General features: G+C 37.2%; 1 protein-coding gene and 1 pseudogene across 1 annotated transcript; both read right to left on the minus strand.

Annotated features, from left to right (window-relative positions):
- Window positions 1-14,086: 14,086 nt before the first annotated feature.
- Window positions 14,087-49,862, minus strand: SLC25A46 (solute carrier family 25 member 46). The gene is made up of 8 exons (XM_027869206.1): window positions 49,444-49,862; window positions 45,996-46,038; window positions 44,515-44,572; window positions 42,875-42,952; window positions 42,303-42,403; window positions 23,231-23,287; window positions 21,559-21,616; window positions 14,087-16,770 (listed from the first exon to the last, which is right to left on the minus strand). The coding sequence occupies exons 1-8, from the start codon at window positions 49,724-49,726 to the stop codon at window positions 16,192-16,194; spliced, it is 1,257 nt and encodes a 418-aa protein (XP_027725007.1). The 5' UTR covers window positions 49,727-49,862; the 3' UTR covers window positions 14,087-16,191.
- On the minus strand, window positions 24,699-25,310 carry LOC114048329 (annotated as a pseudogene).
- Window positions 49,863-72,089: the final 22,227 nt, after the last annotated feature.

Below are 72,089 nucleotides of genomic sequence, written 5' to 3' on the forward strand. Positions count from 1 at the left end.
TCCAAGGCTATAAATATCCAATGCTTGGCTAATCTGGCTGCATAGGTCCCTTGACAAATTGTTACGGCCCAAAGAACTATCAGCTGACACCATACTAAAAATATCACTGAGAAAACCATGTCTAGTTGAACTACAACATGCCTCCCCATCTCCTTCACTCAGCCCAACTTCTTCTTCTCCTCCCCCACTCAAACACCACTCAAACTAGCTTCTTCTATATTTCCTTCCGGAGAAAGAGGGTCTGTTTAGAGGGAGGAGGCTGATACTTACTTGACTTTTTCCAACCTACAGTTTCCCTCTAATAGAAAAAATTTAGAACAGGATTCATAATGTAATCCCTCACGTAGAGTTCATATACATGAATAATCCATAGTATATACTTGTGGTAACATGGGTCTGAGAACTTCCTGGCATACCAGGATTTGTAGTTCATAGGGACAAATATTTCCTCTCAGCCTTGAGAGTGATTTGGGACTATCAGTCTTTGAGCTGAAGCATTTACCTAAGTCATGTCTGAGAGTTTTTAAAGGGACACACATACTCTGTGAGAGAATGAGGGAAAAGAGGGGAGCTTCAAGAGCTCAAGAGCAGTGGGGGAAGAGTAATGAGCCCCACTTGGGACTTAATGAGCTGAGCTTGAATCCATAAAACAACAGGTCCAAAGAGAAACTGAAAAAAGACCTCCCCAAAAAAAGACTGAAAAGAGAAAGCAAAAGAAGTGTTGAGCTGTAGTAGATTGAGAAGAAATTGAAGAAGGTCAATAGATATTTTGAAGCAGAGGACTAATTGTACTGAAGCTACTAATTGCACTCACTTCTTCAAGGACTGAGGAAGTTCAAGTTGCCTGTAACAGAAACAATAATGTATTCTGTTTACTTCTTCTACCTAACAATTTCCTGTATGCTTCAAACATAAAGAGGCCAAGGGTTAGCTAGTGGTTTAAATTAGGACAGAGAGGAAAACCTCTGCCTAAATATTAGGATTTTTCCTAACTGAGGGCTTTAAGCTACTATTTGTATGATATACACATATGTACGCATTCATGCTTGCATGCATGCATTTATGTATGTGTGTATGTATGTAATACTGCCTACCCTGGTCCCTGCTGCCTGATGGCTAGTTGTATTACATTTCACTTCTCCCCCAGGGTTCTCTGAAACCCTTAAAGGGTTTTGGGTGTGTGTCTAAGCTCTCTACAAATGGCTCCAGCCACCACCAATGATGTTCCCTCAAATATGTGAGGTTACTTGCACTCCAGTTCCATTTAGCAGCCAACATTCAGATTAGCTTTCACAAAGGAATGTTCACTTCAAAGGGTATAATCAAAATATGCAAACTTAATCTCCTAACATGTGGGAGACACAATACCGCCTTCCTCCAAACCATCTCAGTCTCTGGGGAGGGAAGTGGCATTAGGTTCATATCTTAGTTTCATTCCCATAGAGCACAGTCCCAAGCTTCAAAACCATAAACCCCCCTGGGGATCTAGTCCCAGGCATCCTGGCTTCCGTGGGGTTCCCTACTGGATTGACTAGTTATAATAGCCTACCTGGAATCCTGGCCTCAAAGTCATCATGGCTCAAAATCCTGGTCCAGGAAATCCAGTGGGAATCACTGTCAGCACCTGAAACTGAGAAAGACAAATGAAATTAAACTGAAACAAACATCCCCAGCCCCATTTATAGAAGCTGAAGAGGGAATGGTCCTTCTCTCTCACAAGTTCAGTTCATGGTGCCAGTACTATAGGTGAACTGTGACCTTCACCCTCTGGATGCAGCAGGAAAAAGAAAACCAGCAGGAAAGAGCAGGAGCCAAAAAAAAAAGACTGTTCTAGTCTAGCCAGTTTTAAAGCTTCAGCCTTTCTGGCTGCATAGATAATCAAAGGAGACTACCCCCCAACTAGCAAAGTTTGCACTGAACACTTCACAGCTGAACACAACTAAACTGCACGCTGCTCACCAGAGTCACCTTCTTGCTTAGCTACAGTCCTTGGCCATCTCTTCTTCAGTGAAAGAGTGGATGCTGCCATACTTTTAACTGAAATCACATAGACTTTTTGTTGCTACATTCTCTTTTAGAGAAAGGCAGAAATTTCCTATCTGCCTTCCCAGATTTTTGGCTATGAAATCTGTCCTTTTCCTGTTAGGGAAATCTCAGTCCCAGGTGCCAGTCTTTAGAACAGATAGCTAATTCCTTTAGTCTTAAATATCTTTGTCACTGGGCTTATAAATTAAGGCCATTTTGAATTTTTCCTTTTCTCCTGCTACTCATCTCACATCAATCAGATATATTCCTCCACTATTGACTTTTACTTTTCCTGTCATGCATGAGGAGATGGCTTTTCTGGCCAAAACCAACCCCTCTACCTGCACCTTTGATCCTATCCCCTCTTATCTTCTCCAACAGATGGTCCTTCATTTATCATTCTCACTCTTTCTTATCTCCAATCTCTCCCTATCTAATAGCTTCTTCTTTACTGTCTACAAATATGTCCATATCACCCCCACCCCTTTAAAAACTCCATTTGATCCTCACTTGCATTACTAAATTTCTTCACCATTCAAATGAACTTGCCTCTCCAAAGTCACCAGTGATTTAATTGCCAAATCCAATGGCCTTTTCTTGTTTTTGTTTTTGTTCTTTTGTTTTTGTTTTTGGCAATTGGGGTTAAGTGACTTGCCCAGGATCACACAGCTAGTAAGTGTCAAGTGTTTGATCTGAGGCCGGATTTGAACTCAGGTTCTCCTGACTTCAGGGCCAGTGCTCTATCCACTATGCTGCCCCTCAATGGCCTTTTCTTAATCCTCATTCTGTTGGTTTTTGGTTATTTTTTCTTCTTCTTTGTAGCCTTTGACAATGTCCATCACCCTTTCTTAATACTCTCTTTTCTAGGTTTTCAGAACACTATTCTCCAGTTTCTCCTCCTACCTATCTGACTTTTCAGTCTCCTTTGCTGGATTGAGGACAGGCCTGCTAACTATCCCTTATGATTACCTCTATCACTAGTTTAAGATTAGCTATGATTAGAACTTGCTTAGTCAAAGTGGCAGAATAGTATGAAGAAGTACAACCTAGCTAGCCCTCCAAAACTCTTCCACAAAGATCTAGAAAATTCACTAGACCAAATTCTGTTATAGAAATTAAAAAAAAAAAAGTAACAGTAGGAGACCTCAACTTTCCCCTCTCAGAACTAGATAAATCATAAAATAAATGAGAAAGAAATTAAGGAGATGACTAAAATTTTAGAAAAGTTAGATATGATAGACTTCTGGAGAAAATAAAATGGGAATAGAAAGGAGTATACCTTTCTTCAGCAGTACATGGCACCTTCACAAAAGTTGACCATGTATCAGGACATAAAAACCTCATAAGGTAATACAGAAAAGCAGAAATATTAAATGTACCCTTTTCAGACAACAATGCAATAAAATTTACATTGAATTGACCCTGGAAGCATAGACTAAAAACTAATTGGAAACTCAATAATCTTTTTTTTTCTTTTGTGAGGCAATTGGGGTTAAGTGACTTGCCCAGAGTTACACAGCTAGTGAGTGTTATGTGTCTGAGGCCAGATTTGAACTCAGGTCCTCCTAACTCCAGGGCTGGTGCTCTATCCACTGCACCACCTAGCTGCCCTAAAACTCAATTATCTGATACCACAGAATGAATGAATCAAAGAACAAATCATAGAGAGAATCAATAATTTTTTAAAAGATAACAGTGAGACAACATGCCAAAATTTATGAGATGCAGCCTGAGAAACTTGATTCCTTAAAGACCTCCTACTCTATTCCAATCAGTATCAACCAATTTGATATGATTATAAGTTCTATATATTTGGCCCCAGAGATGTAAGTTGCAGATGGTAAGATCACTTGTGTAATCATGGGAAGCTGGCTGGAGGCCCTCTACCTTTGTTTTTCCTTCTTGTGGTGACCAAATCCAGTGTGGTGGAGGTGACACAACTACATGGAGAATCCCCCAAAATTATTTTTGTACCTCTGGACCATTTTCTCTTGACCAACATGAGCAAGCGCCCATCTTATGACCACCTAGTCAATGGAGATATTCCTTGCTTTGCCCAACTTGTAACTCTGCTGACATATTATTGTTTTCTTATTTTAGTTCATGTATCATATGTCAGCCAATGAAATTATTCTGTATCTGGTATAGCTGTTCTTAAATGTCTACATATCTAACCCTTTAAAAATAGGGCCCTGTTAGGAGGTGGCATCTCAAATCATAAGGGAGATATGAGGTCCACTTCATTAGAAGGGACCACGGACCCTTTAACAAAGTGCCATTGGCTCAGAGCTCTGCCTTAGTTTCTTTATTATAGGTTGGATAATTTTTATCCCCACAAGCCAAAGCAGTACTTAAGGGAAAATTTATATTTCTAAATGCATATATCAATAAACAAGAGAAAAAGCAGATCAATGAACTGGGCTTGCAATTAAAAAAAAAAACTAGAAAAAGAACAAATTAAAAATCTCCAATTAAACACCAAAATAGAAATCCTGAAAAATCAAAGGAGAGATTAAAAAAATTTTAAGTTAAAAAAATTGAAATAATAAACAAAATTAGGAACTGCTTTTATAAATATATAAAATATGTAAACCATTAGTTAATTAGATTAAAAAAATGAAAAATGAAAACCAAATTACCAGTATCAAAGATAAAAAGGATGAATGAACCACCAATGAAGATAAAATAAAAGCAATTATTAGGAGATATTTTGCCCAATTAATCTGACAATCCCAACAAATCTAAGTGAAGTGGATGAATATTTACAAAAACATAAATTGTTCACATTTAAGAGGAAATAGAATATTGAAATAATCCTATCTTAGAAAAAGAAATTAAACAGGCCATAAATGAGCTACATAAGGACAAATCTCCAGGAACAGATGGATTTACAAATGAATTCTACCAAACATTTAAAGAACAATTAATTCAAATACTGTATAAACTATTTGGAAAAAATAGGCAAAGGAGTCCTATCAAATTCCTTTTATGACCCAAATATGGTTTTGATACATAAACAAGGAACAGCAAAAACAAAGAAAGAAAACTACGGACCAATTTCCTTATAGATATTAATGCAAAATTTAATGTAAAAAACTAGCAAGGAGATTACAGCAATATATCACAAAGATCATATACTCTGACCAGATGGAATTTATACCAGGAATACAAGGCTGGTTCAAAATTAGGAAAACTATCAGCATAATTGATCATATCAATAACAAGAACAACAAAAATCATATAATTATCTCAATAGATGCAGAAAAAGCTTTTGACAAACTACAACATTCACTCCAATTAAAAACCCTAGAAAGCATAGGAATAAATGAAGCTTTCCTTGAAATGAAAAGCAGTATCTATTTAAAACCAGCAGCAAGCATTATTTTTACTGGGGATAAGCTATAAACCTTCCCAATAAGATTAGGTCTGTTTATCACCATTGTTATTCAATATTGTACTATAAATGTTAGGTTTAGCAATAACACAAGAAAAAGAAGTTTAAAAAATTCAAATAGGTAATTCTTTGCTGGCCATATGATTGTATACTTAGAGAATCCTAGAAAATCAACTGAAAAACTAATTGAAACAGTTAACAACTTTAGCCAAGTTGCAGGATATAAAATAAACACACATAAATCATTAGCATTTCTATATATTATCAACAAAGTCCAGCAGGAAGACATAGAAAGAGAAATTCCATTTAAAATAACTGGTGACTATGTAAAATATTTGAGAGTTTACCTGTCAAGACACACTTAGGAACTATATGAACACAATTACGAAACACTTTTCACAAAAAATATAGATGGCTCTAAATAAACAGAGAAATATTAATTTCTTATGAGCAGGCTGAACCAATGCAATAAAAATTACAATTCTATCTATAATTATTTATTCAATGCCATAGCAATCAAGCTAACAAAGAATTATTTTATAGAGCTAGGAAAAATAACAACAAAATCCATCTTTTTTTTTCTTTTTTTTGGCTAGGCAATGGGGTTAAGTGACTTGCCCAAGGTCACACAGCTAATAAGTGTCAAGTGTCTAAGGCTGGACAAAATTCATCTTGAAGAACAAAAAGTCAAGAATAAAAAGGGAATCAATGTTTAAAAATGTAAAGGAAGGCAGTGTAGCAGTATGAGATTTTAAATTATATTACAAAGCAGCAATCATGAAACAATCTTGTACTGGCTAAGAGAGTAGTAGATCTGTGGAACAGACTAAGTATACAACACACAGTAGTAAATGAACATAGTAATCTAGTGTTTCATAAATCCAAAGATCCAAGCTTTTGGGACAAGAACTCACTAGTTGACAAAAATTGCGGGGAAAACTGGAAAGCAATTTGGCAGAAACTAGGTATAAACTAATGTCTCACACTGTATATCAAGATAAGATCAAAATGGGCACATGATTTAGACATTAAAGAATGATATCATAAACAAATTGGAGGAGCATGGAACAGTTTACCTCTCAGATCTATGGATGAGGGAAGAATTTATGACGAAACAAGAGAGAGACAGTGTCACAGGAAGTAAAATGGATCATTTTGATTACATTAAATTATATAGGTTTTGCCCAAACAAAACCAAAGCAACCATGATTAGAAAGGAGGCAGAAAACGGGGGGGGGGGGGGGGGGAAGGGAGGGAAGGCAGGGAGAGGAGAGAATTTTATAGCAAATTTCTCTGATAAAGGCCTCAAATATTTCTCAAAATGACCTCAGTCAAATTTATAAAAATAAGTGCCATTCCCCAATGGAAAAAATGGTCAAAAGATTTAAACAGGCAGTTTTCAGAAGAAGAAATCAAAGCAAAAAATAATCATATGAAAAAACGCTCTACCTTTGACAAAGAGAGGGGAGAGGCAGATATTCATTACTGAGCACTTCCTGCCCCATATCAGGATGGGTATCCAATGAAACAATTTGGTGGATTATAGAAGTATAATGGTCATATCTTACTGGTATTCATTTAGGTGGGATTGTTATGGTGTATGTTTCCAGTGTTTAGGGCAGAATTTTGTATTTGACAAGCAAGCCTTTTTTTTTTTTTAACTGTCATTACTTTAAAAAAAACCCACTTATTAAATTAATTTTGAAAGAATTATACATTGGATTTTTGAGTTTGAAGACATCATGCATTCAGTCCACCTCTCCTAAATTTTTAGGAACTAGATTGTAATTTTCACTTGCTATGTTTTTCTGAATAATGCATTTATTTGCTTTACCAGAAACAAGGTTGCAGTGATTTTCTGGTTAGTTGAAGACCAACTCAAAAACAATTTGGAACATTTATAAAATATGTATGAGTTCTCTACTGATGGTGTCAATTATTGTATGTAATTTAATTTAATCTCTATGAAAAAGTAAGATCTTGTAAGGTTATTTGGGTTTTGCAGAGTGTTCATAGGAGAGATGAGCTATACCATAGTTTTTTTAAAATAAATTCCCAATCTCAGCTTGTTTTCTCCTTTAAAAAGAAGACAAATGCTCTGTCACTAATAATTAGAGAAATACAAATTAAAACAATTCTGAGGTATCACTTCGTACCTATTAGTTTGGCTAACATGATAGAAAAGGAAAATGACAAATGCTGTTGGTAATGTGGGAAAATTGTAACACTAATGCATTGTTGGTAGAGTTGTGAACTGGTCCATCTATTTCAAAGAACAGTTTGGAACTATGTCCAAAAGGCTATAAATCTGTGCATATCCTTTGACCCAGCAATACCACTATTAGGTCTGTATCCCAAAGAGATCAAAGAAAATGCAAAAGGACTAAATGTGCAAAATATTTATAGCAGCTTGTTTTGTAGTAGCAAAGAATTGGAAATTGAGGGCATGCCCATCAATTGAGGAGTGACTGAACAATTTGTGTTATATGATTGTGATGGAATACTATTATGCTATAAAAAATGATGAGGAGGATGGTTTCAGAAAAAGCTGGGAAGACTTATATGAACTGATACAAAGTGAAATGAGCAGAACCAGGAGAACACTGTACATAGTAACAGTAATATTCTAACAATGATCAATTGTGAAAGACTTAAGCTACTCTGATCAAGAAAATGATCCAAGACAATTCCAAAGGACTCAGGATGAAAAATGCTATCCCCTCCAGGGAGAGAAATGAACTCTGAGTGTAGATTGAAGAATACATTTTTTACCTATTTTATTTTTCTTGCTTTTCTTTTTGTAGCATGGCTAATATAGAAATATGTTTTGCAGGATTTCACAAGTGTAATTGACATCATATTGCTTACCTTCTCAATGGGTGGGGGAGGGGCAGCAGGGTAGAATTAGGAACTCAAAATTTAAAATAATTAAAATTTTAAAATAAATAATCAATTACATAATAAATTTTTTTAAAAAAGAATGCTTGGAAATCTATTTCAATAAAGATCTATTTTTCTTCTTGTAGCATTATACTCAGTTTTGCTGGGTAAGTTATTCTTGTTTATAAGCCCAAGTCCTTTGTCTTCTGGAATATCATATTCCAAGTTCACTACTCTTTTATTTTGGTGGCTGCTAAATTGCATATCATCCTGACTGTGGTTCCTCAGTATTTGAATTCTTTCTTTCTGGCTGCTTGCACTTTTTCTTCTTTGACCTGGAACCTCCAGGTTTTGACTGTAATGTGCCTGGAAGCTTCCTTCCTTCCTTCTTCCTTCCTTCCTTTCCTTTCTTTCCTCTTTCTTTCCTTCCTTCCTTTTTTTCTTTCGGAGGTGACTAGTAGATTCCTTCTATTTTTTTTTCCACCTGTGGTTCAAAGAAATCTGGGAAAGTTTCCTTTTTGATTTCTTGAAATGTGTTATCTATGCTTTCAGGTTATCCAATGATTCTTAAATTGTCTTTCCTTGATCTGTTTTTCAGATCAGTTGTTTTCAGATGTGATACTTTATATTTTTCCTCCTAATCTTTTGACTTTCTTTCAACATTTCTTATTTTCTCATGGAGTTGTTAGTTTCTATTTGGTCCATTATAATTTTTAGGGAGTTTGTTTCTTTTACAATGTGTTGTTCCTCTTGTAACAAGCTACTAATCCCCTTTCCATTTCTTTCAAAGAGCTTAAATTCTATTGGGGAGACAAGTCAGAATGCATGGAATGCTGTGTTTAAAGTCAGGAAGATATGGGCTCTAATCTTACCTCTGATTTAATAGTTGTTTGACACTGGGCAACTTTCTTGGACTTAACTATTAAATCACAGATGGGTTTTGGTCTTTGGGTAGATCAAAGGAGTTTGCTATATTGACAAATTTATATATCCTTTCAATATTCACTTTCACAGTGTACTGTGTATTATAATTCCTCATATACATTTTGTCTTCTCCATTAGACTGGAAACTACATTGGAACAAGTATTGAAATTAAAAATCCACTAGCTTTAGAGTTAGAAGACCTTTACTAGATTTGCCATATTGCCTATGTGATCTTGGGCAAGTCAACTTAACTTCCCTTAATTTCTTCATCTGTAATGGATGAGTGAAAAAGCATTCACTGAGCACTTACTATGTGCAAGACACTATGCTAAGCACTTAAGATTCAAACACAAAAGCAAGAGAGTTCCTATTGTTGAGGAATGTATATAACAGGGGATACCACATAAATGGAGGAATGATTGCTACAGAAAGGTATTTTGCACTGGGAGATGAAAGGGATGGTGAGTAAAGTAAGAGGGCAGTGTACTTTTCAACAACAATTCATTGGACTGATATGATTACTTCATTTAAACTATATATTTTGTGTTTTTCACTGATGTTTGTAGCAGTAAAAAAAAAGATCATTCTAAAAATATTTAATTTTTTCATAATAATATGCAATTGATTCAAAACATCTAACAAAAAAATCACATGAAAAAAGGACTAATACAAATATTTCTTTATGTGAGACAATATTTCATAAAATGCAATGTCAAATTACATTTGGTTGCTTTATGTATGATACTAAAAATCCAACAGCAAGACTATCCAGATTCAATTAATTTTATGAGAGAGAAAGAAGAGAAAAACTATGTAGTTACAAAGGGAAATCATAAGCTAAATTAAAGTCTCAAATTCCAATGTCATGTGAATTGTTGGCAGGAGGATTTTATTCAGTTGTCTCTTAGTTTTGAAGGGATTTGTACACTATACTATTTTTTTTTGAGGCAATTGGGGTTAAGTAACTTGCCCAGGGTCACACAGCTAATGTCAAGTGTCTGAGGCCAATTGGAAGTCATGTCCTACTGAATCCAGGGCCAGTACTCTATTCACTGCGCCACCTACCTATCCGACTGTGTACTATTCTTAAGAATTGGAGTGGTTCACATCAAAGGAATGATCAAAAGAAAAAAAACTAGTTCCCAACACAATACATATAATTACAATATTTTAAATGAGAGAACAAAGATGAAAAAAAAAATTAAGTCTTAACCATCATAAAGATCTCTTAACAGGTATATAAAAATAGGTTTTGAAATAAATTTTGTGCCTTATATATCTATGTGCTGAAATTGCAAAAACATCTTAACTTTTTTGCAACATTGAAAAAAATTTTTTTGATGGATCAAAGAAATCTATGACAGGAGTTAGCTCTGATTCACTTAAAGTTTGAGAATTAAAAAAAAATTAAAACAAAACCTTTTACTTTTTCCCCAAAATCCATAGAAATTTTAACAAGCTTTTTACTTTTAAAAAACTATTTTCTGCTGATTTGGAACCACATATGGATCTAAATTGTACTTTCCTAATGTAAAAATTATTTTTAAAAGGCATATGCACCATATACACTGTGGAAGTGCTACTGATTGTGAGAGGTTAGTATACATCCTATGAACATCTCAAAATCACCAGATTAATTTACAAGTTTACTAAACATAGTGGCTAATTTTTATCAGACTTTTTTGTAACTTTGTTTTGACTTATTCTGGGCTAACTTTTTCCAGATGAAGGACATCTGTATTTTTAAGGGAAGGCAAATGAAACATCCACAAGCAAGAATACAAATTGTAAAAAGTTACCCATTTTCTTGGGAACCTGTTTAAAAATCTAGTTCAAAATAATTCAATTTGATGAGTAAGCTGTGAATTTTTTTTACACATTTTTGTGAGAAATTTGGTCCAACATTAAATTTGAGCTTGATTCCTCTTACTCTAAAGAAAAAAATTTCTTCCCAAAGAGAGTTGATATACAAAAATAAAGTAATAGTGAATTAAATAAATTATTTGAGGAAATATGGTAAAAATAATTGCTTCCTCTTTCCATTTTAATCTAGTATAAAATCATTCATATCTAAAATAGGCCATAAACTTTCTTAATCATTAATTGATGTCCTGATACAACAGTTTTCTAAAAATTCTAAAGACAAAATATTGGTTGCCACTTTTAAATAATTTTGAACTCTCAAAACGTGAGCTTCTATAAGCTAAATAAATGATCTTATAGGCCTTTAGCAGAAAAATAGTCCAACCAGTTCAGATGAAGTTTACCTTCTCTGTAGATAGCACTATATAATTTGTCATCTGTTTAGTATGTTGTAAGCAATATGAAGAAACTGGTTTTCAAATTTTTTAATGATGGCAACAAATTACAGGGGACCCTTTCCTGATGCTGGGTTCAGGACCATGTTGCATTGCCTATACAGTTTCAGGTTGCAATCCCAGGGCAAAGAGGAGCACTAGTGCTTGCAGCTGCAGGGGTCCTGGTCACTGTTCCAGGGGGGAGAAGAGTGCTTGTGGTCACTCACAAGACAGTAGGGACTCTGGTCTCAATTCCAAGGCAGAAAGGAGCACTAGTGATTGCCTTTACAGGAAAGCAGGGAACCTAGTTACAGTTCCAGGGCCAAAATGAGTACTAGCACCTTCCTGGGTAAAGACCAGAGTACAGGCCAGGAGGGGAGTGACCACACCTTTCCTTAGATCATACTATCTTGGAAGCACCAAAAACCTACAGACTCCCAGAACTAGCTCTGAAAACAGCACAGAAGAACTAAGCTTGGGACAGTGCCCTTCCACCCTAGGAACAGACACCAATTTAACATGAAATTAAAAGATAAAAAATAGGCTGGAAAATGAGCAAACAACAAAAAAAGAAAACCATAAAGAAGATCAAGACACAAACTCAGAAGACAATGATGTCAAAACAGCTACAAACAAAGCCTCAAAGAAAATGTGAATTGGACACAAGCCCAACAAAAATTCCTGGAAGTTCCAAAAGGATTTTAAAATTCAAATAAGAGATAGAGGAAAGACTGGGGGGGGAAATGAGGGAGAAGCATGAAAATTATGAAAAGAGAATCAATAGCTTGATAAAAAGAGGAACATACACAAAAAAATACTAAAGAAAACTTTAAAAACAGTATAGGCCAAATGGTAAAAGAGGCACAAAAATTCAATGAAGAAAAGAAATTCCAAAAAAGCAGAATTGGCCAAATGGAAAAAGAGGTAAAAACGTGCACTGAAGAAAATAATTCCTTAAAAATGAGAATTGGATACATGGAAGCTAATGACTCCATGAGACACTGAGAAACAATAAAACAAAATTTTAAAAATAAAAAAAGAATAAAATGTGAAATATCACATTGGAAAAATAACTGATCTGAAAAATAGATCAAGTAGAGGTAATTTAAGAATTATTAGACTACCTGAAAGTCATGATCAAAAAAAGAGCCTAGATAATCATATTTCAAGAAATTCTCAAGGAAAACTGCCCTGATATCCTAGAAGGTGGTAATCATCAAAACAATCTGGTACTGGCTAAGAAATATAGTGGTCTAGACTATTAGATTATTCATATAATAAGTTAGGTATACAATACACAGTAATAAATGACCATGGTAATCTAGAGTTTGACAAAACCAACGATTCAAGCTTTTGAGACAAAAACATCACCATTTGACAAAAATTGCTGGGAAAACTGGAAAGTAGTTTGGGTGAAACTAGGTATAGATCAACATCTCACAGTATACTGAGATAAGGTCAAAATGGGTTTATGATTTAGACATTAAGGGTGATACAAGCAAATTAGGAAAATGTGGAAAATTTTCCCTGTCAGATCTGTGGATAAGGGAAGAATTTATGATCCGAGATAGACAGCAGTATGGATGTAAATATATATAATTTGGATCACATTAAATTAAAAAGGTTTCCACAAACAAAACCAATGCAGCAAAAATTAGAAAAAAAGCAGGAGACAGGGGGTGGGGGCATTTTACAGTGTTTCTTTGATAAAGGCCTCAAATATTTCTCAAAATAACCTCAGTCAAATTTATAAAAATAAAAGCCACTCTCCAAGTGATAAATGCTCAAAGGATATGAACAGGCAGTTTTCAGAAGAAATCAAAGCAATCTATAGGCATATGAAAAAATACGCTAAATCATTAATAGACAAATGCAAATTAAAACAACTCTGAGGTACCACTTAACATTTATCAATTTGGCTAATATAACAAAAAATAAAAATGACAAACGTTGGAGGGGATGTAGAAAAATAAGAACACTAATTCACTGTTGGTAAAATTGTGGACTGATCCAATCATTCTGGAAAATAACTTGGAGCCATTCTGGAAAATAACCCAAAGGGTTACAAAACTGTGCATATCCTTTGACCTAGCAATAGCACTACTAGGTTGTATTCCAAAGAGATCAAAGAAAAAGAAAAAAGACTTATATGTACAAAACATACATAGCAGCTCTTTTTATGGTGGCAAAGAATTAGAAATTGAGGGGATGCCCATCAAATGGGGAATGGCTAAACAAGTTGTGGTATATGATTCTGATGGAATATTTTTGTGCTATAAGAAATGATGAGCAGGTTACTTTCAGAAAAAACTGGGAAGATTTACATGAACTGATGCAAAGTGAAATGAGCAGAACCAGAAAATTATATACAGTAACAGTAAAATATATGATGATCAACTGTGAATGACTTAGCTATTCTTGGCAAAATGATGATCCAAGATAATTCTGAAGGACTTATTATGAAAAATGCTATTTAACCTCCAATGAAAGAACTGATGGAGTCTGAATGCAGATTAAAGCATATTTTTTTTTTAACTTTATTTTCTTGGTTTTTTTTGGGCTCTGTGTTTTCTTTTACAACATGGCTAATATGAAAATGTTTTGCACAACTACACATGTATAATTTATATCAAACTGCTTGACCTCAAGGAGAGAGGGTAAGAGGGAGGGAAAGAATTTGAAACTCAAAATTTTAAGAAAACATTTTAAAAAATTTACATCTAATTGAGAAAAAAAAATTAAATGTCTAAAAAAAATGAGAGCAACTCAACAACAACGAAAGCAACTAGACCAAAAATATAAAAAGTTTAACCAAAGAAAACAGAGTTTTAACAGTATTTCTTAATTTCATTCTTTTCCTCTCTGAATATGGCATATAAAATGGAAACTGTATATGTTTCGGCAATTTTATTTTTTTTAAAAAACATTTTACATGGACAACTTACAAGACAGTAGAGAGAGTCGTGATTTACATACTTTTTTGCCATTTGGATATTATTATTTTCTGATTACAACATATTTTGTGGTTTATGTGTTTCCATTAAACTTTCAGTGAATTTAACTACAAGTCAAAATAATAATGACAAGTAACCATTCCCCTGATATTTAACAAGTACAAGAACATTTTAGTTTTCTTGTATTCATGAATTTATGCATTTCAAGGTGTCAAATGGCTCCCAGGCAAATTATGGATCATTAATGTGAGAAATAAACTGTAGAGTGTTTGATGACTAATAAGTTAAATACACATCAATTTACTCTGCAAAGAACCTACTCACCAAAGCTAATTCAGAAGAAAGGCAGAACTTTGCTCTTATTTAAAACTGATTCCTTCAAGTTTTCTTTCCTCTCATTTGGTTAAAGTGTGTTCTCCCATGAAACTGATTAAGAAAAAATGAAAACTCATCCATGACCAAATTCTCTTTCAGGATTATGTTGTGTTTCTTCAGTACTCATTGAAACATCAGATTAAATTTTTAAAAATGGAAATAGCCTTGTTTTGCTCTTTATGTACTTGTAATTTGGAAAAGTTAAAGCAAAGTCTCAAAGACTAAATTTTAAAAAGGAATTTAATTGAATAACACTATAAGAAAGGCAAAGGGCAACAAATACATTAATTTTAGTTTTGTTTCTTGGAAGTCAAGTAACTCTGAAACCAAATTATTTTGATACTTTTTTCAAAACACAATTTGTAAATATAGACGCTAATGATAATCAGTTCTTATGATTATTCTATGTCTTATGCATCTTCAAGTGTAGTTAATGTTTGTAAAATGGCTCTAAAATAGTATTCTGATAGTTCATATAGCTATGCAAGTAAATCACATATGCATTAAATTGCTGGCAAAACAAGAATTAGTGATAACACCAAATCACTACTGTGGACATGGAAAAACCAATTAGTCTATTCTGTCTCACTGTTACCAAATGATTAAGTCTATACTCTGCATGTTTCAATGTTGGTGAAATACAAGTAGAAAGTACACCATTAGTTTCATTTTAGGCTAATCCTGCAATACAAGTAAATTAGGAAGTATATAAAATGAATATGGAGAATGATATGGAGAAAAGTTTTGGAAATACCAAGTTGTCTGGACATACAGCCATCACTAATTATTATTTTATAACTACACTTTCACAACACATTTAAAACACACACAGTCTCAAACTCCTGCTCATAATTTGCAAGGTAATTGACCTTTTTTTGCCATGGTTGACTAAATGCAATTGCTATCATTAAGACATAATCAATTGACCTTGTATTAACTCAAATGGATACCTTTGAGATGCCATTCCAATATCAATCTAGATGCTTAAACAGGTAATAAATATTGAGGCCAGATAAATTGTTTAAGTCCCAACACCTTTTCATATTACAAGAAAAAAAATGTGCTTCTGTTAAGAATATTATTTTTCAATCCAGCATATAAGAGTTCAGCAATACCATTTTAATCTTATGAGTACTATTTTGTTCTGATTTGGGAATTTAGGGTATTTTTGATCCAAAATAAAGCATTTCTGTCTTAGAATTAAAATTGTCATCATGTACTCTTTTTTCACGAATTTCATTTTCCTAACCATTTTTTCAATATTCATTTTTTTCTCATAATTTCATAGTAATTAAGAGCCCAAAATATGTTTCCTGGACTAATGAGTGCTGGATCTCCATTTTAAACATTACTTTGAAGCAGTGTAGAGTAAATAATTTTGGTAATCTGAAGAATGGCTGCATGCAGGGTATACTGTACTATGATAGCTCCAAACCCTTTATAAAAACCAAGCATTCCTTCTTCTTGCTTTATAGTATTGATACAGTCTCTCATTCCCTCATACTGAGTATTGATTGGAAGCACTTCATAGCCAAGGTCTGTATTGTCAATTATTGTACGTGTTCCTTGAATATGAAGACGGTGCAAAACTGTCTCCAGTGGGTAAAGCATAACATCAGAGCACAGGCTGGCAGCAAAGCTTGCGATCAGTTCAGGAAAATAAGCATCCAACATACTCTGTACAGGACTGGTGCTTTCAGTTGGATGACTATGAGCATTCTTCCTTTTCAGAACTAGTAGGACAAACTTCTGGATGACAGAACTGATGATATAATGAAGAACTCCATGCAAAACAGTGGGAAAGGTCAAGGCAAGAAGTGGGAGCAACCGCTTGCTATGAGGTACTCCCATGCCTATCACTCGGCCAATCCCTTCTTTTACACATTCCAAAATTCCAGCATTATCCCGAATAATCTCACTCTGCAACCAAAAGAATAGGTTTAAAAAAAAAGATTAATATCTCATTTTTATCAAACAAGTACCATATAAATTCATAAAGCTCTTTACAGCTCTAAAATTCTGTTATTCTAAATCAGAGTACCCCCCCCCCCCAAAGGAAAGTCACAGAGATGAACTGTTTTCTCAATTCGCGGTAAGGTCAACTGAGAAGGAAAATAGTTATGTAGTAAATGGAGCTAAAATAAATGATTATTTAAAAAGCTAGATCATGGTACAGACCACAGAGCTATAGGAATTCAGGGAAGGAAAAGTTCACTGTGCAGTTAAGCAACCAAGTAAAGTTATACAAATGAGACTAGACTTGTGCTGGGGCCTTGAATGACAGTGGGAAGTGAACTGGTAGTGAGCAGGAAAAAAGACACTACAGACCACTAGAATGAACAATAAAAGTATGGAGAAAGAAAAAGTGTGAGATATGTAGGGGACAATAAAGAAACTGGACTGATTGGAAAAGAGAGTTTGAATTGAAGAGTAATGGGAAATAAGTCAGAAAGGCATGATGAGGCCACTAAGGCTTTGAATACTAGGTTTAAAAGTTTAAAAATGATTTCACAGTCAATAAGGGAATACTATAAAACAGAAAATAAGCTGATTAAAGTAGCTTTTTACATTAATCTGAAAATGATTATGTGAAATAATAGAAGCTGACTTTTAAAAGTCTGTAATTTGTTATATACATTATCTCATTTCTTTGAAGTTAAGCATGACAGGTATTATTATTTCCATCCTACAGATGAAGAAATCGAGACTCAAATACGTGATTTGCCCAAAATTATACAATCAATATGTATCAGAGATGGAATTAGAACCCAGGTCTTATCTGAGTCTAGCATTCTTTCACCATGCTATCTCTGGGGTAGAAAACAAACAAGTGATACTGAAGGAGACAGATGAATGAGGATCTGATTTAAGGAGTGATGCCAGGCAGGAAGACAAGTTAGGAAACAGATGAGGATCTGAATCAGGGTGGAAGCAGGGAAATGGAGAAGAGAAACAGATCTTCCAAGACACTGAAGGAAGAATCAATAAGATTTGGTATCAGGATGGCTATCAGAGATAGCCAGGGAAGACTGTAATGACTCAGTCACCACCTGAATTCAAATCCAAGCTGTCAATTGTATGACCCTGAGCAATTCAGGTCATCTATCAGGGACTCAAGTTCCACAAAAGCAAAATGAAAAGACTAAACTAGATGGCCAATGAAATCCATTCCAGCTCTAAATATTTGGTTATGCAAAGAAGAAGAAGTCAAAGGTTAGTTGGGAAAATCAGAACCACTCTGAAGTTTGATAAAGTTGCATTTGTTAGTTGTTTTCTAAGGTCTCTTTCAATTCTGGAATTCTATGATCAAGACATGAAAGAAAAAGAATGGTAATGCCATTGACAGTAAAGGAGAAATCAGGAAGGGAAATCAGTTGTGAAGGGGATTAGTTTGATTTTTTGCATTATATTAAAGGTAATGGGACAACAAAAATGGTGATATGCTGTAGACAGGTGGAAATGAGAAAATGGATACTGGGTAAGAGGTATGAATTGAAAATAACTTCCAAAATCCCTCTGGAAAACAATTTGGAATTATTGGAACTATGCCCAAAGACTTAGCAATACTATTACTAGGTCTGTAACCCAAAGAGATCAAAGAAAAAGGAAAAAGACCCATATGTACAAAAATAATTATAGCAGCTCTTTTTGTGGTGGCAAGGAATTAGAAACTGAAGGGATGTCCATCAGTTGGGGAATGAGTGAACAAGTTCTGGTATATGATTGTACAAGAAATGATGAGGGTGATTGGTTTCACAAAAACCTGGACTTATATGAATTGATGCAAAATGAAGTAAGCAGAACCAAGAGAACATAGTACATAGTAACAGCAATATTTTAATGATGATCAACTACGAAAGAGTTAGCTACACAGATCTATACAATGGTCCACAACAATTTCAAAGCACTTATGATGAAAAATGCTACCTACTGCCAGAGAGAGAACTGATGAATTCTGAGTGCAAAATGAAGCATATTTTTTTCACTTTATTCTTCTTGCTTTTTTTGAGGGAGACAATATGGCTAATATGAAAGTATATTTTACATGTCTTCACATGTATAATGTATAATGCCTTCTCAATGGGTGGTAGAGGGGCTAGAAGAAGGGAGAGAATTTGGAACTCAAAAAAAAGAACATTTTAAAAAAATTGAAAATGTCTTCCAAATGTTTTGGAAATCATCTGGAGAAAAAAAAAAGATGACTATTGAAAGTCATCATGAATGAGATATCTGAAGTAATGATTGTAGAAGAGTAGAACATCAATTTGACTTAAGAGGACATACCTAACAACTGGCATGCTGAAGAACCACTAAAGGAAAAAGATAAGAAGGGAGTGGAAGGAGAAGCAAGAAATTATAATATCATGGAAACTAAGGGAAAAAATAAGAAAGATAAAAGTCTGAGACAAAATTACAGGATTTAACTAGGAGGTTACTAGTGACTATAGAGAAAGCAATTTTAGAGATGAGATGGAAGTAACACTGTAAAAAATCTATAAGGCAAGGAAAGAGGAGACTCAGGTTTATGGGAAAATCATTAAGTTTTGTAGAAAAAAAGAGGCAGAAAGGTGAGAAAAACAAGTTTATAAAGACTGGAAAATGTGTATGCTTAAAGCAAAAGAGAAGAAATCAGTTGAGAATGTAATTGAAAATGCTTGTTGGTGGGGAGAAAAAAGAAGGGAGAATAACTTTAGAGTGAAGAGTCCCTATGGAATTAGGAAGGAATAAGTTCCAAAATGTATGTTTGAGAGAAGAGAAAGAATATCTCTGTAATAAATAAAAGTTATGTTACCAGTCTGAGGTAGCTCTATTCAATGTACTTGAGTCGCCACCTTGTGGTGAAAAATGACACCCAAAAAGGGTTTTTTTTTATTTCCCTCAAAATTTATTTGGAAAGTTTTCATATACTTTCAAATGACTATAGGTACATTAAAAATCCATTTAGAATGTGCTACCAATGGGTACCACTTTAAGAGACAAAAGTGAGAGACAATAAGTTTCTGAACTAGGATTGTGGCAGTGAGAGTGGTAAAGGGAAGAAAAGTTTTGAGAAAAATAATAAAGGTAGAATCAACATTGTGATCTTGCGACTGATTGGATACAGGAAAAGATGGAGAGGGATGAGTTCAAGATGATTTAGATTTCAAGTCTGGTACTATCAACAATAATAAGGAGTGTGAAGACAAGGGCAGCTTGGGGATAAGAGGTTATGGAAGTGATGAGTTCAGTTTTGAACATATGTTTGATGTCATTGGTAGAAAATCAAGGTGGAGCTAAAATTTTAGCATGCAGCTGGAAATGCAGAACAAGAGACTGGGGAAAGGGAGAAGGTGGGATATGTGGATTTGGGAGTCACCTGTACAGAGATAAGCATTGAAGCAATGAGTTGAGGAGGTCATTAAAAAGTGAAGGCAATGAGTATAGAATATTTTTTCTACAAGTTTCATACTTAATCAATGAATGGGATGAGGGATATGGGTTAATAACTTGCAGTGTCTGAGTCAAGCAAAGGTTTTTTTTTTATTTTGTTTTAGTATAGGAGAGACATGAGCATGTTGGTAGGTAGAACAGAAGGAGCTAGTAAGAAGAAAAGATTAAAAATAAGAGATAGAATGAATATGCAGATTTAGAAGTGGCTGAATGACTGGAAGAGTAGTCATTAAAGGTATCATTTAAGGAAAAACTTCCAAATAAGAAGAACTATCCAAAAGAATGAGCTGCTTTTGTAGTAGGCTGCTTCTCCGAGGACTCCAACAAAAACCGAATGTCCAATTGTGGATATTGTAGAGGGGATGCTTGGACAGGTATAGGTTGGATCAAACAACTACTGATTGATGAAACAAAAGTCCCACATTAGATAAGATTAGAAACACAAGTAGAATGGGTTGGCCTTGGTAAGGAGGAAGACTGACTCACCCTCTAAGATCCGAGGAAAGGAGTGAAGGATGGGTAAATACAGAAGTTTTGAGGTAGAGGAGGCAGATGAGAAAGCTCAAGATGTGGCTTCTATCTCCCTAGTAAAGAAGGCTAGGTCATCTGCCTATTGGGGGTGAGAGAGAATGTTGTTCGGGGCTTGAGGAAAGAGAAGAAAATCTAGAACAGCTATTGTTATAGAGAGTATTAACAGGGAATCAATTGGAAATTAATAGGACTATTAGGCTCCCTTAAAATTAGATACTATGAATTTATAGTGGGTCCAGTCACTACCATGTTTGGATTTCCAACAGTGCTCAGCAAATTGGAAGTGAGTTGAAATACAAGGCCAAGACTGAAGGGAGAGAAGTGAACAAGTAATTTGATTCTTATGGCTAATAACTATTTCTGAGTGTACTAAAATGTCCTTAAATAGACAAAAAAACCTGTAGACTAGCTGAACATTTACGACAAATCCCAAATGAGGTTCTGATTTCAAAGAGTTGATGAAAGAGAATGGAATGGCTAAGGGACAGAGAAGAGACTCAAAATTAGAATTGTGAGACTAGCCTAACTTGCAACCTTCACCGAGAAAGGTGTCTAGGGTATAACAATGTGATGAGAATACCAGCTGGAAAATACTATTTAGTCCAAATGATGTAATGTTAATCTATACATTTTCATACAAAACTCAAATCCATAAAATATATCATCTGTATGTTAAAATATTTGAAAAACAGTTTGTTAAGTAAGTTAAAAAACACACAAAAAAGAATAAATATATTGATAATTTACCTGAACAGTTTCAATCAGGCTTGCTGAATAAAAAGGCATTGCCACCACATAAGTTAGGCTGTAGGGATCAAAATAAACTTATCACTGTCTTGTAAACAAGACTTGTTTATGCCAGCTTTTTAAAAAGCTATTTAAATATAATTATTAACAATTTGCATTAAAGAAGCACAATTTTATGCAGTTTTTCAATTATTCATAGATATAATCTAAAGAAATTAACTGCAAAAGGCCTTAACTATTATATACATTTTTTAGTAATGAGAAAAAAAACAAACTTAGGAGTAGTGACAACATATTAACAGCCTATAAGGAATATAAAGTCTATTTCCTGTCAGTTTGGATTTAGTTTATCCAACTATAAAAACTTTCATGTGATGTAAACAGTATGAAAAATTCATTTCACACCTTCAGATTCAGAAGCAGAGCTTCAGAAGTAGCGCTCATTACCATTATACCACTATCATACACTCACACCAATCCAAGTCCCTGAATCTCACCCAACAGAACAAAAGCAGTCTACAGAGGGTAAATGAAGTCCCCTTTTATTTTAAAAAAAAAAAAAAAAAAAAAAAAGCTTTGCAAAGTTGTTTCATGTCACCAATGCTTCATTATACAATTTTAGTATAATACTGCACCATCTAGTTATTACACAAATTCCAATGTGGGATTTTCCTTTTATAGACTAGGTCTTCACAAGTAGAAGTTTTTCTGTTGAATGGCATGCACGTACGCGCTCGCGCGTATGTACACAAGGAATTAATTGGAAATTAATAGGACTGTTAGGCTCCCTTAAGATCAGATACTGTGAGTTTATGGTGGGTCCTGTCACTACCATGTTTTCATTTCCTCTAATATATGCACACACATAATACACAATATAGATGTACATACTATATATATGTATACACATATACATGCATGCATACAAATGCACACATATACACATATATGTGCTTGAGTGTCTCACAAGAGGCAAGCAAACACGTAGGTTTCCACTTCATAACCTTCAAATAAAAGTTTACTGTTTTTATATGAAGAGTAAAGTTCTAATCTACAGAACTGGTAACTGTTATGCTAATTACTAAAGTCCTTTAGTACAGCATGTTAATGCCATTAAGGTAACAGATTTGCTCTTAGCTCTTTGCTGTACACACACACACATATGCATGCATGCATGTGTGTATGTACATACATGTATATCAATCAACTGTTTACACTTTTATTATTTTCCTAAAGAATAAATAAAAAAGTCAAGCTTAGGGGGCAGCAAGGTGGCGCAGTGGATAGAGCACTGGCCCTGAAGTCAGAAGGACCCGAGTTCAAATCCAGCCTCAGACCAAACACTTGACACTTACTAGCTGTGTGACCCTGGGCAAGTCACTTAACCCCAACTGCCTAATTTAAAAAAAAAAAAAAGGAAAAAAAAGTCAAGCTTACAGTCCAAGGTATGGTAAAATTTATTAAGGGAAGGATATAATAAATGCATACTTCCTTCCCTCTTCTGAAGTGCTGTTCCCACAAATATTTGATCAATATTAAAAATTTAGAAACAATCAGTAATCCTGCTATTTATTTAGTATGAATTTTTTCAAAACTTTACCACTATAATAATAATAATAATAATAATAATAATAATAATAATAATAATAATAGCTTCTGGCAAGATACTTACGCTTTAAGTAGAAGGTGTTCTCCCACTTGCTTAGGACTCCACTTGTGAGAAAGTTCCCTAAAACAAAGAGTTTAACTTATTTAATTAGTTCCTGAATTAGCCTTAAGTTCTATCTAATTTTCCTATGTAGTCATAATATCAGGAAATGAGAAAGTGAAGGGGAATGCTTATAATCAGGCTAATTTGCCTCAGTGTTTCACATAACTAAAGTTCTAAATTTTCTCACAAAACCATGGCAGTAATCTGTGGTGGCAGAAAGGGGAAGGAATATTAAAAAGGGAGAGTAGGTTAAGGTTGTAAGCAACAATATTTAGTAATTCGGATAGGAACTGGTAGAGACGGCAGACAAGAGACTTCAGGCAAAATAAAATTTGTGCTTTATTATAGTAATGAAAATGCTGAGAGAGGAAAGATAAAGGGTGAAGTAGGAAAGTGAGAAGTGGAAAAAAAAGAAGGAAATGGAGGAGGGGAGGAAGGGCAAAAAGGGAAAGGGAAAAGAAAATATAGAAAGGTGAATAGGAAAAATTAATAAAAGTAAGAAGACAAAGAGAAGATCTGAAAGGAAAAACAATGAGGAAAAACAGAGAGCACAAAAAGAGAATGTGGAGAAGAAAAAAATAAATAACTCTAATCTATTTACCTCAGCCCTATCCTGTATTCCTGTGTCTAGCTTGGTAATCTACAACCATGGTTAGTCATACACACCACTGACATCTCCATTCCTGAGAATTACTGTTTAAGTCACAAAAATCTATTGACTGGGTCCACAACAAATTCAACTAGGACCTCACAAATGCATGGTGTTTTTTTTTATGTCAATTTGTTTAGTCATTTATATATAATCTGTACATCTCACTTTTATTACATATAATTTGAATTCAAATTTTTTCATGTAAAATTAAAGTTTCAACTAGTAGAATGGCCTCATTTTGCTACTTTTTTTAAATAATAAAAGACTTCTGAGATTTTAAGACAATTAAAAAAACACCCTCATTCACTGACAGTAATGGTGCTAAGAGAAATGATATTCTGAGCTGATTATGGTTAAGTCTTAACTGATGGATAACATGAAGATCATGATCCCCAAAAAGCCATCCTTTCTATAAGAGAAGTTCCTTATACAAGAAATAAATTATTTAGTCTGTCATCATTATAGTGGGCAGTAAAACTATCACCAAGAAAGACAGTGAAGACTGAGAAATCATCATGACATAAAACTATAACCCTTACTTATGCTGCTGCTACTACGAAATTAGTACATTGGGTTCATTTTTTCTTTGCACAAAACACTGATTTTTCTAATATTTAACTTTAAAAAGGTCTTATGGGTTTGTTAACTCTTGGAGCACTGGTATCTCAAGTCTGCCAAACAAAGGTCTAATTAAGAGAATGTCTTTGTCCACAGTGCCCTCAGGGCTAAAGTGCATGACTTTTCTGTGGCCTGGCACACAGCTCTTCCTATTCCACTTTATGAAACTTTTCTTTTGGTTTCTTACAGTTTTTCTGTGAGTCTATTCTCTGTTTCTTCCATTTTTTCCCCCTATGCTAAGCAACTTTGTTTCCTCCATTCTGTCCTGCAAGTACCTACAAGTACTCTAACTGGAGGTGGCATTAACATGTAGATACAGGTATGAAGATACCTGACAGTAATGGATATTCTTTCTAAAGTCACAGTGTATCAGGCAGTGTTGCAATCTAAAAGATAGCATATGCAGGTAGTAAATTTCCACTTTGGAAATTTTTCAAAAGGTCCACTATGCTGTCAGGTAACCCAATGAGTTCCAGAAAAGGAACAACATTCACTCCTTTTAATAACACAGCCCTCTCTCTCTGAAGAAGTTTCATCTTTTTACTGTTTATGGTAAGAAAAATCTATCAGCTTCCTTTCCTTTGAGATATGTTGTGAAAAAGATACAGTAGGCAACGGTTTTGAGGACACCAAAACAATCTTGGGCCAAACATTACATAAGACTGGACATCCTTTTATGCTTTGAGACTGCCCAATGTAACCAGCCCTACGTGAGATCATCTATGTCCTATCTACCAATCGAGACACAGTCCATTTTAAATTCCACTGCATTTTGATGAATGGTGGTTGTTGATTCCTACACATCAGCATGTTTTAGGAGAAAATCATTAATCAGAAGCAAGAAAAACCTGGACAGGAGACACTACACTTTCAGCCAGGAATCTGTCTGAGGTGAGGGTACCTTGCTTAGACAGCTAACACTGTCAACTTCTAGAGTTTTAGAATGATAATCATAGCCATGGGTACTGTACCAGGTCAGTGGTTCTCACAGTGAAATCAGCAGATACTGGTGGTTCAGAGGATATTGGGTCCATGGCCACAGGCACTGATAAGGCAGATTTTCCTGTACTGCTGGCTTGGAGTAATTACTGACAGTAAATGATTTCCCCATATTGTCTCCTTTGAAGCCAGTGTGGCCAGGCTTTCCCTCACCCTCTCAGGTCCCTGGCAGCCTCAGCAATCATTTGCCCTCTTCAGCCAACTCGGATCACACAGGAGGTACTTGTGACTGCCAGGTGCCCAGTTCAGAACCTCCGCTGGCAATGCCAAATGTTTGAGGATCGTTCATTCATATCTAAATGACTCTCTATCACTTTCTTTCTCTTATGTCTCCAAATCCCTTCCCTTTCCTCAGCAAATGACTGGGCCCTCCTGCCTATTATCTTACCGAGAATGTTGAGGTAAGTATGAGTTCCCTCATCTTCCTGTATCTCTACTTGTCCTCTCAAGGTTAAGAAGATTTGCCACTACCAAAGTAGTGGCAAAGTACTTTCTATTCTAAAAAGCACTTTCCTTTGACTTTGTCTGCACCTCAGATTAACCTACCCATCTCCTCCCCTTCCCTGTGAAATGACTAGAAAGAATGGTCTATACTTGTTGACCTCAACTTCCTCATTACTCTTTCTTTTCTCAACACCTTGCCACTGGACTTCTTTTCTCACCTCTAATGGAACTGCTCTCTACAAGTCTATAAGTTACCTGTTTTCTAGATCCAATAGTTTCTTCTTTGACTTCATTATCCTTGTCCTTTCTATAACACAGTTGATAAGCATTCCTTTATTTTTTATATTTTCTCCTTAGCACCCAGGACAATACCACCTTCAGGTCCTCTTCCTACCTGTATGAATGTTCTATTGGTGGTTCATTCTCAATTTCCCAGCCTCTAAATATAGATTATTCCCTAAGGTACTTTCTTTGGTCCCCCTTCTTTTCCTCATCTTCCTTAGTGATCTCATCCACTTCCTTGGCTTCAGATATCATTTCTATGCCTCCTAAATATCATATTTCCAACTGCTCAGTAAAATCTCAGATCTTTTCCTTCAGCATGAATGAAATGGAACTGTTCTTACTTCTGAACACCTATAGCTCCTCCTAACTCCACTATTTCTGTCAATGACACCACTAATCTTCCAGTCATTGAGGCTCAAAACCCAACAGTCATCTTTAAATCTTGTGCCCCTATCACTTCCCTACTCAAAAGTCTTCAGTGTCATCCTATTTTCCATAAGATAAAATACCAACTTATTTGATATTTAAGGCCTTCTATAATCTGGTTTTAACCTACCTCTCCAGCCTTATTCTAACGTCCTACCTTCACAATCTACGTTCTAGCTTGTTCCTCCAATCTTGCCCCACACTCTCCATTCCCTCATTCCTGGAGTAAATTCCCTACACGTTTCTGCTGAAATCCTTCTCTACCTTCAAAACCTAGCTTAGGTACCACCTTGGTCACAAAACCTTTCCTGATTATCTACCCCCTCAAATTTCTTGTAACACTCTGTCTAGACCTTTCCTGGGCATTTATTACATTTTACTCTGTATTACATTTATTTGTACATGTTTCATTCCCTATCTACTACCATCCCTTATTCATTAGACTATAATCTCTCTGAAGGTAGGGACTGTCATTAAAAAAAAATCCTTTATATTCATATATTTATATACAAATAGCACAATATCATGTATATAAGAGGAACTTTCTGGGGGCAGAGAGGTCCAGAAATTCCCTCCAATGAGGCCAACTGGCAACTTAAAGTTAAGAGAGAAATGGTTTGTCCATAGTCAGAAAGCTAGTCTGCGTCAGAGCCAGTATTTAAACCCATGTTTCCCTGATTCCAAAGCTGACCCTCCATCATCATTCTTCCTCTCAAACACTCAATAACTGTTTGAAATGAATTTAAAGAGAAAAGAAAAAAGAAAGAAAAAGGGATAGAAACAAATGGAAAGGAAAATCAAAAAGGAGGTAAGTGAGGCAAGGCTAATGAAACTTAAAATACTTGCCATATTGCCTGATCTCTATGACTCCTTATTTTATATATAAGAATATAATTTTGCTTCTCAGAATTTTGTAATTGCAGGTGCTATCCCTTTCTAATTCTGAGGAATGTAAATGGACTTGCTACTGAATATAAACATGCATAAACACATGCATATATTACATGCACATAATAACATACATATATGGAATCTGAGTTAGCATTTCATATGTAAAATTCCAGAGGAAGGTAGAAAGAGGGGGCATAAGTATCTCTGTTAAGTTGCTTTGATCCCTCACTTGAGAGAATAACTCAAAGCCATTCTCCTGGCACTTGCCAGATAATTGAAATGTATCTTGTAAGTGTTAACTGTCCCTGTCTTTTTGTTCCCACTCCTAAATTCAGCATAAAAGGTTTTTCCTTTTTGCCCAATAATAACTTAAGAAAGAAGAAGTATCCATCTGGGGACCTGACATTATAAATAAGATCTTCCTCCTCCCCCTTTAAAATAGCACATCAAATCAAATTTTGGAACAGCAGAGCCAATGAAAGGTTGGAGTGAGACATTTTTCCAGCCCAAGAAAAACTTAAGAGGTTGGAAGAAGTCTGTGACATTGGGGTGGAGGCTAGCCCAGAATCCATGTGGCAGCAACACTAGCTGTGGGCCTTGGAGGTCGCAGCAGCAACAATAGCTTCAGCAGCTCTCAAACCAGTGGGAAGACTGGGCAACTGGTCAGAAAGAGACTACAGGGGACCCCTATGCCAGCACTGTGTGTAGGACAGGGCATTGCTTGGTAACTCAATTGCCTATACTCACTTCTGGGTCACAGTTTCAGGGCAGAGAATGCTTATAGTCACAAGTGAACAGGAGCCTTGAGGAACAGTATAGCTACTGGTCACAAAGAAGCAGGGGCCCTGATTGATTTCAGTCACAAGGGAGTAGGGGTCCTGAGGAGCAGTATATAAGGGAACAGTGACTATACCTCTTCTGAGGTTTGATATCCCACTTTTAGGTCATAGCCATAAAACTTTCTGTGTATTATGGGTCTGTGCCTGGGAATTGAAATTCCTGATCCAGTCCAGGGGTAATTGCAACAGAGCTTCTGGCTTAGCCCTGGTGTGCCCAGGACAATACAATCTATAATCTTTCTCTATAGTCAGAATGACACAGTTCTGATTTCAGAGGACCAGGAGGGTCCATCCCTGTTCCACAGTTCCTGCCTGGTCATTTACCTATGGATTTAATTCTTGATCTTAGGCTAGGAAAACGAGAAAAAAAAAAGTGTTTTTTTCCTTGGATATTCTTATCACTACTTGGTCTGGTGCTCCTCTTAAGATCTATATTTGAATAGCTGTGGGACAGAGCTCAATTACAATGCTTCCCCTTACTCTACTATCTTCGCTGGTCTCTTAATATTTTTTTTTCCAATGATGCTATTTGACAACTCATGAAATACCACAGTCTCCAAAGAATTAAAGTTGAGAGTCATGGCACAATGGAGAAATTCATGGCAGGCATAAACAGAGCATTGCATATTACCAATGAAGCATTAACCTAGAGAAATGACATAAAGGCTGCCATCAGAGAGATGTATGACCAAAAAAGAACAGCTGATCATAAGGTCAGAGTAAGGAACAACTAATGAACATCCTATATGCTATATTTGTATTTATGTAATATCAAGATTTCTAGAAGAAGTCCCATAGCTTGATGGATGGAATCCCCTAGAGAGGACTTCCAGGATGTGAACAAGAGTTATTCAGGATGAGAAAGTATGAATGGATTGTCATCTGTATTTTTAGAAGTAATGTCTACATTTATTGAAGTACTTAAGTTTGATATGAAGATTAAATTAAAATAAAATGTTTAAGAAAATGAGAATTTCTCAATTTCAGAGAAAAATGCTTTCAACAAAAGATAATCATTTTAACTGGGAAATTTCAATAATGATTTATGCATAGAACCATAGAATGGTGGAGTAGGAATGGACCTTGAAAGTCATCTAATCAAATCCCATAATTTTAAAGATGAATAAAGATAAGACCAGCTTAATAAAGTAACTTATTTAAGGTCACATAAATAATCAGTTGGTGGAAGAATTAGAATGCAAACATTCTAATGTACTATACAGCCTTCAAACCCTTCAAGGTCAAATAATGAAAGGGCAAAGGTAATATAATGATGATGATTTGGGATAGAACCAAATTATACAAAACCTTAGAAATGGCTCATCCTTTCCTTCTTCCCACAGCTACTGCAGTCACCACTTTGCTCGTTGCAGCTCAGAGATAGGGAATAGTTAGGATTACTTATAAAGAGAACCTAAGATGCCATTCCAGTTAAAGATCCTGCCATAGGAAGTAGTCAGTTTTCCCTTCACTAGGAAGGGAAGCTAAGAAACATGGAGTCTGCCCAAAAGAACTTTCCTTCATCGTGGCTAGCTTGAATTTTAAAAAGATTTTTTTTAAAGTCTTTTTAAAACCACATTGAAAATCAATCTCCAGGGCAGGTTGGTAGCACAGTGGGTAGAGCACTGGTCCTGGAGTCAGGAGGACCTGCATTAAAATTAGATCTCAGACACTTAACACTTACTAGCTGTGTGATCCTGGGCAAGTCACTCAATCCCGAGAAAGAAAGAAAAGAAAGAGGGAGAGAGGGAGAGAGGGAGAGAGGGGGAGAGAGAGAGAGAGGAAGGAAGGAAGGAAGGAAGGAAAGAAAATCAATCTCACCAAAGGACGAAAATTATCTCAGCTTTGAACTTTTTTTTTCCATTTTATCGACTTGAAAGCATGCCCATTGACCTAGCAAACACAATTTGCTAATGATTAGAGCAGCAAGGGAGGCACAGAAGTTTAATCTAAGGGTTAGGAGAAGGGAATTTTAGAGATAAATAATATATCTTGAAAGAAAACAAAAGAGAAGAGCAAATATATGGGTTCCCTGCAAACACATAGCTAAATGTTCCCAGAGGGATAGAGAGAATCCTATCAAGTAATAATCCCTCATTCCACAACTAAAAGATGTTAGGCCATCTTCAGGTGTAAGATAAGTAATGACATCCTATTTGAGAGCCTTCATGGAAGGAAACATCATGGTATGGAATAAAAGTATTAATAAGCAGCTGATGCTTAGCAAAATGAAATAACAGATTTGGAAGGGAACTCATAAGTCATCTAGTCCATCTCTTACCAAAGTTTGTATTCTTCCATAATATTCTGAACAAGAAAATATCTTAGTTCTAATTAAGTAGCTGCTATGATAGGCTCAGACTTTGGCTTTCTTATCTTCTTTCTAAATACATTCTTCCAATGTCACCCTTGCAGGAACTTCTAGGGTTGGAGCCAAGATGGTAAATCAGAAGAAGCACTACAGCCAAGCTTTCCCAATACTTCCCGCCAAATGACTTCAAAATAATGCCTCAAATGGAATTCTGGAGCAGCCAAGACAACATATGTCAGGGTGAAACATTCTTCTAGTCAAAGACAATTTAGGAGGTTGAAAGGAGAGATCTATGACACAGAGGTAGAGGCTGGTACAGAGCCCAAGTGCAACACCATGGTGGGACTTGGTGGTGGAAAAAACAGCAGCAACAGTTTTGGGAGCACTCACGTTAGAGATAGTAAGATGACTGGGCAATTGGTCAGAAAAATATTACAGGGGCCCCCTGTGCTAGCAATGGGCATAGGACCAGACAATGTTTGGCAATTTCACTGCCTGTGGCCACTTCTGGGTCACAGTTCAAAGGGGAAAAGGAGCACTTTTGGACATGAGAGAGGGCAGGGGCCCTAAGGAGTAGTCTCTTGCTATTCCAAGGAACAGGGGCCTGAGTGACACAGGGACCCTGGGGAGTAGAATTACTTCTGGTCCCAAGAGATGAGAGGTCCTAAGGAGTCCTTCCTGGGTAAGGATCAGAGCTCAGACCAGAAGAGCAGTGACCACACCTCTCCAAAGATCATACAAAAGCACCAAAAATTTCCAAACTCTCAGAATTTGCTCTGAAAACAGTAGTGTGAAAAAGACTGAAGCTTTGGTCAATGCCTCTCCCCCCAATGCCAAGAAGGGAACCCAACTTTAACATAAGAGTTGAAAGTCAAGAAAAAGACTGAAAAAATAAGCAAACAACAAAAAAAAAAGAACCTGGCCATAAAAAACTGCTAAAGAGACAGGGAAGATCAAGACACAAACTCAGAGGAAGACAATGATGTCAAAACAGCTACAAGCAAAGCCTCAAAGAAAAAAACCAAAAACCGTTAATTGGACACATGCCCAACAAGAATTGCTGGAAGAACCAAACAAGTATTTTAAAAATCAAGTAAGAGTGGTAGAGGAAAAACGGGTAAAGAAATGAGAGCGAGGGAAGAAAATTATGAAAAGAGAATTAAAAACTTGGTAAAAGAGGCACAAAAAATATTAAACAAAATAACATCTTAAAAAAAAATTTGGACAGAATTAGAACAGATTGGTAAAAGGTTACAAAACTTCACTGATGAAAATAATTCCTTAAAAAGAAGAAATGGTCATACGGAAAAAAGAGGTACAAAAGCTCACTGAAGAAAATAATTCCTTAAAAATTAGAATTGTGCTAATGGAAGCTAATGACTTCCTAAGACATCAAGAAACAATAAAACAAAATCAAAAGAATTAAAAAATAGAAGAAAATGTGAACTATTTCATTGGAAAAAACAGCTGACTTGGAAAATAGATTGAGGAGAGATAATTTAAGAATTATTGGACTACATGAAAGCTATGATCAAAAAAAGCACCTAGACATCACATTTCAAGAAATTATGAAGGAAAACTATCCTGATATCCTTGACCCTGAGGACAAGACAGAAACTGAAAGAATCTACCAATCACCACCTGAAAAAGATATCAGCGTGAAACCTCCCAGGAATAGTACAAATTCCAGAGCTTCCAAGTTAAGAAGAAAATACTGAAAGCAGCCATAAAGAAACCATCCAAATACCATGAAGCCACAGTGAGCCTCACATAAGATTTAGCAACTACTGTGCTAGAGTATAGAGTGTGTTTAGGGAAGACTAGTCCCTCTAGTGTGAGGGATGATAAGTATTTTTCAGGGCTGCTTTTCACCGTTGGTATCCACCTAATCAACCCAATTCTCACCTGTTGCTCTAAGAAACTGTAGCATGCACAGTGGCCAAACCCTTGTAAACTGTTTCAGCAGATGGGCTCAACCAGGTTGAGAGTAACCAAGGAGTCTCAAACCCTTCAGAGTTAGAGGGGTGTCTACGCCAAGTATGTAAAGACTTCCTGTGGTAGAATGGGTGATTGAGAACAATTTGTTCCAACAGCCATGAAGGTGACTGAAGCAGTCACTGTGGAGAGCTCAGAGCTTGGTTAGGCATCAAAGATGCCATCTACTGCATTCGGAGCCATCCCCAGTCATCTTGACTTTATCTTACCACTGGACTTTGATGACAGGCAGATGACTTCACACAATTCTGCCTCATTTAAATTCAATTTATGTGCAAATCAAAAGATATCACCCATACTATTTTTACATATCACAAAGTCCTGTGACAACAGGCAAGTGACAAAGCAGATGTGGATACACTGGGAGCTGTATCACAACCCTGCACACAAGCAGCCCAGGGTATAGGGTCATCTTCTTGATGGAAGCAGCAGTGGGATTCAGCAGTCCCCTGGGTATCTGAGCAGCCTTTTTGAACAAATCACACTGCTCACTTCCTGGCATAAGGAAGGGCTAGAAAATGTGCCCTAAAAATTGTCTGCTTTATCCAACTCTGACCTGCTTACTGTGGCCATATAGGGATCCCACTCTGTGGCTGAAACACAAAACTTCTGCTAAGTTGATTCCACTCACCATCAATACATGGAAAATGTGCACACTTATGGACAATATAAAATCCAGTGGACCTGAAAGACGAACAGCTCTTGTTGTGAGAGAACTTAGCAGGTATCAAATCCAAACGGCAGTCCTGATTGAAACAAGGCTGATAAACGAAGGCTGGCTTGCTAAAGCTGGAGCTGGACTGTGTTTTTTCTGTAGTGGCTTCAGTGAAGGGAAGCACCATGAAGCTGGCATAGGTTTTGCAATCAAAACTAATCTAATAAACAAATTTGTATGCCTCCCAAAAAGAGCAAATGACAGGCTCATGACAACGTGATTGCCACTTGCAGGAAAGTGCCATGCCACCATCATCAGTACATATACTCCCACCATGACGAATCCTCATGAGGTCAAAGAAAAATTTTATGAAGACCTGGAGACCCTTATCATCAATATGCTGAAAGAGGACAAGGCTTATAACTATAATTCTGGGCAGCTTTCAGAGATTTGGTGCACCTAACTGCATTTACTCACCTGGGTCAGAACACTTGCAAACATCAAGCAGGATAGTTCGTCTGTCTCTAAGAAGGCAATGTTTAACTCCATCAAAAGTAAAAAAAAGTAAAAAAAAGTAAGGCAAGTAAAGCTTAGAAAGATGATTCTTGGCTCAGTAAGAATGTAGATGAAATTTAGTTTTACATTGATAGTAACATCCAAAGTGCTTTTATGATGCCCAGAGACTACTTACGGGCCAAAGTCTTTTGGTGCATCTCAACTACTCAGTGCTAATGGAGCCACATTGATTAGTGATAAGGACATGATCATAGAGAGACTGGCTGAAGAGTTCCATAGTGTTTTCAACAGACCATCATCAATCAATGCTGAAGCCACTGACTGTTTACCTGAGGTTGAAGTCAATCCCTCCCTAGCTGAAGTTCCAAATGAAGAAGAGGTTTTGAATGCCATTAGGCTCCTCTCATGTGGCAAAGCGCTTGGTGTGGATTCTCCAACTGAGACTTACAAGACAGGGGACCATTGCTCATATAAAAGCTGACTGAATTTTTCTGGGTTATGTGTTAAGAGGAGGTTATTCCCCAAGAGTTCAAGGATGCTTCCATTTTCCAGCTCTATAAAGGAAAAGGAAATACATTGTCCTGTGACAACCGGGGATGGGGAAGATGGGGAGATATATCTCTCTTCATCACTGCTGGCAAGATTCTTGCCAGAGTCCTCCTTAAAAGGCTAATCCTTCACCTGACAGATAGTCATATACCTGATAGTACAGCTTCAGAAAGGGCCAAAGAATGGTTGATATGGTGTTTGCTGCCTGAGAGCTCCAGGAGAAAGGCCAGGAACAGAACAGAAGTCTGTACACAATATTCATCAATCTGACCAAGGCCTTTGATACTGTCAGTTGGGAGGGCTTATGGAAAATTATATCTAAATTTGGTTGCCCAGAGAAGTTCATCAGTATTATTTGTCAATTTCATGACAGCATGCTTGCACGGGTTCTTCATAATGAACAATGCTGCTGCACTTTCCCAGTCACCAACAGAGTGAAGCAAGGCTGTGTGTGCTTGCTCCTACGCTTTTTAGCATGATGTTTTCAGCAATATTGTCAGTTGCATTCAACAAGGACATCAAGGTCAGCTACTGCACTGATGGTAGATTATTTAACTTGAAAAGGCTACAAGTCAAGACTTAGGTGGAGGGAGAGTTAGTGCATGATTTTTTTGTTCCCAGATGATTGTGCACTCAATGCAACCTCTGAAGCTGAGGAGCAATGAAGTATGGATTGATTCTCTGCTGCTTGCACTATATTTGGCCTAATAATTAACATCAAGAAAACACAGGTTCTCCACCAGCCAGCATCATACTATCTATACATGGAGTCATCAGTTACTGCAAATGGATAAATTTTTAATACTGTGTCTAAGTTCATTTACCTTGGCAGTATACTTTCCAGGGATGTCCACATATATGATGAGGTTGATATATACATTGCAAGAGGTAGCTCAGTGTTTGGAAGGCTCCAAAGGAAAATGTGGGAAAGAAGGGTTATTAGATTGCCTACCAAACTGAAGGTCTGCAGAGCCATTGTGCTGATCTCACTGTTGTATGCCTGTGAAACCTGGACAGCATACTGAAATGCTTCCATTTGAATTGTGTTAGGAAGATTCTAAAGATCACCTGGCAAAATTAGGTACCAGACACTGAGGTCCTTTCTCAATCTCAACTACCAAACATTCAAACTCTACTGCAGAGAGCACAACTCTGATGGGCTGGCCATGTTGTTTCAATGGCAAATGTACATTTGCCTAAAAGATTATTTAATGGAGAACTACACAATGAAGTTGCTCACATGGTGGTCAGAAGAAGTAATACAATGACAGTCTCAAGGTTTTTCTGAAGAACTTTGGAAACGATTGCATGATATATGAGACACTAGCAAAGGACCAACTAGCATGGCGTGCCAGTATCAAGGGAGGTGTCGCGCTCTATGAGCAAAGCAGAACTGTAGTAGCTCAAAAGAAACATGAGATGTGCAAATTTAGAGATAGCTATATTCCCAATGTTCATGTGGACTATTTGTGCCCAACCTGTGGGAGAGCCTTTTGAGCTTGTATTGGTCGAATCAGCCTTAGTCGGACATACTATCCCTTGACTCCAACATAGTGATGTCACTTCGGTCCTCTTTTGAGAATGAAGGACAACAACCAACCATGTTAAAGGAACAGAGTACTTGCAATGTGATATTCTGGAAGGCAAAGGAGCTAGGATTACAATCAAGAACAACCTACCCAGCAAAACTAAGTATACTCTTTAAGGGGGGAAAAATGGATATTTAATGAAATAGAGGACTTTAAAGCATTCTCGATGAAAAGACCAGAGTTGAACAGAAAATATGACTTTCAAATACAAGACTCAAGAGAAGCATAAAAAGGAAAACATGAAAGAGAAATCCCAAGGGACTCAATAAAGTCAAACTGTTTACATTCCTATATGGGAAGATTACACACGTGACTCTTAAGAACTTTATCATTATAAGGACACTTAATATGGCAGTTAGAAGGACTCAACATAGAAGGCACAGGATTGGGTCAATTATGTTGGGATTATCTAAAAATAAATGGATAGGTAAGAAGGAAGTATGCATTGGGAGAAGGGGGAAGGGAGAGGAAGAACAGGGAAAATTATTGCATATAAAAGACGTATACAAAGAGCTTTTACAGTAGACAGGAAAATGGGGGGGCAGGGGTAGGGAGGCAATGCTTGAACCTCATTTCCATTTGAATTGATTCCAAATGGGAGGAATAGGGGCAGCTAGGTGGCACAGTGGATAGAGCACCAGCCCTGAAGTCAGGAGGACCTGAGTTCAAATCCAGCCTCAGGCCAAACACTTGACATGTACTAGCTGTGTGACCTTGGGCAAGTCACTTAACCCAGATTGCCTCACTAAAAAAAAAAAATTTTAAAAAAAAAGTAGTTAGCTAATTATTTGGGGCAGCTAGGTGATGCAGTAGATAGAGCACCAGCCCTGAAGTCAGGAGGACCTAAGTTCAAATCTGGCCTCAGACCAAACACTTGACACTTACTAGCTGTGTGACCCTGGGCAAGTCACTTAACCCCAACTGCCTAAGCAAAAAAAAAAAAACAAAAAAAAACAAAATGGGAAGAATAGCTCATCTTACCCAAGAAGTAGGGCAGTTAAGTAGGAAGTGAAGGGGATAAGAGGACAGGGTAGAAGTGATAAGAGGGAGGGCAGATAAAGAAGGCAGTACTTAGAATCAATGAATACTTTTTCATCAAACCATTAAATTTATTACAACGTTGCTACCCCCCCCACACACAATATTTCCACATAAAAAATTTCAAGGAAGCTTTGCATTCACAAGCAAGTGAATTAAAACAACAATGCACTTAAATACGAAAATAAATACTACATGATGTCCCTTGTCTAAGAATATTACAAAATATTTTTCTTCAATGGAATTAACTACTACATTTATCCAAACAGAAGACTTAAGTATCCATTTTCTTGGCCAAGATACAAAATGAATTATAAAAACCATAGCTGTGTGGTTGTGTTCAGCTGTTTCAGTCCAATATGACTCTTCATGACCCCATTTGGGGGTCTTCTTGGCAAAGATACTGGAGTGGATTGCCATTTCCTTCTCCAGCTCATTTTACAGATGAGGAAACTGAAGCAAACAGGGCTAAGTGACCTGCCCAATGTCATACAGCTAGTAAGTATCTGAGAATGAATTTGAACTCAGGTCTTCCTGACTCCAGGGCCAAAACTCTATCCACTCTGCCAACCGGCTGCCCATCTGTGTGTATAGACATACAAAATATTTAACCATTACTAATATGTACAAAGCACTTTGCTAAGTAGGAAGGGAATATAAGGAAGAATAAAACATAGTCTGATCTGTCAAAGAGCTTCCTATCTATAAGAAGAAAGAGATTCAGGCAATTAACTCTCATACTGTGAAAGTACATAAGAGAACAACAAAGTATTAGGAAAATTCAGGAGAAAAATAATCTCTGCCTCCTTCATCCGTTACTTAAATAAGATCATAGCCTATACATGGATGAAAACTAATCTACTGAGCCTGGAGACTAAAAACTCAGATTGGAAGGTTAATAAGAACTTTATTAAAAAATGTATCTTCTCTATTCAATCAGCTTACCAATTCTTTTTTTTGTGTGTGTGAGGCAATTGGGGTTAAGTGACTTGCCCAGAGTCACACAGCTAGTGTCAAGTGTCTGAGGCTGGATTTGAACTCAGGTCCTTCTGACTCAAGGGTTGGTGCTCTACCCACTGTACCACCTAGCTGCACCCAAGTCTTTTCTTGTATTCTGTCCTTTTAAATTCAATACTACTACTCTGAAACGTATATTTATTAATCTATTTCTCCTTTGTGGCTGCACCTTGAGGGCAAAGGAAATGTTTTATATTTGGAGGATATTTCCCACAGCACATATGCTAAGCCCTTTATAGACAGTCATAAATATTTATTATTTTCCAAATTATATTATGTTTTCAAAGTTTCTATCCTTCTGACTAAACTTCTGAGAGTATTTAGCTATAAGTATTAATTTATTTTCTTTCAATGTAATAATATTCAAAAAAGAAGGGTAAGTGTGAATGAGTCAAGAATACATTTTCATTTTTAAGTATGCATATTCTAATAAAAATATTTGCTAGCCCAAAATTTACAAGTTAAAATTTAAGTGCATAAACTTTAAATCTTTTTTTATATGACTATATTTAAGAGAATTTTAGGATCATAAGCTGAGGAGACTGGGACAGGACCTGAAACTGTGATTTCAATGGTACGCAGAAATCTTGGGAGAGAAAACTCCCTCTACCATTTTGGTTTGCTTTAGAAAGCATGTGAAACTTTAAAAAACGGTATTTTTCAGAGGCAGAATTTGAAGCTATGATTTAATAATCTTTTTAAGTTCCTTTCCATTTATAAGGGATAGGGATAAGAACTAGATCTGTTATTTCATTAACATAGGGAGCTCCTTGATAAGGAAATTCTTTTTACTAATCCCAAATTCATACCCTCCCTGAAACTTACAGTCTTAAAGAACTGCCTGGGAGGGCGGAGCCACGATGGCAGAGGGAAAGCAGTGACTTGCTAGAGCTCTCCCCCAAACCCCTCCAAATACCTACAAAAATGGCTCTAAACAAATTCTAAAGCAGCAGAACCCACAAAAAAAGAGTAAAACAAATTTCCAGCCCAAGACAACCCTGGATGGCTGATCGAAAGGTATGTCGAGCCGGGCTGGGAGAGGAGCAGTTTGGCGTGGGCGCGCAGACCGCAGCAAACCTAGAACAGGCCTCAGAGGACTGAATCACGGGCAGCTATGACGGTTTCCAGACTTCTCAACTCCTGAATGCCAAAGACAACTTAAAAGGTCAGTGGGAAAAGTCTGTTACTACAGTGAGAGAAGAATCTAGATCTCAGCCGCCCCAAGGGCAGCGGGTGGCTTCTGAGCTTCTGGCCCACAGACTGAGGGGGAATCGAGTGGCTGATCAGAGGGGGATTGCAAGGATCTCTTTGCCAGGGCTGAGGCAGGAATCTCTTGCTTTGCCCTGCTTGGATCTGGGTCACAGTTCTGAGGGGCGGTCCTTGGGTGACTAGGAGCGCTGGTGTGGTAGAGCTTGTTGTGGCTATGGAGAGGAAATACCTCGCCCCTTATCATAGCACCTTGGAAGAACTGACACTTTTCAGGTCCCTAGAAGTATCTCTGAAAACAGCTGTACAAACCCCCAAAGCTTGGGACAGTACATTCTCCACATTGGAAACAGACTCTTACCTGAACAAAGAGTTTAAAACTTAAGTAATTGGTTGGGATCATGAGCAAACAGAGTTAAAAAACTCAGACTATAGAATCTTACTTTGGTGACAAAGAAGATCAAAACATACAACCAGAAGAAGAAAACAAAGTCAAAGCTCCTACATTCAAAACTTCCAAGAAAAATATGAATTAGTCCCAGGCCTTGGAAGAGCTCAAAAAGGATTCTGAGAAGCAAGTAAGAGAAGTAGAGGAAAAACTGGGAAGAGAAATGAGAGTGATGCAAGAAAATCATGAAAAGCAAGTTAACAGCTTGCTAAAGGAGACCCCAAAAAATACTGAAGAAAATAACACCTTAAAAAATAGCCTAACCCAAATGGCAAAAGAGGTCCAAAAAGCCAATGAAGAGAAGAATGCCCTAAAGAGCAAAATCAGACAAATGGAAAAGGAAGTCCAAAAGATTACTGAAGAAAATACTTCCTTAAAAATTAGACTAGAGCAATTGGAAGCTAGTGACTTTATGAGAAATCAAGACACTGTAAAACAAATCCAAAAGAATGAAAAATTAGAAAACAATGTGAAATATCTCATTAGAAAAACAACTGACCTGGAAAATAGATCCAAGAGAGATAATTTAAAAATTATTGGACTATCTGAAAGCCATGATCAAAAAAAAGAGCCTAGACATCATCTTCGAAGAAATTATCAAGGAAAACTGCCCTGATATTTTAGAACCAGAGAGCAAAACAGAAATTGAAAGAATCCACCAATCTCCTCCTGAAAGAGATCCCAAAGGAAAACTCCTAGGAATACTGCAGCCAAATTCCAGAGTTCCCAGGTCAAGGAGAAAATATTACAAGCAGCTAGAAAGAAACAATTCAAGTATTGTGGAAACACAATCAGGATAACACAAGATTCAGCTGCTTCTACATTAAGGGACCACAGGGCATGGAATATAATATTCTGGAGGGCAAAGGAAATAGGATTACAACCAAGAATCACCAACCCAGTAAAACTGAGTATAATTCTTCAGGGGAAAAAATGGCCATTCAGTGAAATAGAGGACTTTCAAGCATTCTTGATGAAAAGGCCAGAGCTGAATAGAAAATTTGACTTTCCAATACAAGACTCAAGTGGAACATGAAGAGATAAACAGAAAAGAGAAATCCTAAGAGACTTATTAAGGTTGAACTGTTTACATTCCTGCAAGGAAAGATGATATTTGTAACTCATGAGACCTTTGTCAGTATTAGGGTAGTTGGAGGGAAAAAATTATATGTATGTACATACATATAGATAGATAGATAGATACATAGATAGATACATAGACAGACAGATGGATGGATGGATGGATGGATAGATGGAAGGCACAGGGTGAGTTGAAGATGAAGGGGTCATATCTGGAGAATAAAATTAAGGGGTGAGAGAAGATTATATTAGAAGAAGGAAAAAGGGAAAGGTAGAACGGGGTAAATTATCTCACAAAAAAAAATCGAAAAGAAAAGGCTCTTACAGTGGAGGGGAACTGGGGGAAGGTAAGAGGAAATGAGTGAATCTTATTCTCATAGGATTTGACTTAAGGAGGGTATAACATACACACTCAATTGGGTATGGAAATCTGTCTTACCTTACAGGAAAATAGGAGGGGAAGGGGACAAGAGAGTAGGGGGATGATAGAGAGGAGGGCAGATTGGGAAACGGGGTAATAAGAAGCAAATGCTTCTGAGGAGGGACAGGGTCAAAAGAAAGAAGAGAATAAATGGGGGGGTGGGATAGGATTAAGGGAAATAGAGTTAGTTTTTCACAGCATGTCTACTATGGAAGTGTTTTGCATAACTGCACATGTATAGCCAATATTGAGTTGCTTGCCTTTTCAATGAGGGTGGGTGGGGAGGGAGGAAGGGAGAAAATTTGGAACCCAAAATTTAAAAAACACATGTTTTAAAAAAAAATGTTTTCACATGCAACTGGGAAATAAGAAATACAGGAAATGGGGTACAGAAATCTATCCTGCCCTACAGGAAAATAGAAAGGGAAGGGGGGGGAAAGATAGCAGGGAAAGCAGACTAGGGAAAGGGGTATTCAGAATGCATGCCATCTTGGGGTGGGGGGGAGGGGCGAGATGGGGTGAAAATTTGGAATTCAAAATCTTGTGGAAGTAAATGTTGAAAACTAAAAATAAAAAAATTTAATTTAATTAAAAAAAAAAAAAAAGAACTGCCTGGGGGTAGCTAGGTGGTGCAGTGTATAGAGCACTGGCCCTCAAGTCAGGAGGACCTGAGTTCAAATCCGGCCTCAGACCAAACACTTGACACTTACTAGCTGTGTGACCCTGGCCAAGTCACTTAACTCCAAAAAAAAAAAAAAAAAAAAAAAGAATTGCCTAGAGCACTAAGAGGTTGTAACTTGCCCAAGGTCACAAAGCCAGTATATATCAGACAAAGGACTTGAACTAGGTCTTCCTGGCTTTGAGACTGGCTCTCTATCCACTATACCATAGCTACTTCCCCAGTTCAAAACAATTCAATTAATTCTATCATTCATTGGACTATACTATTACAGACAAATTTCTTTTTAGCGATTTCTTACTAGATATCAGATTCAAGACAGACACTTAAAATTTTTTTTTCCCTTACATTTCACTATAGATTTTAAAAGGATACCTTGGCAAAGGTGTGAATTCACTGATAATTCCTTCAGCTCCAAGTGTGATGCCCTGAACAATAAATGTGCTTCCCATTCCTTTCCAAAGGGCTCTTGGACCCTAAAATGAAAAAAAAAAAAAGGTATACCCATTAAAGTCTACATAATATGGACAAATTCTTAATTATATTGTAATAGTTATTGATGCTTTCCCAGAGAAAATCTTAATAGAGGGTCTTGACTTAATTTCTTTTCATACTCTTAGGTATTAAATTCAGTAAGAATTAATTAAGCATCTACTATGTGCCTGGAACTCTGCTAGGAATTGAGAATACAAAAACATAATCAAAACAGCCCTCAAGGAGCCTATGTTACATTCTTACAGATAAGTAGTTTGAATTAGGGTCATGAAGAACATGCCAATTAAACAAGAATACATATATTTCAAACTTTCTCATTTTAAAAAAACTCTTTTCTTTATTGTCCATCTAAATAGACAAGAACGGTTCTTTTTAAAATTAAGGTAAATTAGTATACATAATACAACTTCAACTTTTAAAAATGTATCAAACCTGTAGACTGACATTCTCACCTGGGTTTTGTTGAAACTGTACATGATATTGATGACTGTAAATGGAGTGAGGTGATAATGTCGAGCATGATAATTAACCTGTTAGGAAGATTTTTAAGTCATTGTTATAAGTGTATTACAAATTTCATTTTCCCTTAAATACATGTAAATAAACCAATGGAATCTTAAATGTATCAACACATTTCTATCTTAGGGAATATATAAATATATTTGGAAAGCAATAATTTTATTTTTAAAAAATCAGGAAGTAATTAAAATTCATTTAAACTTTATTTTTACAATAGTAAAATATGTTTGTTACATAGTTATATGAAAAGACTCCTAGTCAACCTAAGTTCCTAAAATATTGATATTCTAAGTTCAATTCATTCTCAGAGAATCTATACATGGGTACCTTATATGAGGAAAGAGTCATTAATGTGCATGAGTTCCCCTAAAAGAACTTAAAAATTCACTATTGAAAACAGATTAAGCCCTAAAATGCCAAGTCTTCCTTTTCTACCAAGATCACAACCTTTGCATTTATTTTACCCTAGTCTTAAAAAGATCCTTTCTATCTTAATCCTTTTTTCATATAAGGTTTCAGAGATGATTCTCCTCAAACTCCTCAGTGGGGCAGCCACATAAATTGAAGACATTACAGACAGTCAAAATAGTCCATGAGCTATCTATCAGATAGTTGCAAAAAGGCAACCACTTCTATGGTTCCTCTCCAGGGATCTGTCTCTAGTACAGAGGACATTACAGAAGCAAGGAACTTTGCTAATCATCATCACTGCTTCCAGGAATTAGAAGATGAGAGGAAGAAAGTAAAAAAGGGCTAACTAGGTAACAGGGATGCATGCTGTGACTGCACCAAAACATTATTGAAGATGAGACCATATTTATAGTCAGAATATTTTTAAAAATGCATTTTCCTTTAAATAAATGTAGGTAAATCCACAAAACTTGAAATACATTAAGAACTACATTTTGAAAAGCACTCTTTATTTTAAAACATTTGTTTTAAGCAAATTCAAAAGCAAAAGTAAGTCTTGATTTCTGTTGTGAAGTATGAGGAGCCCATTTCTAATCCATTTGGACAATTCGCTCTATCTCTAAGGTTCCTATAGTTCCAAAATTATATGCATTTATGATTCTAAGATGAAAAAGCTAGTGAAAAAATATTACAGAAGACAATGATGACTTTAGAGTTTTGGTCCTATCATGTGACTTATCACAAAATAATAATAGTCTTTAAAGGTATACTAAAACAATGACTTGCAGTGACTTCATTGATAAACAACACACAGAAAAAAAGACAGTAGAGTGAGTCAAAGAAAATGAGTTCTGATCCTGACTCTGCCATTTATCAACCATGTGACTTAAGGAACGTTATTTAAACTCTGTCCTTTGTTTCCTATTCTTCAAAATGAAGAGATTGGACTAGAATGTTAAAGTTCCTTGCAGCTCTCAAATTCTGAGATCCTAAATATTAGCACAGATTTTAGAAAAAAATCACTTGAAATAAGAGAGGAAAGATTTATTGCCTGCTTTATCAAAGGTCATCACAAATCTTGGAAGCCTCACCTTCATCATTACCTGTACCAAGTAAGCATTTAATTAAAATTTTCAAAAGGTAACTGAAATTATGCAATTACCTGACATTGGCGACGGAGAACAATGCAAGGATGGGCCAAAACATTTTCTGTAAACAAACTACAAAAATAATTTTCATTTGTGTAAATACTCCAAAATCTATCTTTCTAAAGAATCATAGGTTTACAACATACAATTCTAAAATTGTTGATATATATTTACTATAAAAAAGATCTCGACTACACATAAAAATATACTTCAAAAGCAATGTACTATTACTAACAAAAATCACATAACTGAGCTGGAGCTATGTAACTGAAACAATACATACTACTCATTTATGAAGAACAAATCCCTAATGGTGAACGTGGGCTAAGCAATGTAAATCCTTTCTCTTAAACATCCACTTTCATTTCTCTAAATCTTTATTAGTATATACTGTAGAGTCAGAATATGTACCCCAAAAGTTCTCCTCTGATTCCTCATCATGTTATGAAGGTGAAACTGGATTCAAGAAATAACATAGTTAAGTATGGGGAGGTGCATATAAATGATGGCCATAGGTGATACGTTTTGAGGCCAAAGAAACTCTTAAATTGCAGAAGGTTATCACAACAGAGAAAGGAATTCCCACATCAAAAAAATCCCATACAGGCTCCTGAAGTATTGAAGTAAGCATTACAAAATGATAACAAAGATAAGCAAAAATAAATTTGGTATTTTGCTCTTTACTGAATTTGATGGAAATGTGAAGAAATGTCCACAGCTAAGCTGATGCCCAATTAAAAACTACTAGCAAATACAAGACGATGTCATAGTTAAAATCTTCAAAACAATAAAATCATACACTCTATTAAATGTACTCTACAAATATATTCTACTCACTGTAGATTATAATGTTTATAAATCTCAGGTTAATTCTAAATAAAACCCAGACTTTCTAGTGCTTAATCTTTCTTTCTAATATCAGGGGCAAAACCACAAAATTACTTTTTTAATTTTAGAAGTAAATCAGCCCAGGGGTTCTCAGCATAGGATAAATCTCAAGATGTTAATGAAATTTGAAAAGAAAAAAAAATTATATCTTTATTTCAATAGATCTTGTTTCCTTTGTAATCCCACATATTTTAATTTATGCATTTAAAAACAATATTTTGAGAAGGGGTCCATAGTTTTCATCAAACTGCTAATGGGGTCCCTGACCCAAAAAGTTGAGATCCATTGATCTAACCTGTCTTCCTCTGATCACAAACTCAGAATCCTGATTCTTACTGACCAAGACAATTATCACCTATTCAATCAATTTCTTCATCTTAGACACTACTCATTTTCTTTTCTTTTTTTTTGGGGGGGGGGTGAGGCAATCAGGGTTAAGTGACTTGCCCAGGGTCACACAGCTAGTAAGTGTCAAGTGTCTGAGGCCTGGATTTGAACTCAGGTCCTCCGGACTCCAAGGCTGGAGCTCTTTCCATTGCACCACCTAGCTGCCCCGCACTACTCATTTTCTAATTAAGTTAAAGCATATATCACATAAAACTAGTACCTTGCAAGTCCAATACCAAATCCAGCAAATCTATTCAACTGTTCTGAAAGAGAAGAAATAAGATTATATATCATTTATAGTTGGGTAAACTGCAGCAACTTAAGACTAATTTCTATTTTTAGAACGTTCATATTAATGATGAATTTGTACTGGAAACCCTGAAGTATTCCATGACTCCTGGTTACTCATGAATACATTTTCTCCTGCACAGGATAAAGATGGATACACAATTACAATTTAATGGTACCATTAAAATGTTAAGCAATTAATCCTGGGGAGTGAGGGAGGAATCACATATAAGTCCCTACAAGACTTTTTCTAGTAACCATGTAAGGGGGGAAATTTCTTACTTTTCTTCTCTGTCCTTCCTCCTCCACCCCCCCCCCCCCAAATCCATTTGTTTTGAGTGCTTAATTCACTCACTGGCCTAGGCTTAAGTGTCATTAGTGCCTTTTGAATAATAAACTCAATAGAAAAGTGTCCAGTTAGAAGTAGTCATGCATAGATGACAAAAATGGAAGGAACCTTTCTCTGTATCTACAGCCAGCAGAAAACAATGTTATGGTCAGGTATCATGAACCGAAAAGTTTACACTTCAGGTGACATTTTAATAAGAGACAAAAAGGGAGATCTGTCTTTGACCATGCTTTTACTCTATCTCCTTGCTTCTAAGTAAGCAATGATCTTGCTCTTTTCACCTTTAAAAGAATCTAAAGTGTATTAGTATGTGTCCAGGGGAGCGGAGAAGAAACTATTTGGTTAGCAGAATGTTTAATAATTGCTTCATTCATGCATGCATTCACACCAGCCTCAAAAAGTATAAGACTAGATGCAAAGTTTCTTTCATTCTCTTATAGTTCTCCTCACCCTCTCCCTCATTTTGTGTGAAATATCTTCTCTACTCTGGCCAGAAAAATTAGTATCCAGGAAAGACTGCAGTGCAAAAAAAGGGGGTGGGGGAATATTCAATAAAGCTTAAGAAACAAAAAAACAAAAACTACTACTTTATTCTCTCTTTTGCAAGAAATTTCATATCCAAAGAGATTCTCTGAGGTCAAACTAGATCGCAAATTGAGAGCAGTAGCAGTTATCTTATTCAACTTTGTAGACCCAACAATGCTTAATGCATATAGGGTAGGTACTGAATAAAATATTAACTAAATTGAATTGAATTGCTTGTTGTATACACTATACCATTACCTACTAGCCCCTGTCATTGCCACAATAGCTTCATACACTATTTTCAGTGTAAGAAATTGACTTAGTTAAGATAAGCTTCTACCCTCATTCTAACAATACTAATTATTTCGAATTTTTTAAAAAAGTATATGTATCTTCAAAATAAGAACAGTTAAAGAGATCTAACAATAACTATATAAATGGTTAATTCTTAGTGACTGACCAGGCTGGGATTATCATTTTAAATATGAAAGGGATTTCAGTTCATCTAGTTAAGCAACTTCATTTTATACATGAGGAATCTGAGATCCAGAAAAATTAAGTGACTTGCCCAAATTCACATATGTAAATGGCACAACTGAGACTGGAAACCAGGCCCCCTTAATTTCAAATCCAGGGCTCTTTAAACTGCACCACAAATGTTTTCTAGTACAGCAAATAAGTACTTTAAACACATAGAAATGACAATAATGTGTTGAAACAAATTTTCATCTCTGGCTTATAAATTTCAGTATCTTGTAATCATTATATATTTATATATGTATTTAGCACAGTATCTTAGTATCAGGCACATCGTAGGCCTTAATAAATGCTTGTGTGTTTGTGTGTGTATACATGGGGGAAAACTGTTATCTATGAGACAGTAGCACTATAAAACTTCGAAAGACCACAAAAGGAAGTCCTTTACCTTTACTTGAATAGGAATTCCCTCTGTAACATAATAGACAAACATATGACTTCCCTGAAGAGAAATCCACTACCTCTCAAGGCAACTCATTCTACTTTTGGATACCTTACATTGTTAAGTTTTCCTTTACAGTGAGCCAAAACTTGATTGTCTCAGTTGCCACCAGCTGCTCTTATCTTTGACCTCTGGGACCAATCAAATCCCTTTCACTCAATAATCTTCCCAATAATTGAAGGCAGCCATTAAGCAATATTCCCAGTTCCTCCCAGAGATCCAAACATGGCATTGCTAGCCAGTTCTCTCACCATCCAGGTTGCCTTCTTCTACACATATTCTACTTTGTCTATGTAGTTTCTAAAATGTAATATCCAGAATTGAACACAGTTCTGTAGATGTGGCCTAACTAGGGTCTACCATGTTCAGGACACTATGCCTTTCAATGCAGCTTAATATCAAATTAATTTTTTGGCTGCCATTTATATTAACTGACATATTTTTAGCCCACTAAAACTCCTTAATTTTTCTCACTTATAGTTATTACTGTAACTATAGCTAAAGCAAACCTTTCAAACAACAATAAAATATTTTCACATTACAAAACTTTGGAGCCACACAACTCCAAATTTGGAATCAGCTCTGGTGTGGGGATGTTATTTATAACCTCAAATAGATACATTCTGGCATTTAGTTGTATAGCTTTTTACCATTATCATAAAGGCAAATGAGTTTTTCAATTTAAGCTGAAATTATAAAAATATATTTAAAAAAGCACCATAATGAGCTTTAAAGATTTTGTTTACTGAGCAGCAAGTCCAAATATCAGTTTCATGTTCACCTGAAGATGTTTCTACTTCTAACAGGGATGGAAATTCTATAAAAGCTGAGAGCTCAAGATGAAGATGAACATTAAAAAAAAAAAAACCTACTCTGAAGAAGCAAAGGAGAGCACTTAAAAATGTCTTTGAATTTGAAACTAATAGTGGCTCCAAAATAAACACTTTAAGACCAACCTTCCCCACAATTAATACAAATTGTTGAATAAAATTGTTAAATAAAAAATGAAGAATCACAGAGATATCTGATGCCCATGTTATTACTATTGAAACTTAAAGTGAAAATAATTGAGTCCATAATACACAAAGCTGGGAAAGAGCAGATATTATTGACATTTTAAAAATTAAGAGTTTTGGAGAATTCCCAAGATCACGTGGTGGGGCGTGTTTAAAAGAACATGTTAGTCTTTTGACACCCTACTTAAAACAATTTTCATTTTAAGTATCACCAAATTGATTTCCTAGGACTTTAATATACCCCAAATTTCAGATGGGGCTTCTCATCTTGGAGGCTTCGATGGGGAAAGAAGAAAACGATGAGAGTATGAAGGACCTGGGATGGGGTTTGAAAGGCCTGGGGAAAAAAAACAAACCATCAAGAAAGGCAAACCCAGGGGAAGGGCTAACAGCCACCTGTGTTTTTTTTTTTTTTTTTAAAGCAGCAGAAAAACCGAAGGTCCCGGTTCCTCCTCCCTCCGCACACCCCGCCCAGCGCCACTTTGAGAGCCTGTCACCGCCCTGCCCTCACCGCTGCTAGCCCCGGGCCCGCTGCTGCAGCTGCCGGGGTAGGGCTCCTCGCCGGCCCCCCCGAGCGGGGTGGGGGCTGCTCCCGGGCCGTAATGGGGGGTCTTCTCCCCCCAGTGCAGGTTGCGGCTGCCAGGGATGTCGGGCGGCGTGGTCACCCAGTGGCTCAGGTCGGAGGTGGAGCTGAAGGACCTTGCAGGGAAACTGTTGCCCCCAGGATCTTCCCGGATGCCGCCCCCACCCCTGTAGCCCAAGCCATCGAAGCCGTCCGGACGCCGCGGATGCATCGATTTCGACGAGGAAAGTCTGAGCCACTAAGTGCCAGAGGGCACGTCCACCATGAGAGGAGGCCCTCCCGCTACGACCACCGCCGCTTTCTCCTCTGCGTCCAGAGATTCTGACAACCGGAAGTCACTCGGTGCTCCCGGAAGAGGAAATCCCGGAACATTGACCCAGCTCCTTCCGCTATCCGTTGCGGCGTCGGTTGCTGGGGTGACGTAGGTATAGCGTGGGTGTATCCGAAATGGAGTCTAGAGTCCAGAGGGCTTGTAAATGTGGTGGTTTAAAAGAAGGAAGTGTGGCGGAGGTGGGAGGGAGGAAATGGGTTTAAGCAGTGTACCCCCGAAGGGAGGAATCTCTAGGGAACGGGAAAAACGGCCCAAGTGGTGCCTCGGCCTTTGTCTTCGAAGGCTACCTCGGGCCGGAGTGCGTATGCGACACTGGTGGTGTCGGGCAGGGCCACACCGGGAGGGCGCCCCCCCCACGCTGCTGGGGACTTGGGGGCCCTTCTTTCCCGTCATCTCCTGGGGTGCCTCCGTAGTCGCTGAGGTTTGGCCTTAACAGCAGCGGGGGGAGGGGGTTTCCTCCAGTTGTGCCCCAAATAACAGGTTGGGTTTTGAGGTGATTTGTTTTGGTCGTCTTCGATCTCCAAAATACCGCCATGCTGCTGCTCCCCATCCTTCTGCGAAGGCGAGATCAGCCGGAGGAAGGCAAAGACGTGGGGCCAATTCAAGTTAGGGGAAAAAATCAAACTTTCCCCAGGGACTCTGAAACTGGGTGCCACCATGGAGCAAGTAAGGGCAATTTAGGGGCGTATTTACACCTTGCACTAGAAATAGAGCACTACTTAATCCAGACTAATTAAACCTAAACGTAGGCCATTATACAAATACTAAGGTTACCTGTTTTCATTACGTCCCAGGATTACTGGCGCAAAGTCGTACTTTCTGAACCTGAGCTTGCTTTCCATCTGTTCTTGACTCTCTTCTCGTGGCACCCCCTGCTCAAGATTCTGAGTGTTTTCATAATAGAACATCGAGTCCTCCTTGGTTCTTACCTATCTACCGTTACTGGTCTTAATTTAAAATGGTAAGCAACTAGTCAGTCAATAAACATTTATAAAAGCAACTTTGTGCCAAGCACTCTGATGAACACTGGGTATACAAAAAGAGGCAAAAGACAATCCATGCCCTCAAGGAGCTCACAGCTTAACAGGGAAGACAAAAAGCAAACATGTACAAACAAGCTATATGCAAGATAAATAGGAAATAAAAGAGAGAAGGGGCTAGGATTAAGAGCAGCTAGGTGTCTAAGTGGATGGAGAACTGGGCTTGGAATCAGGAAGACTCCTTTTTCTGAGTTCAAATTCAGCCTCAGACTCTGACCCTGGGCAAGTCATTGAACCCTTTTTGCTTCAGTTCCTCCTGTAAAATGAGAAGGAAATGGAAACTACTCCTGTATCTTTGCCAAACGGGTTCATGAAGAGACAGACACAACTGAACAATTAGAATTAAGAGGAGTTGGGAAATGCTTCCTAAAGATTATAGAACATGAGATTTTATTGGGGACCTAAAGGATACCAGGGAATCCAGTAGGTGGAGATGAGGAAGGAAAATGTTCTAGGTATAGGGGACAGCCAGTGCAAATGCCAGAAGAAATAGATGAGGTGTCTTGTTCTTAGAAAAGCAAGGAGGCCAATCATACTGGATTGGAGAGTATGTGTTTAAGAAGCCTGGAAAGGGTAGGAGGGGGCTAGACTATGAAGAGTTTTGAATGCTAAACAGTGGATTTTGTATTTGATCCTGGAGACAATAGGGAGCTACTGGAGTTTATTGAGGGGAGGGGGGGAGTGACATGGTAGAACCTGTGTTTTAGGAAAATCGCTTTGGTGGCTGATTGGAGGATGGATCTGAGTGAGGAGAGACTGGAGGCCAGCAGAACTACCAGCAGGCCATTTCAATACTCCTAGCATGAGGTAATAAGGGCCTGCACCAAGGTAGGAATGGTATCATCCTGTTTTAACCTGGCAGAAATTAATAGATTAAATTGGGATATAATACACTCAGACACAGGTGACAGACTTCATTCAAAAAAAATTTACTGTTTTGAGTAGTGCAATATTGGGTGCTATGGGGTTTATGAAAGAAGATAAGAGTTTTTGGCACAATCTATTTAAGAGCAATAGAGCAATATGACACCTGTTCTTTTTCTTCCAGGTGTCTCTTGAGTGTCCACACTATTTCTCAAGCCTAAAATGTACTCTTCCTTCCTCTAAACTCCAACTGTCAATTATATAAACCTTTAAGGTTTAGAATGTGCTTTTCTCACAATCATCATTTGAAATAGGAAGGAACTATCCGTCAAGCATTAAACACTTACTATGTGTCAGTCACTGGGAAATAAAAAAGGAAAAAAAAATGTAACAGCTACTTCTCTCTATGAAAGATATGCAACATTCTATGAAAGGTATACAACATGTAAACATATACTTTATACTGAAATTATTTTCTATTATATTAATAACCCATTATTAATTGGGATCCAGGCCATTTATTTCCTCATTCAGGTCAGTAGGTCAGTCAGCCTGTCTCTGCCACCCAGGCCTTGGTTGATTGAGGAGATTGTCCTAAACCTTGGAGTATGTTCCTCAATCTTGTGCAGGACTACCAAGTAGTAGACCTTACTTCTGTTTGAAGTATAAACAGAATCTAATCTAGGTAAATTCCTGCCCCAAAGCAATAAACTAGTGTCTTTGTACCCTTCCTTTGGAGTTGGTAACCCAGCTCATAAAGGAGAAAACCAACCAGAGTGGTCTAGTAGAGATGGATTCCTTTGTCCAGATTACTGGAGGCTACTGAGTCTCATGATCAAGCCTCATTCTCAGCAGGAGGACCTGAATGAAGACTTTTAGCTCACCTCATTAATTGTTCAACAATCAGGGTTGATTTTCACCTGTCAGGGGCACCCCTTTTTCTAAAAGGATATGAAGGCTTCCAATTTCTTCATGTCTTTGTCTTTGGTTACCAAGAGAAACCACTAATCATCAATTTATCTATTATTAGCTAGTCTAATTAATAAATTGATTATTAATTACTCAGAAACTGCCTTCTAGGTTTGTCATTCATCACAATATATATTCATATATCTGTATCTATCTATCTATCTATCTACATATATCTATACACATAAAATACAAAATAGTCAACATTCAAGTTAAGAGAGGTCAGGCACTGAAGTGTGATCTTCAAAGTCTTTGTGTTTTAATGGAGTCTGCAAGGATTCTTTGATATGGAGATTAGGAGGGAATGCATTTCCAGGTTTGACAGGTTGTCCAAAGACATTGAGAGGGAAGATGGAGTGTGGTGTTGTGAGCAGCAGAGAGAAAATGGGCTTGGCTGTATAATGTAGAATGAGTTGAGGAAAAGAGTAATATATAAAGATACTGGGAAGATAAGTTGCAAGTTATGAAGGACTTCAAAAGCCAAACAAAGTTTATATTTGATCCCAGAAGCATTAGGAAACCACTGGAATTTATTGAATAAAGGAGTGACATGATCAGTTCTACCCATAAGGAGTATTTTCAGGACTTCTTGAAACAATACCATATCTCCCTTGCCCACATGTCTATTCACCAAATCTTTGCAACAAGTTTCTCTGATATAGGTAATAGAAGGAACTGATCCAAATTTATAAGAGTTGAGAACCATTCCATAATAATGGTCAAAATATGAATAGGTAATTTTGAAAGGAAGAAATCTAAGCTATCATATGAAAAAATTCTATAAATCACTAATAATTAGAGAAATACAAATTAAAGTAATTGTAAGGTTCTGGCTCACATCTATCAGACGGGGAAAGAAGACAAAATAGGAAAATGTTAAATGTTGGAGCACAATGTCAAATTTTCTTGTGGGAAATCATGTACACTAGTTTTCGCCCAATGCAAGTAGTACAGTTTGACTGCAGCACATAGTGTGTGGAGGAGAATAATTTGAAATAAGGCAAAATACATTAAATTTTAGCTAGGTGCATTTAAACCTAATAAATTCAGAGAAGAAAAAATATTTTAAAATATCCTTTAATGACTAAAATGCAACATAAATAATAAAGGACTGCTGAAAAAAAATTTAATTGGAGACTTTTAGAATTGATGAGTCAAAGGACAAATCAAATATATTAGAATGAGCCATTCTTCAACTGATTACAAAACTGAAAGCAGCAGAAATAGGTAAGTTTCATAATTATTGGTTCAAATGATTCACAGTGGTTAATGCAAAAAACTTTATCAGCATCCTATCTTAATTGGATCTCTCAATAAAAAACATTACATGTGGAAATCAGAAAATTGGGAAAAAATTATAGACAGTTTCTCAGATAAAGGTCTTGATGCGGTTTAGGGATTCAGGGGTGCTGGGACCCCAAAATCACAATACACAGGTCTGCCTGAAAGAATTCAAGCTTTCTTTCACCCAAAGACAAGGTTTATTAGAACATCCATCATATTGGGCAGACTCTTAAGGAGTCTGAACATGGGCAAGCAGTGGTTAGATTGTAAGAATCTAAGCAGTGGCTAGATTTTAAGAATCTGAGCATCTTAATGGAGACAAGATAGACCTTATATGCAGAAAGACAGTGGGAGAGTGGCCAAGTAGTCCATGAGGTAATAGAATTCCCAAGGGTGGGAAATGGAGCCTAGGTGGGAGCAAGGGTGGGAAATGGCCTGAGGCCCTTGGGAGGTAAGACAATAGAGGGGAGATTGGGTGTGGTCACCATGAAAGATCAGTTGATGGGACCATAGCCTCAGGGGAACACCAGAGATTTGGCCATGTGGGAAAGTACAGAGTCCATGAGGTAATAGAATTACCAAGGGTGGGAAATGGTCTGGGGCCAGAATTTTTCCTTTCTGGGGCTCAGATTCCAATCCCATCAGGGCCAGAGTTTTTCCTTTCTGGGGCTCAGATTCCAATCCCATCAGTCTCATATCTCAAATACACAGAGAACTCTGCCAAATTTATAAAAATATGAGTCAGTCTCCAATTGATAAATGGTCAGAGGATATGAATAGGCAGTTTTTGGATGAAGAAATCAAAGCTATATGTAGTCACATGAAAAAATACTCCAAATCATTGATTAGAGAAATGCAAATTAAAAAACTTTGAGATATCATCTCCTATCTATCAGATTGGCTAAAATGATAGAAGGGGAAAATGACAAATGTTGGGGGGATGTGGACAAAATGGGACACTAGCACACTGTTGGTGGAACTGTGAACTGGGAGAACAAATTTGGAATTATGCCCCAAAAGTTATAAAACTGTATACCCTTTAATCCAGCAATCCTACTATTAGGTCTGTTTTCCAAGGTGATCAGGCAAAAAGAAAAAGAACCTATACGTTCTAAAATACTTATAGTAGCTTTCTTTGTGGTGGCAAAGAACTGAAAATTGAAGCTATGCCTATCAATTGAGAAATGGCTAAACAAGTTGTAGTATATGATTGTGATGGAATTGTACTGTGCTGTAAGAAATGATGAGCAAGTTGATTTTAGAAAAACATGGAAGACTTGCATTAAATAATGAAGGGTGAAATGAACAGAACCAAGAGAACGTTTAAGAGCAATGTTAGTTGAAGAGCAGCTAAACTCTGTCAAACAGTGGCTTTCTCTAGTTTGGGGTGGGGAGAGAGGGAGATAGCTTGGAACTTAAAATGTAACAAAAATAATTGAAATGTTTTTAAAAAGCATCACATGCCTATTATAAAAAATAACTCCAGTGACTTCTCCAAATCTAAGTTAATTACATGTTTATGTATTCTTAGTCTTTATCTCTAAAGACTAAGACTTCCTAGAGATCCCTGAGTAAACCTCAGATCCAAGCCACAGTCTACTGTCTTTGCCCTAGGGCATTCTCTGCTCTGGATAACTTTCCCAGAGCAGAACCGCCTCAAAGTACCAAATGCTACTTCCCTTGAAGACTGCCTCAGGGCTTACCTTTGCCTGTTTCTGCCTTCTCTGATTTGGATTTCCTGGGCCTCACAGAAGACTCAGTATCATTACCTGTTAGAAGGTTGGGCCTTGAAGGAGGGCCTTAAAAGTTTAATTACTGGGGGCAGTTGGGTGGTATAATAGATAGAGCACTGGCCCTGGAGTCAGGAGGACCTGAGTTCAAATCCAGCCTCAGACACTTGAAACTTACTAGCAAGTCACTTAATCCTGATTGCCTTACCCAAAAAAAAAAAAGTTTACCATTTTTACATGCAACTGGGAAATAAGATATACAGGCAATGGGGTATAGATATCTATCCTGCCCTACAGGAAAATAGAAGGGGAAGGCAATAGGAGAAGGGAGAGGGTGATAGAAAGGAAGACAGATTTGGGGAAGGGGGTATTCAGAATCCACTCCATCTTGGGGTAGGGGGAGGAAAGAGATGGGGAGAAAATTTGGAACTCAAAATCTTGTGGAAGTGAATGTTGAAAACTAAAAGTAAATAAATTAATTTAAAAAAAAATTACTTGCCTCTCCCTCAATAGACCTTTCATCAGCCACAATAATCTGCTTGTATTCATACCTTAATGGTTAGCATATACTGACCCTGTCATACTCTCCCCAACTCAGTGATTCTTCTCCCCTAACTAGGTGGTACAGTGGATAGAGCATTGGGCCTGCAGTCAGGAAGACCTATGACACTACTTGTATGATGCTGGGCAAGTCAGTTGACCTCTGACTGCCTCAATTTCCTCAAATGTAAAATGGAGATAATAATAGCACAGAGTTGTTATGATGATCAAATGAGGTAATATTTGTAATGTGCTTAACACAGTGGCTGGCACATAGTAGATGCCTAATATATGCTTATTCTCATCCTGTCCCTATTTTCCATTCCTAATTGCCACTTTCATCATTCCTATCCCCTCAACTTTCTTGTTGTTTTGTTGTTCAGTTGTGTCTGACTTTTCATGACTTATGGATCATAGCACACCAAACCCTTCTATCCTCCTCTGGCTCTCAAAGTCTGTCCAAGTTCATGTTCATTGTTTCCATGATACTATCTATCCATCTCATCCTCTGCCTTCCTGTCCAAGGGGCTGTCAAAGTCTTCTCCAGCACCCAATTCAAAAGTGTCAATTCTGTGGTGCTCAGCTTTCCTTATAGTCCAGCTCTCACAGCCATACATTGATATTAGAAAAACAATAGCTCTGACTATACAGAACTTTGTTGGCAAGGTGCAAAGTCTCTGGTTTTTAGGATGCTGTCCAGATTTGTAATAGCTTTACCTCCAAGGAGCAAGTGTCTTTTAATTTCTTGACTGTAGTCGCCATTTGCAGTGATCTTTAAGCCCAAGAATATAAAATCTGACACTCCTTCCATTTCTTCTCTATTTGCCAGGAAGTGGTGGAACCAGTTGCCAAGATTTTAGTTTTTGTGATGTTAAGCTTCAGAACAGCTTTTACATTATCCTCTTTCACCTTCATCAAGAAGTTTCTTAATATCTCTTAGCTTTCTGCCATTAGAGTGGTATCATCTACATATCTGAGATTTCTTCTGGCAACCCTAATTCCAGCTTTTGATTCATCCAGCCTGGAATTCTGTATAATGTACTCTGCATATAAGTAAAATAAATAAGGTGACAATATACAGCTTTGTCATACTCCTTTTTCCAATCTCAAACCAATCACTTGTTCCAATCTGTTGCTTCTTGGCCCACGTACAGGTGCCTTAGGAGAGAAGTAAGATGATCAGGTACTCCCATCTCTTTGAGGACTTGCCACATTTTGTTGTAGTCAATGAAGCAGAAATAGATGATTTTCTGGAATTCCCTTGCTTTCTCCATAATCCAGCAAATATTGGCAATTTGGTCTCTAGTTCCTCTGCCTCTTTGAAAACCAGCCTGCTCTTCTGGCAATTTTCAGTTCACATATTGCTGAAGCCTTGCTTGCAGAATCTTGAGTATAACCTTGTAGGCGTGTGAACTGAGTGCAGTTGTTCAGGAATTTAAACATTCCTTGGCATTGCCCTTCTTTAGGATTGGGACATAAACTAACCTTTTCCTATTGAGTGTGTTTTCCAAATTTGCTGACATATCGAGTGCAGCACTTTAACAGCATCATCTTTTAGGATTTTAAATGGCTTAGCTGGAATTTTACCACCTCCACTAGTTTTATTGTTAGTAATGCTTCCTAAGGCCTACTTGGCTTCATTCTCTAGGATATCTGGCTCTAGATCAGTAACCACACCACTGTAGGTATCAGTGGTGTTAAGATCTTTCTTGTATAATTTTGTGTATTCTTGCCACCTCTTATTAATCTTTTCCTTAACTCCCAGATTTCCCACTCTAGATAATCTCCTTCCACTGTATTCTCTTCATTGCTCTCTCAATAGTTAACAAACATTTTTCATCTTAAAATCTTTTCATTTACCATCATCTCCATCTTCCAGCTCTCACTGAGACCTTGCTCCTTCTTGATGATTCAATATCCCTGGCCACCCTTTCCAGTTACTAGTTGCACTTTATATTTCCCTGACTCACTGTTGATGGTGGGGAATTTGAAATGATCCTTGCTCCCTAGTGTCGCTTCCAAATTCTATGGTTACCTACTATAACTGCCTCATTCTTCTATGAAGTACATTCAATTCAAATTTATTAACCAGAGATTTTAGTACCTTTTATCTACTGACCACCAGGATACTCTCCTTCCTTTTCTCAATGAGTTCAGTGCCTGACTCACAGTTTTTCTCTCTTCCACAACTAGTGACTTCATCCTAGGGGGACTTCAGCATATATATTAATATTCCCTAACTTCTCAGTTCTTTGATCTACTCATTTCCCAAGACCTGCTCCACCTTGGGTACACACAGAGATGTTCATATTATTGATCTTACCATCATGCACAAATGTTCCATTTCCATGGTCATGTTCATCAACTTTGAAATTCCTTTATCTGATTATGATCTTTTACCATTCTAACTTTCCCTGTAGAGTCTTATCACCTGTAACTCTGTTCCTTATCTTCATTATGACTGTGAATCCCTGTACTTCTTGGTCCTTTTCCAAGGTATAACCCCTGCACTGGTTATCTTAGCCTTCCTTTCCAATCTTGACAGCCTTTAGACTCAAGTCCCTTGCCCCCTTATCCTATTGCTGATCATGACTTGCCATGTCCCAGCTTTAGATTCTTCTCACCATCTGCTGCTTTCGCTATTATTCATGTACAACCTAGTAGAGGTGGATAAAATCACAAAACTGCAAAATGGATCCACTACAAATTTATGTTGCATAATATCAACTTCACCTTCACTGAAATAAACCAGTCCTTTTACACCTCCCAAATGGATTTGCTATCCCACTCGTCTCAGTGATTATTTCAAACCTATTCATCCCTTCTTGAACTTCCAATGGAACCCCTCCTCTAAATCCTCTAAACTGAAGACCTTGTTTCATATTTCATTGAAAAAATTGAGGCCATTTGTCAAGAGTTCCTTCTTCTCTTCTCATCTCACCAATATCTTCCCCCACTATCCCCTTCTTATTCATGTCTCATATTAAGATGTAGCCCTTATCCTTACCAAGGCAAACCCTTCTAACATAGACACCTGATCCCATTATGTCTCTTCTTTTCCAGCATATTGCCCCCTGTATCATACCCACTTTTTCTGACTGCTTTTCTGCTGTCTATAAACATGCCATGTTTTACTTATCCTTAAAAAAACCCCAAAAAACAACACTCTGCTTGATCCAATTACCTTTAGCCATAGTCCTATATCTAGCCTCTCTTTGATGTCTAAATTCCTCGAGAATGTCATTAACAGTCAATTAGTGCCTCTGTGCCTTTTCCTCTCACTTTGTTCTAAACCCTTGATAACTGGCTTCTGAAATTATTTAGCTGAAACTGCTCTCTCCAAAGTCACCATTGGTTTCTTAATTTCTAAATCTGATGCCTTTTCTCAATCCTCATCTCTGTAGTCTTTAATACTATTAATCATATTGTTCTAGATACTCTCTCTTCTCTAGGTTTTTTGACAGTTCTCTCTCTAGTTTTCTTCCCGTTTGACTACACCCTTTCAATCTTCTTTTCTGCATATTCATCCTAGTATTATGTAGTAACTATGGATGACCTCCAAAGTTCTGTCCTGGAACTTCTCCTTTCCCTCTATGCTCTCTTGCTTGATGATCTCATCAGTTCCAATGGATTCAATTTTCTCTAACTAGGTGGTACAGTGGATAGAGCACTAGGCTTGGAATCAGGAAAATTCATCTTCCTAAGTTCAAATCCAACCTCAGACACTTATTAGCTATGTGACTCTGGGCAAGTCACTTAACCCTGTTTGTTTCAGTTCCTTAATGAGCTAGAGAAGAAAATGGAAAACTACTCTAGTATCTTTGTTAAGAAAACCCCAAATGAGGTCATGAAGAGTCAGACATGACTGAAATGACTGAATAACAACACAGATCATTTTTAGATCTCCTTATCAATCCCTTATCTCAACTGCAGCCTCAAGATGACGGAACAGAATTTCTCCATTTAAAAAAAAAATGCACCAGACTGAATTCTGATCTCGAAGCAATTTTTTAAGTCATCGTAATTAATTATTTTTCCATCCCAGGGTGGCTTAAGGACATAGAAAGGTCTGCAGACACTGGGGACAAAGTCTGGTTAGAAGCCCAGAGATTAAAAGAGAGCCAAGACTGGTCACAAGGGCTGAAAGTACTGAGATAAGAAGAGATTCCAGGGAATTCCTGAACAAGCTCAGAGTGTAGGAACAGGTGCCATTTGACAACTCTATCCCCTACTATCCAGTTCTGAGTTGGACTGAGGGGACAGTCTGCACATAAAAATGTTGGAGAAGAGTGGTTACTAGAGGATCCTAGCTATTTACTGGGCAGGGAACAAGTTTAGAAGCAAACAGTAGCTAAATAGTTCTGATCTCAGCAGAGCAGGAACTCAGTCGTAGGCTCCAACTCATAGTGAAAGCCAGAAGTAGAATAACCAGGACAGGAGTCCTAGACAAAAGAAGAGCCTGCAGCTAAGTTTCTCTGACCCTGAAGAACCTCCCAGTGAGTTGTTAATAGCTGAGTCTAACAACAGTCAAATGAAATTCCCAACCAGGAACAAAGTGACATATTAAAACCTGGGTCAGGAACTGGCAGAGCTCAGAAGAGAAGAACAGTGAGAGCAAACTTTTCCCTGAACAAATCAATTTGACAGCATAGAAAGTTTGCAGGCCACCAGAATAAACTGTGAAAATAGCAGAAATATATAAAAGAACACAAGTTTAGCCAAACATTCTCCTCAAAAGTGTGTGGAACACAACACTAACATAAAATTCAAAGTAAAGAAATAGTTTGGAAGGGGGTGAAACCAAGATGGCAGAGTAAAGGTAGGGACTCATCTGAGATCTCCCAAATTCCCCCCCAAACAATTTTAAATTAACACCTCAAAATGAATTCTGGAGTGGAAAAACCAGCCAAAGGAAGAGGTGAAATGATTCTTCCTCTCATGCCTCATTTGTATAAGAAAATTGCTCCCTTTTTTTTACATTTTCCTAACCAATTTTGTCTTTTAGAATCGCCTTCATCATACTCAGCTAGGCCCCAATCTTTCTTTCAAATTGCCCAAGTACTGATGACAGTCTTAAAAATATGGATAACATTTTTACATAAAAGAGGTAAACAGTTTGACCTTATTGAGTCCCTTGTAAGTGGTCTTTGATGTTTACCTTATATTTCTTCTGATCTTATATGTAAAATGTTCCATTAAGTTATGGTCTTTTTGTGACAAATACCGGAAAGTCTTTCAATTCATTGAATATCCATTTTTTTTCCCATTGAAGATTACACTTAACTTTGCTGGATAAATTATTTTTGGCTGCAACGCCAGCCCTTTTGCTCTTTGAAATATAATGTTCTAAGACCTACAGTTTTTAGTGTAGTGGCTACTAGGTTTTTTGTAATTCTGATTGTGGCTCTGCAGTATTTGAATTTTTTTCTTGTTGCTCATAATATTTTCTCCTTAACCTGGGAGTTTTGAAACTTGGCTATGATATTCCTGTGGGATTTCATCCTAGGATCTCTTTCAGGTGATGACAGGTGGATTTTTTCTATTTCTACTTTACCCTCTTGTTCTAGAACTTCAGGACAGTTTTCTTTAATTATTTCTTGTAATATTGTATCAAGATTCTTTTTTTGATTAAAACTTTCAGGTAGTCCAGTAATTCTCATTTTGTCATTTCTCAATCTGTTCTCCAGAACAACTGTTTTTCTAATGAGATGTTTCACATTCTCTTCTACTTTTTTATTCTTTTGATTTTTCTTTATTATTTCTTGGTGTCTCGTTACATCATATGCTTCCCCTTGCCCAATTCTAGTTTTCAAGGAGTTGTTTCTTCCTTAAGATTCTGGACCTCTTTTTCCAATTGGTTGACTTTCTTTTCATAATTTTCTTGAGTTCTTGGATTACTCGTATTTTTTCCCCTAATTTTCCTTGACCTCTATCATTTGATTTTTAAAGTCCTTTTTAAGCTCTTCCAGGAACTCTTTTTGGGCTTGTGATCATTTGACATTACTCTTTGGGGTATGAGTGGCTTTTTTTTTTAGCTCCACTATCTTCCTCTGAACTATCTTCCTCTAAATATGAACTCAGATCTTCTCTATCCCTATAGTAGCTATCTATGGTTGGGTTCTTTTTCCTATGCTTATTCATTTTTATTTTTGTTTTGTTTTGTTTTTTAGCAGCTTATTATTATATAATCAGATCTAGTCCTTGGGTGTGGAGAATGGTGACTCAGGCCTCAGGTCCTTCTTACTGCTATTTTCTGAGCTCTGTCTGAGGCCCAACCTCGGCACTCTTCTCTACCCCCAAGCTGTGGCTAGGGTCCCCAGCCAAGCTGTGCTGGGCTCTTGCTCCCTGTAGACCCACCAGTAGCTGCAACCTTCAGCTCTCCCTCTGGCCTTGAACTAAAACCAGGGACTCAGCTCTCCTGCAAGTGCCCACAGTCAACAGTGTCCCTGCCCCAAGATGACCACATTCATTGGATGTGTGCTAGCTCCTCCCAGTCAGCCCCAACCCAGGACTGCTAATCAGCACAGCTGGGCCTGGTATCCCTCATCCCTCCACAGCAGAGGATCCTTCAATCCTCCCCTGCTCAGATGTCTGACTCCGACACCGTCTGTGAGGTAAAAATTCCTGTGGCAGAGGCTGCCTGTAGGACTTGTTGTTTCAGCTGAGACAGCCTGGAGGTATTTGCACTTCACTTGGGCCAAATCTCTGACCCTGGGGTCTTTCCTCAGGTATTTTCCAGTTATCTCAGAAGGACCACTGCTCTACCCCAACTCTTGTTTATTTTTTCCACTCTCCCTCCATTCCATCTGAGGCACAGTCCTGTCTTGTTTATGAAGGAAATCTGGAGAGTGTACAATTTTCTGACCGACTCCAACATCTTTCCCAGTTATACTTCAATAAATCTAACAATCTAAGTGAAATGGATGAATATTTATAAAAATATAAATTGCCCACATTAACAAAAGAGGAAATAGAATATTTAAATAACCCTATCTTAGAAAAAGAAATTGAACAGGCCATAAATGAGCTCCCTAATGACAAATCTCCACGAACAGATAGATTTACAAGTGAATTCTACCAAACATTTAAAGAACAGTTAACTCAAATACTATATATAAATATTGTTTGGGAAAAAACAGGCAAAGAAGGAGGCCTACCAAATTCTTTTTATGACACAAATATGGTTTTGATACATAAACAAGCAGGAGCAAAAACAAGAAAGAAAACTACAGACCAATTTCCTGATGGATATTAATGCAAAAAAATTTAAATAAAATACTAGCAAGGAGATTACAGCAATATATCAAAAAAATCATATACTATGACCAAGTGAGATTTATACCACGAATGTAGTGCTGATTTAATATTGGGAAAAACTGTCATCATAATCTACCATATCAATAACAAAACCAATAGAAATCATATTGTTATCTCTAAATGCAGAAAAAGCTTTTGACAAAATAAAACCACATTCTTGTTAAAAACACTGGAAAGCATAGGAATAAAAGGAATAAAATGATAAGTAGTATCTATCTAAAATCATCAACAAGCATTATCTGCAATGGGGATAAGCTAGAAATTTTCCCAATAAGATCAGGGGTGAAGCAAGGATATCTGTTATCATAACTATTATTCAACATTTTACTAGAAATGCTACCCAAAGCAATAAGAAAAGAAAAAGAAATTGAAGGAATTTAAATTGGTGATGAGGAAACAAAACTATGATTCTTTGTAGATGATGATATAATTAGAGAACCCTAGAGAATCAACTGAAAAACTAGCTGGAATAATTAACAACTTCAGAAAAGCTGCAGGTTATAAAATAAACCTACATAAATTATTATCATTGTTATAAATATTACCGGCAAAGTCCAGTAGCAAGAGATACAAAGAGAAATTCCATTTAAAATAAATGTAGACAATATAAAATACTTGGGCATCTACCTGCCAAGACAAACCCCAGAACTATATGAACACAATTATAAAACACTTTACACACAAATAAAGTCAGATCTGAACAATTGAAGAAACATTAATTGCTCGAGGGTAGGCCAAGACTAATTCAATAAAAATGACAATTTTACCTAAATTAACTTACTTAGCACCATACCAATTAAACTACCAAAAATGTGTTTTGGAGAGCTAGAAAAAAAAATAACAAAATTTATCTGGAAGAACAAATTTAGATCAATAATATGAACATCTCTGTGTGTACCTGAGGTGGAGTAGGTCTTGGGAAATGAGTAGATCAAAGAACTGAGAAGTTAGGGAGTATTAATATATATGTTGAGGTCCCCCTAGGATGAAGTCACTAGTTGTGGAAGAGAGAAAAACTGTGAGTCAGGCACTGAACTCATTGAGAAAAGGAAGGAGAGTATCCTGGTGGTCAGTAGATAAAAGGTACTAAAATCTCTGGTTAATAAATTTGAATTGAATGTACTTCATAGAAGAATGAGGCAGTTATAGTAGGTAACCATAGAATTTGGAAGTGACACTAGGGAGCAAGGATCATTCCAAATTCCCCACCATCAACAGTGAGTCAGGGAAATATAAAGTGCAACTAGTAACTGGAAAGGGTGGCCAGGGATATTGAATCATCAAGAGGGAGCAAGGTCTCAGTGAGAGCTAGAAGATGGAGATGATGGTAAATGAAAAGATTTTAAGATGAAAACAAGTTTGTTAACTATTGATTCATTCTCTAGGATATCTGGCTCTAGATCAGTAACCACACCGCTGTAGGTATCAGTGATGTTAAGATCTTTCTTGTATAATTTTGTGTATTCTTGCCATCTCTTCTTAATCTCTTCCCTAACTCCCAGATGTCCCACTCTAGATAATCTCCTTCCCCTGTATTCTCTTCATTGCTCTCTTAATAGTTGGAGATTGAAATGTTGGTCAATACATAGTTTCAGCCAAACTGCTTTCCAGTTTTCTCAGCAATTTTTGTCAAATAGTGAGTCCTTGTCCCAAAAGCTTGTGTTTCGGGGTTTATCAAGCACTGTGCTACAGTGGTCATTCATTACTGTGTATTGTGTACCTAATCTAGTCCACTGTATTTCTTAGCCAGTACCAGATTATTTTGAAAATTACAACTTTGTAATATAGTGTGAAATCCTAAATTGCTAGGCTACCTTTCTTCACATTTTTTCTTCACTAATTCACTTAGACAAGCAAAAATTTATTTTACTTGACCATGCATATTTGTTACAAGGGTTTAAAAACTTTTTTTTTTTTTTTTGCAATAGAGCTTTGGCAAAGACCAAAAAAATTTTTTTGTTAATTGAATAAAATTTATTTTAAAAAATAAATTAATTAGATTTGACTATATACTTCAAAACAAGAATATTTAGAAAACAATTCATTCTTCAAATATTTATTAGTCCTAAGAAGCTTTTTGGGGGAGTCATAATTTCAAAGTATAATTTGTCAGATTCCTCACAAAGCAAAATAATTTTTACAACTGGAATTTTAGGAATTGTACTGGAATTTTAGGAAAAATAAACAGAAAGAAAAAAGAGGGGAAAACCATATTTAAACTAGGCAAAACCTGGTATATACTGTAGATTTTAAGAGAACAAATTTCCAGGAGTTAAGAGAAAGGATGAGTAGTATGCCGCAGTTGAAAATCTGAGAAAGTTCTATAGGTATGGGAAGTGCTTAAAAATGAAATTATGAAGATGCAAAGAACCAATTATGATAAGGAAAAAAGTTCAAGTTGTCTAAAATGATAAAAAATGAAGCACAGGCAACTCAGTAAACAACTTAGAATTATTAAAGATACATTTTTAAAGACATAGATGATAGTAGGTAGGTATCAATCAAAAGAGATTGAATACAAATGTGCAACATGGCTCTGTAAGAATGTTAGAAGTGAAAAAGGGAAAGCTTATCTGAGGCTGGTGATAAGATCTAAGGGAAACAAAATACAGGTAGGAATGTGGTAGGAAGCTATTGAATGGAAAAGAAGATGATCAAAGAAGGGATAGGATTAAAGAGCTGGGTATATGGGATAAAGACAATAGACAATGAACACTAAGTAAATAAACATTTCTTTTTTTTAATTAATTTATTTTGATTTATCAATAATCACTTCCATATGCTTTTGAGTTTAAAATTTTTCTCCCCCTTCCTCCCCACCACTCTCCCCAAGACAGCGCACAATCTGTTATAGGCCATACATATACATTCCTATTAAACATATTTTCATCTTAGTGATGTTGTAAGTAAGAATTAGAACCAATAGGAGGAACCACATGGAAGAGAAAAAAAAATAATAAATAGTATGCTTTGATCTGCATTCAAATTCCATAGTTCTTTCTTTGGATGTGGATAGCATTTTCCATCATGAGGCCTTTGTAGATGTCTTAGATCCTTGTATTGCTGAGAAGGGTAAAGTTTTTCAATATTAGTCATCACACAACGTGGCTGTTAATTGTGTACAACGTTCTCTTGGTTCTGCTCACTAAGGGTTTCATTCAGTTTCAGAAGCCGAGACCTTTGCCACTAATAGTTTTATTGTTAAGCCCTTTTGTGAGATTCCCCTACTTCCCTTCCAAAGCCTCGGCCTTACCTTTTAATCTTATTCAAATGTGCTTTCCTTCCTGGCCCCCAAAAAAACCTGGCTTCAGTTTGTCTACCAGTCCCAAGAAAACTTTAATGTTTTAGAAACTGCCTTATTTCCCTTTGAAAGCTCTCTTTATCTCCCTTTGAAAGCAATCATCTACTTTCCAGTTCCCTTCATTATCTATTCTCATTGTCTGTTCAAATCTCTCAGACCTTTGGAACGGAACTCTCACCTGGACCCTTTTTTCTCAACCATCTCCCTTCAACTGCCTTGCATTGTGGCTACACACAATCTCCCTTCCATTGTTTTACTTTCCTGTGGCCCCTGGTCATTTCCCACCCTTAATCCTAGCTAGGTGCCACGAGGTCCAGGACCCAGGAGTTCTGTTCACCCCAGCTTACTAGCCACTCCCATCCAGATCTTAGACCCCTCCTCCAGTCACTCCAAACCACTTGGCCATTCCTGGATCCCTCCCACAGTCTTTCTGTACTTAAGATTCACCTTTGCCCCTGCTCTGAGGCTGAGAATCTCTCAAGCCTAGAGGCTGAGGTTTTCTCAAGCCCACTTGTCCTTACAGACGTCACCTGGCCTATATGTGATTTATCTTTAATAAACTCTTTCTCTGGCTGGAACAAGATTTTGGGTTGAATTCTTTCAGGCAAGCCCGTGCAGCAATCTAAGGCTTTTCCCAGCATCCCAAAACCTCCCGCGATCTTGGGATGCCTCTGTGCAACTAGGAGCACCCCAAAACCCCACCACTTCTTCAACTTCACTCAGTATCAGACCATACAAATCTTTCCAGGTTTTTCTGAAGTCAGCCTGCTCATCATTTCTTATAACACAATCCATTACATTCATATACCACAACTTGCTCAGTCATTCCCCAATTGATGGGCATCCTCTCAATTTCCAATTCTTTGCCACCACAAAAAGAGCTGCTATGAATATTTATGTACATGTGGGTCCTTTTCCCATTTTTACGATTTCTTTGAGATATAGCCCTAGAAGTGCTATTTCTGGGTCAAAGGGTATGCACATTTTTATTTTTTGGGCATAGTTCCAAATTGCTCTCCTAAATGGCTGGATCTTTTCACAACTCCACAAACAATACATTAGTGTTCCAATTTTCCCACATCTTCTCCAACATTTATCATTTTCTTGTTTTGTCATCTTGGCCAATCTGATAGGTGTGATGTGGTACCTCAGAGTTGTTTTGATTTGCATTTCTCTAATCAATAGTGATTTGGAGCATTTTTTCACATGACTATAGATGGCTTTGATTTCTTCATCTGAGAACTGACTGTTCATATCCTTTGACCATTTATCAATTGGGGAATGAGTTGTATTCTTATAAATTTGACTTAATTCTCTATATATTTTAGAAATGAGGCCCTTATCAGAGACACTGGATGTAAAAATTCTTTCCCAGTTTTCTACCTTCCTTCTAATCTTGGTTGCATTGACTTTGTTTGTGCAAAAACTTTTCAATATAATGTAATCAAAGTTATCCATTTTGCTTTTCATAATGTTCTCTCTCTCCTGTTTGGTCATGAATTCTTCTGTTCTTCATAGATCTGATAGGTAAAATATTCCTTGCTCTCCCAGTTTGCTTATAGTATCAGCCTTTATATCATGAATATGGTGTGAGATTTTGGTCTATGCCTAGTTTCTGCCATATTCTTTTCCAGTTTTCCCAGCAGTTTTTTTTTTTTCAAACAGTGGGTTCTTATCCCAGAAGCTGGGGTCTTTGGGTTTATCAAATAATAGATTACTATAGTCATCGACTACTGTGTCTTGCATACTTAACCTATTCCACTGATCCACCACTCTATTTCTTAGCCAGTACCAAGCAGTTTTGATGATTGCTGCTTTATAATACAATTTAAGATCTGGAATGGCTAGGCCACCTTTGTCTACATTTCTTTTCATTAGTTCCCTTGATATTCTGGACTTTTTGTTCTTCCAAATGAATCTTGTTACTATTTTTTCTAACTCTATAAAATGATTTTTTGGTAGTTTGATTGGTATGGCACTGAATAAGTAAATTAACTTAGGTAGAATTGTCATTTTTATTATATTAGCTCAGCCTACCCATAAGCAACTGATGTTTTTCCAATTATTTAGATCTGACTTTATTTGTGTGAAAAGTGTTTTGTAATTGTGTTCATATAGTTACTGGGTTTGTTATAAATAAACATTTCTTAAGTGCCTGCTATGTGCCAGGCACTGTGCTAAATGCTGGGGAAACAAAGAAAGGCAAAAGGCAATCCCTGTTATCAAGGTTCACAATCTTATATGGGAGACAACATGTAAATAACTGTACTAATGAGATGTATACAGGAAGATAACCAATATAGAGAAGGTTTAAGGATTAAGGAAGATCATAAGAGTCTTGTAGAATGTAGGATTTTAGTTGGGGCTTAAAGGAAAAGAAGAGGCAGAGATAAAGAGGGAGAAAATTCCAGGTATTGGAGACAGCCAGTGAAAATGCTCAGATTTGGGAAATGGAGTGTCTTGAGTGAGAAATGGCAAGGAGGCTGATGTCTTGCATTGTCAAGATATTAGGAAACGCCCTGTTTTCCAGCACTGAGGCCCAGCAAGCAAGCTGTGCCCTGAGCTTGGCATAACAATAACCCTTTCCACTCACCATCTAGATGATCTCACCCTCTGGCAAAATCACATAATTATTGTATTGCACCAGGTGCTCACTGAGCTTGGACAAGTTCTGGTCATGAAACCCTGCGATGAATCAAACTTGTCACATTATTGCTGTTATCCCTCCTTGTCAGGGCTACAGCTCACTGTGCCACCATTGGTGTAAGTATTGAGATCTCCCCACACTGTTTCAGATCCCTCGCTAGAGACGGGACCCTGGCACATGTGTCCTTGCTTGCAAGCCAATTCCCTCACTTCGAAATTAAATTTCTGTTTGATGCTTGACCTTTCTGTCTCTAGCCTTCTCTGTTCAGCTCTGGCCATCCATAGGTTAGAGGCTGGTTCAGTCTATTGGCAGCATCAACGAATATTTGCAGGGAAGTAAGATGTAAGAAAACTAGAAAAGTAGGTGCAGGTACTTTCAGGAAATGATAAATGGGATTTTATGTTTAATCCTGATAGGGAGCTACTGGTTTATTGGATGGGAGGAGGAGGTCTGCATGGTTTCATTTCTTCCAGCTCTGTTCAGCAGCATATATGTAGGAACAAAGGAAGCAGTTGGTAGGAATGATCTAGGGCTGAAACTTCACAGAACAAGAGAGGATAAGGGAGCAAGGGACTCAAGAGAAGAAAATGGTGTAGAAGTGAATAGGCAGGAGAGTATAGACGGTGTAGGGATGATGTCCTGGGAAAAAAAACTAAGGGGTTGAGTTGAAGGTCTTAGTGAAGATGAAGGAGAGGGTTGAAAGGCAGAAGGAGGGGTGGAATGACAATAGATTATGATCACATAAGGGAATTTCTGAGTTTATGGATGTGGAAGTAGTCATTTGTGGGTGATGGCATAGTTAAAGGTATAGCTGAGGTGGAATACAGGAGTAAGTCACAGAAAATGAGTAAACTGAGGAACAGGGAAATTTGGAAAAGAAAGTAGAACCAGTGTAGTAAGTGTGAAATGGAAGATAGCTCGATGTGAAGTCATAGGACCTGTGTTTAAATCCTGCTTCTGCCACTTACCTGTGTGATCCTGGACAAATCATTGCTTTTCTGTGTCGATTTGCTGAACTGTAAAATTACAGAGTTTGACTAGATTTATCTCAGTGATCCCTTTTAGTTCTAAATCTGCGAAGACTATGACAAAAGGCTGGAGGGAAGGAGACTCTTTTATATGAATAGCTGTAGATTAACTTTATTCAATTGCTGGAGTCTAGGGAGTACAGCTATGTGAGCCATTGGAGAGAAGTCGTTCCAGCAACACATGCCCCAGCAAACACAGTAGCAAAATGTGTAACCAAGGATATAATACCAAGATTTGGCCTACCATATATTATTTACTGCAACCCAGGGCCACACTTTACTGCAGAAATAACTAAACTGTCCAAGTGTTTTGGGATAACCTTGAGCCTATACATCCCCTATTACCCACAATCATAAAGGGGGAGAAGCGGTTAAATAGAGAAGTTAAGATCTTTTTGGGAAAAGTAAACAATTAGAATGGCCTCAGGTACTTCCCCTTGTGTTGTTCCAACTTAGAAATTGCAACAGGCAGGATTGTGGATTGTCACCGTTTGAAATTCTGTTTGGTAGTCTATCCAAGCGATGAACCCTTGGAGCCTGAGCCTGGCCACAGGAGATGAAAGCATAGTAAGAAATGTGATCTTCCTGTCTAGTCCTCTTTCACAGTTCTGCTTTACAGGAAGGAGGCAGCCCTGATGCAAACTCTGCTTTTGGAAGAGATGGTGCATCCATTTAAGCCAGAGGACTACATGTGGATTTGCAACTTCAGGAAGATATCTAGTCTTCGGCCCTCCTGGAATGGGCCTTTCCAGGTTCTGCCGATTAGTTATACTGCCGTCAAGGTTACTGAGTAGATCGACCTGAATACATCACATCCATGTGAAGCCTGCCATGATTCACCTCAGCTCAGCAGAGGAAGCAACCCCTGATCAGCCCCTGAACCCAGTTAAGCTGAAAAAGGACCCTAACACCAACCCATGGTTTTTGGCTGCTTGTTTGTTTGACCTGATTGTTCAGTCATTTTTCAGTCATGTTTAACTCTTTGTGACCACATTAGGGGTTTTCTTGACAAAGATACTAGAATGGTTTGCCACTTCTTTTTCTTGCTCATTTTGCAGATGAGGAAACTGAGGTAAACAGGATTAAGTGACTTGTCCATTGTCACACAGCTAGTAAGTGTCTGAGGCCAGATTTGTACTCAGGAAGATTAGTCTTCCTTACTCAAGGCTCAGCACTCTATTCACTGTGCCACCTAGCTGCCCATTGGAGTGGTTGGCCATTTCCTTCTCTAGTGGATTAAGGCAAACAGAAGTTAAGTGACTTGCCCAGAATCACAAATCTATTAAATGTCTGAGGCCAGATTTGAACTCAGGTCTTCCTGACTACAAGCCCAGCACCCTATTTACTGAGATAACTAGCTATCTTAAAAAAGTACCTGTTGTTGTTTAATCATTCAGTTGTGTTTGACTCTTCATAACCCCATGGACCATAGCCAAGGGATGGCTATGGGAAAATCCATGGGATTTTCTTGGCAAAGATACTGGAATGGTTTGTCATTGGATTAAGACAAACAAAGATTAAGT

Source organism: Vombatus ursinus, unplaced genomic scaffold (assembly GCF_900497805.2).
Source record: "Vombatus ursinus unplaced genomic scaffold, bare-nosed wombat genome assembly UNPS02014792.1, whole genome shotgun sequence".
NCBI lineage: Eukaryota > Metazoa > Chordata > Mammalia > Diprotodontia > Vombatidae > Vombatus > Vombatus ursinus.

What these genes read in the sequence shown, in the direction of transcription:
- SLC25A46 (XM_027869206.1), bottom strand. Translation starts at nt 49,726, where the DNA reads ATGCATCCGCGGCGTCCGGACGGCTTCGATGGCTTGGGCTACAGGGGT. An exon ending in CGGGCCCGGGGCTAGCAGCG is followed by an intron (nt 46,039 to 49,443) that starts GTGAGGGCAGGG and finishes CTTCTCTTTCAG; the next exon opens with AACAGTTGAATAGATTTGCT. An exon ending in TTCTCCGTCGCCAATGTCAG is followed by an intron (nt 42,953 to 44,514) that starts GTAATTGCATAA and finishes TCTTCCTAACAG; the next exon opens with GTTAATTATCATGCTCGACA.